This window comes from Metopolophium dirhodum, chromosome 1 (genome assembly GCF_019925205.1).
Source record: "Metopolophium dirhodum isolate CAU chromosome 1, ASM1992520v1, whole genome shotgun sequence".
Lineage (NCBI taxonomy): Eukaryota > Metazoa > Arthropoda > Insecta > Hemiptera > Aphididae > Metopolophium > Metopolophium dirhodum.
Genome location: NC_083560.1, coordinates 44,371,673 through 44,437,012, shown reverse-complemented (window position 1 = coordinate 44,437,012; position 65,340 = coordinate 44,371,673). Strand labels below are relative to the sequence as shown.

Sequence of the window (65,340 nt, the reverse complement as noted above, 5' to 3'; positions counted from 1 at the left end):
TTACACTTTTACTAGAATGTAACCTTGTTAGTTGTCAACTGAATAACAGTTACTTTAATTTTATTGTCAATTTTATTGACATCTAAGAAATTACAGAAAATAAGTATAAGCCCACTGATTGATATATCTACCATTATTATTTACAATGTTACATATTTTAATGATTAGTAGGTATTATTAGCCATTATGGAATATTAAATTGAAATAAAATAGAAAAATTTAAGCAAACGACTTTTAACTAAGTCAACAATAATAATAATTTTGAAAATTGTTAATATTTTTATGTATGTATTATAATGTATATTATATCGTCTGTCCAGTATACCTGTATCATTTGGTGAACAATCATATTTACATTTTATCAGGAAAGTGTGCAATCGTGTTCCGTTCTGCGTGTGTCTACATTTATATTTACAGAATTGTGGTTGTCACTTTTACAAATGTATTGTCAATATTGTACTAGATTTTTTAAATATTATAATTTTTACTATAATTTATAATTATAAATGTATCTTAAAGTGATTAGTTGCTTAGCATAAAAATAATAAGCATAAGTAAAATGGCTTAGATTTTTTTCAATAGTATCTTTTCTGATAGAAAAGTGGATATAGTTGATACTTTTTTCGGTGTGTATTAGGTAGGTAAAAATTACTTACCTTATAGTTTTCAAAATGGCAAAATAATAAAAAAATTTAAAAAAATGGCAATTTTCACACAAATTTGATTTTGGTTTTTGGTTTAACTCTAAAACAAATGACTGTAGATATCTACATGAAAACTTCAATGAATGTTTACAATAGCATTTTCTATACATACCTAGTACAATTTTTTTAATATTTTGGTTTGTTTTGAGCTGTTTACTGACATATTAAGTTACCTAATTTAAAATTTTTTTTTTTATTTGTGTCAAAAAATTGTATTCATCGGGTCAAAAAGCTTGACAAATTACGTAACAAAATCACATTTTTAGATTCTGAGTGAAACGATAGATGTATTGGTTTTACAATGATGTGTGTTTTTTTATTTTCGTGTCTGTCATTAGTGATTAAATATATAATAAATTATAAGCATTTAAAGTTCAAATATTGACAAAATACGGAAAAATCACGAAAAATAGCAAATTATTTTGAGTTGAGAGTTCATAAAACTTTTTCTTTTTAAATCTAAGATTTTAAAATGTAATATAAAATTATCCATAAGTTTATTGTTTATAGTAAATTTTACCTTAACAAATTTATTATTTATACTGTTAAAGAAACTTGCTTTTATTTATAATCAACCCGATCCGCCTCATCTCATAAAATCATTGCTTCGCCACTGGGTCCTGGACCCTGGTGTATATCACCGTATCGGACTGAATAGTCACAACTAAAGCGTAAATTAAACGCTTCTACTTAATAATGAGCAATATTTAGGCAATATATTATAATATCGGCATTCGTCACCGCCCGAGGTCTTGTGTCAGTAGTAGGTAAATGATAATAAATAATTTTTGTTCATCAAATTTTTTTTTTAATACCGAAATTTTTAAACTTTACATTTTATTAAATCGTTTTTAAAAAAAATTCAAAATAGCCAATTTGTAAATCTAACTTTTAGATAAATTTTGATGGTAAAAACGTTTTTTTAGTTGTTAACGTATTAGTCTTTTATTTCGCCTTCCTGGGCCTTTGTGTTAGTATAGCAGTGGCTTGTCATACGGTATTAGTGGCTTTGAGCTATATGCTTATGTGTAACCAGGAATAAAACACTTTCCGAAGAAATGGAATTATAATAAAAGGAGAATATTATTATCATAAATATTTAAATAATAAAACTATTTTATTGTTTTAATTGAGAAAATTAAATATTATAAATATGTACGATCGTTTTAAAATATCTATCAATTAATAATGTATAATATTATGTCTTATACAATCAGGTCTATAAATTATAATATTAAGTGTTCATTAATTCATTTGAAATTCTATATAATATTTAGCCTCGTAATATTGCAACGAAAAATTGTTTACGATTATGCAAAACTAAATTTTTTAGAATTCAGTGCCTACTCGTTGTAACCACAAAATATATACTTTTGGGTAATAGATATTCGGTCGCACCGGCACATATAATAAAGTAATAGATAGGCCATCAGACTCTTATCGATGTTCCAAGACTGGATAAAAAGTGACACAATTTTTATTATATATAGTATAAATGTATTAGGTAATCAGTATTTCTATAGGTATAACCATGAACTAAGATAGTATCGACTGACGACGGTGTTAATATTTGCGGTCAAGTTATTCAACGGTATTTCTGTAGTGGGAGAAATTTAGCGACTGAAACGCTATCTATTTGAAAGTATTGACACTCTTTCAAATTATATAAATAAATACAACATATTAAAATGGTTTGAAACTGTAAACCACAGATTCTCGATTTCTTATTAAAACTTTGCTGATCAGCGTATAAAAATAAAAAATATTTTTTAATTAAACAGTTATATACACAGTCAAAACATTCACGACTCACTAACCGTTCTCTTAAAGTGTTACATCTTACAATAAGTTAAAATATTACATGCTTGCACAAGAATTAAGTACCCACGGCCACTTTCAAGCGCAAGACGCCCAGACGCTCCGTGTGCACCGGCCAAAACGGCCTGACTGAAAAACAGTTAAAATAAAATTTAAATTTTTTGATTAATAAAGTTACAATCATTTATATATGTTTAAAACTGTATAAGTATATTGTATTATAGCCGTATAGGTATTAGCATTTAGCATGAACTAATACTAATAATAAATAATAAACACAATTTAATATTTATATTATTATTTACGAATTTACGAGGGAATATAAGTAAAAATAATAGATAACAAAGAAGAATACAACCCACTGCACGTCCATTGCGCGGCGCGCGCCCGCCGACCAGCGAAAGAACGGAACACAGTAGAATAGTTGTTACTTGGTAGTTCATGAAAATAACCGTATGATCGCTTCGGTTGCAAGATTTTCCTCATGACCGCACCATTACCACCCACCCATCATGTCGCCACCAGTCCATACTATCTTAGTTCATGGTATAACGAATAAGTGATATCAGTTTCCTTCCCTTTTCACATCCCTCTATGAACACGATCTCGCGTCTTGATATAAGCATAGCCGTGGTCAATCCTATTCTTTATTATCCATGTGCACCGGAGCTAACCTGTCACGTCGACTGCATTTACGGGATTGCGCGTAAGTCGTAGGTCATAAACGATGGCAAAAAAAAATAAAAAAAAAAAATGCGTTAAAAATCAAAAAATTTTGGTGTGAGGCGGATTTGTGGTTAGACGGACGTTAAGACTGCTCCGGTGCGCGGCCGGTAACCGACCACGTAGTGCACAGTGGAGCAATTATTATGGTTTAATTAGAAATAGGTGTATTGAAACTAAGTCATGAAGAACACTAATCTGGCTAGTAGCCAGAGGTCTGCCGTACGGCTGGTCTGACGCCGTCTACTACGAGCGCCTCACGTCGTTTGATACGACTTCGGTTGTATATATACATCGCACATCGACAGTGGTAATAGCTGGTTAGAGCCAGCCACCGATATACTGTCTATAGCTGCGGAGACGGCTGCAACCGAGGGACAGCGCGCTCTGGTTGTTACGTACAGTCACCACTGGCCTTCTCGACCGAACATCACACTCACATCAGTAGAGCGCAATGCCCTTGCCGTAGACATAAAGGAGACTTGATACCAGGGCCTTGCACCCGCATCAACTGGAATCCCTAAAAACCCTTAAAACTCCCGAAACCCATATAACCCGAATAATTCTGTTTCAAAACACCCGAATTGACCATAATCCGAATAAATTTGTATTTTACAATCTTCATGTGATATTATTTAATTTTATTTGTATTTCTTGTGTTGATTTCGATTCTGTAGTTATTTGTTTTACAATAATAATAATAAATTAACAGGGAAGTTTTACAATCAATCATGGGTAGATTCAATAATTATTTTCTTAAAAATAAAATCTAATAAAATCATCGATTGATTATGATTAAACCAAATCCACAAATACTAAAATATTTTTTATACCTAATATATATTTACTACTTTATTAACATATAAAATAAAACCAAATATGGCCAATAGCAATATAAAATGTAGACAAGGAATTGAAAAACGTATTGACACTTGAGAGTCGTGACCAAAATACCAAATACTAATAACAGTAATAACTAAGAAGTATTAATACCTAAAATTAATACTTGTATAGTATTATTTGCAAACCAACTTTCCAAGCGGTATTATTATAATTTAGTAACGATTTAATATCGTAATTCATGGTTATATTTACTAATTTTACGGAAATCACAAAATCATAATTTATATTTTATTTTATATTTCTACGGCTCAACGCCCCTATGGTGCCCACCCCTATAGGTGACTTGACAAGTGGTAAATAAAGGTAAATAGTAAGTAAATAGGTAGCTAATTAATTTCCCATTGTCTTAGTTCTTGTAGTTTCTTAGAAAAATGTAATTATTGTACATTAATAAACCACGTTTGGTCTAAAACAAATGTTGCGCATTCGTGTTAGAAATTTATGTTTTATTATAAATAATAATATAAATCATTGTTTTTTAAAATTTTTTTTCGGGTTGAATATTATTGAGGAACCCAGCTTTCAAAAATTGTGTTTTTTCTAAACTACTTACACCCGTATTAACCAATATTAACCCGAATAATTACGGTTATTAAAACCCAAACGTTTGTTTAATTTTTTTATTCCGGTGTTTGAACACCCGAATACATCCAGCACCCGATAGCCTAAACCCAAATAAATGATTTGGTTTTTAGGCCCTACGTGTTACCAACTGTTTTTAATGAGTTTAATATAGGAAAATTAGACAATTTACTATGTACACTTGAATGTGGACCGTGTGCGTAGTTAGTGATTTAAAGTGTGTGACTGCGTGTAAAATAAATATCCGAGCGCTTACGTGGTACGTGTATCAATAACGCACTAAATGAATATTCAATATTTAGTTGCTTTTTTTGGTCAAAACTACCTATCAATCATATGTTAATCGTATTAACTGACCTATTATTTATCCGATAAAATGTCTCATTTGAATTCGTCACAAAATTTACTTTTTTCACTCCAACACTTATACTGCAGTGGTGGATCTAGTGCTTAATTTTAATTTTTTTTGTGAGGGGGGTGGGTGGGAAATAACAAAACACTTTACAACATCTACACACTATCTCATCAGTATTAAAATTAAAAACATATAGGTGTTATAAATATTCATCCTGAAACAGTCAACATCCTCAAAACTTCAAAATGTGTAAAGTACCTATTAGTATGTTCAACGGGAGCAGAAATACCGATTTTGGTCGGGACACGGTATGTTTTCTCGTTGCACTGAGTATAGATTAAATTAATAATAATGAGGTTGGTACTAATAAAGAATTAACTGCCTATTTATAATATATACCACAGTGGTTTAAACCAGGCAATACGAAAAATATAAGAGTACAATATAAAAAATAATATGACAAGAAATGTAGGTACCTAACTGTAATTATAAGATCGTAATTATTAATTACTATCCAGTCCCGAACTCAGAAGTTGTACGTTTTAGGGAACATTGGGATTTTCGCAGTAAAAAAACCACTACTAAAAAACTAGTTTCTTTTTGGTTTTAACTCGTTTGTTACATTAGATATTAATTTATACGCATTGAATTCGACTCGTTGAGTTAGAAAGTTATTGCGAAATAAACTTACTTAAGGGCTAAGTTAAAATTATTAAAATGTTTCCCACTTTAAAAGTAACTTTTAAACTAAACTTTAATTTTATTATTAGTTAGTGTCCAGCTTCGATAGATGATACTGGTTTTATTTGTTGGGTATTCGTCGTTATAATATTATTATTATCTACAAAAACGTGTTGGTATTTAAGACCATCGTATTGTACAGAAAATAGGAATTAGGGACTTATTTTATTCGATGTCTATAATATATATATATTATTTATCAGTGAGAGTCGTTTTTATATTGTGAAACGCACTACTCGTTCCTTTCGTGTGTAAAGGGGAGACGACACTATGTGTAATAATAATAATATAAACCGGTTCAACCACCAACCATAAAATGCTATATACGACATGTGTGTGCACATAGCGTGCGTGTGGTCATTGTCATTGTGTGTCTGGAATAAAACATGAATTTCTCGGAATTCACCGCAGCTGATCCGTTCGTGGTGCAGATGGTTGTAATACACGCAGTTATTTCCACCCTCCGTCCTGTCAAACGTTTTTGTAGACGCCTGCAGTTGAATTGAGTTTATTCGTGGTTTTTTCCATTCGTATAAACTATGTTAAAAAATAAAACCGGGCTAGTCGATCGATCTGCTGCGTAGGTGCAAAGTAGCAATGCGTCGAGTGTAAATAATCGCCTGCAATGAAACTATAACTACCTACTAGGTGGGCCCATAATATAATAATATAATATCTAGAACAAAGCGAAAATCTAGACCAAAAACTTAATATTTGACAGTTTCATTATGATATTTAGGTACTTACATGAAAATATAAACAATATACAAAATACTTGGGTACAACTATTTCTATGTAGGTACCTATAATACCTATAGTATAACTTGTTTACAACATTTTAAAAACTATCTTAGTTGTATTGACAGCTTAATCCTTAAATTTGAAACGTGGAATACATTTGTATTATATATTACAAAATGATTAGTAAATTTAAATAATACGTGGAGTCGTAGTAAAATATATAAGTATTTTACACAATAATACAATATACCTACTTATAACTGACTCATGTTATGGTTTAAAATTAAAATTAAAAAAAAATCGTTTTATCAAAATATATAAAGTAGGCACCTACTATTGGACTAGATTAATAATATTGGGTAGGTACTAATAAAGAAATAACTGAATTTATATATTTTATAACCGTTGCAAAGTTTTAAACAGGTCGTTACAAAAATATAAGAGATTGATAAGAAATAATATGACAATCAGTCTATCTATCTATATCATCATACAATACTAAATATTAATTATTATCCAGTCCCGAACTCGATAGTCTTACGTTGTAAGGAACATTGAGATTTGGACATAAAAAAAAATTATTTATTTTTGATTTTAACGGTTAGATTAGATATAACTTTATACGCATTCAATTCGACTCGTTAATAAAGTTATTACGAATTAAAACTCATTGCTCAAGTTACAATTATTAGAAAAATACCCACTTTAAAAGTAACTTTCCAACTTATCACTAACTTTCTTACCATTTAGTGCTCAGATTTAATCGATGATACCTACCTACTGGCTACAACACTTGGCAACTAGGAATCTAAATAGCTGTATTTATTTGTTAGCTGCTCGTCGTTATAATATTGTCGATAAAAACTAGTTGGTTTTTAAGACCATCATAATATGGCTGCATATAAATTGCATTCCAGATATATAAATTATGATAAGGTACCTACTTACGAATTGAGTCCAAGTTTTTCCATTTGACTAGTTACCTATACTAATATTGCGTTATCTAATTATAAAATTACACTTTCATAAATGCGTAATCGATATGAGTATTAGACTTTCATCTATTGAACAAGACTTTGAAACTTATGAATTTAATTTATCGATGTAATAAAAAACGTAAAAAAGATACCTACATCGAAATTCATAAAAGTAGTCAAAGAAAGAAAAAAACGTAAAATAAGTTTAAAAGAAGAATTTTTAAGAAGACATATTAATATGATTAAATATAAAAATAATCAAAATAACACATTCGATTATATCAAAAATATTTAATTTATATTTTCGCCAGTCCATCAATAATAGTACATTTTAACAACCAAACCATATATATTATTACTATAGGTAAATATATTTTTAAATATATTTTAAATATTTGTACCTATATAAAACGATGAAAAACAATGTTTGAATTTAATTCAGAATATATAATACGGGGACTGGAACCGAACCTAAAAAACCAGTTCTAGAACCGGAACCTTTAAAATATTAAGAACCGAAACCTTAATTTTAATAAATAAAGTACCGTAACCAAACAGGAATTTTTAAATTAAAACGTTACTTTTAGGTTCAAAAATAAAATTATTTTATTTATCATAATTTGAAGGTATTAGTGTTTTGTGTATATTCTATGTATGATCATATTATGAATTCTCTAATATTTCTCATACTATTAATTGAACCCGCATTCCGGATAGGTATTTGAAATTATTATACTTTTCGGTACCGAAATTATCTGGAACCGGAATCAAAATTATTTGGAACTGGTAACTTTATTTTTTTTCATCAAAGAACCATAACCAAACCGGAACAACTATTTTATTTTTGGAGAACCGATACCAATAAATTCAAAAGGTTCCAGTGTCTGATATAATAATATAATACTATGTACAATGTACCTATTACCTAATTATGATAAAAACGTCATAATACAACATTGTTGAAAGTGGAACTATCAAAAACAATATTTTTAACGTTCCTCTGGCAGTATATAATATTTGATGTTGTTATAGACAGTTCTAAGCCTGCATTATTTTAATGGAAAGGAAAATGATTTATTTACATCGGACGCAATTATTAGTAGGCACAGTCATTTAAATTCTTCGGTGCAATTATAGACATTTATAGTGTACCTACTTAGTTCAATAATATCGGGACAAAATTCGTATGTAAATTGGATCTTGAGAAGTAATATTATTCGTTTGCTGTGCATATTATACAGAAAATAGCTGTTAGGCCGTTAGGGACATATTATATTCGATGCCTGTATGGCTGTATGTATACATATGAAATTATTTTATTATTATATCAGTGCGAGTCGTTGTTATATTGTGAGACGCCCTACGCGTTCCTTGCTTGTGTTTAGGGGAGGTGACACAATGTGATAATATTAACCGGCTTAGCCACTCAACTGCCAACAATAAGTTAGTATACAGGGGGATTTTTTAAACATGAACACCTCCATTTTTTCCCTTAATATTACATTAATTCAAATTCTGGTTTTTGGAATTTGTAAGTATATCTAAAGACCATATTTTCACATTCCTGATATTTTTGTACTACTTAAGGAGTGTTCTGTAGCAATACAAACATCTATTTTTCAAAAGGGAACCCTCCTTCTTTACTGCGAATTATTTAGTTGGCAATTCTCTTAAAAATGTTAATGTATCTCATTATCTCAATCAAAATTCTAATAAGTAAAGTTTCTGAGTTATTAAAATGTTTATACTAAGGATAATAATCCTTAAATGTGGTTTAACAAAAATATAACCAATATAACATAATATTAGATGTAGTATTCATTATACTTAGATAATTATTACAAATTAATTATATTGATTGATCAATAATAACTACTAAAATGTATAAATTACGTATCTAAGCCTCCAAATCTACTTAACCCATTATCATAGGCATATTACCCTTAATACACAAAGTTGTACAACCCAAAAACTACTCCTTCGAATTTTGATACATTGAAATTATCAAAAAAAAATATCTGCTGAATTATTAAAAGTGAAAAAGTTGGTTCCTCTTTAAAAATCTCAAGTATTCGAAAATATGCTCGCCATATGGTCTCCGAGTGTGTTTAAAAATTCTAAATATCATAACTTGAACATATGTATAATATTTAAGCATAGAAATAGGGCGAACATACATAGCAAAAATCGCCATGAACCCATTCGCCATATGCGAGCAGTGAGCGTGCTGGTGGTTGGTCACTATTATTGTGTGTCTGTAATAAAAATACATATACTATACATTTCTCGGAATTCATCGCAGCCCAGGCTGGAGCGGAAGTGGCAGATGGTTACAATACACCCCGTCGTTTACACCATACGTTATGGGAGAAACCTGCTATAAATCAATACCAGCTGCAGTTGAATTGAGTTTATTCGTTGTTTTTTCCATCCGAATAGTTATGTTAAAAAAAAAACCTGGTGAATCGCTCGATCTGCTAGTAGTTGGTGCATACTTGGCAACGATATGTGTCGAGTGCAAATAATCACCCAAAACAAGCCAATAACTACTACGCGGGCTCGTGTATTAAAATGTACATTATACTACGGTATATAATAAAATATTATAAAGAGGTAAAATTTGCCAAATTTATTTGTATGTAGGGCAGATCAACATAGTAATCTGCTGAACTAGTTATAAAAACTCTTTCACTAACTCAAAGCTATAGTATCCCTGCAGAGTAACATAATATAGTATCTAGCTACCTAACATATCAAACATGTAACAGAGTTTTATAAAACTATAAAAAAGTACTAAAATCTGAAAAAACGCACCTAAACTATTTTGGATAAACTCACAAAATGAAAAAAATGTTGGTACCTATTAATGTATTAGTTTTGTTATATAATTATTTAACATATGAGTATATTATAACTATACTTATAGGCCAACAGGTTAGGTTAGCAGTAAAAAAAATTTAAATTGTAATAAAATAAATCTTCTTAAAATGAAAATACTTCTTTTCAACTGTTAATTATTTAATGGGTAATTTTTCTGAAAACATCGACGTATCAACATCAAAATTCGCACTAGTACCTAATTGTTGAATTATTTAACTTTCTGTGCTAAGAATGAAATGTGTTTGTAAGATAAAGGAGATTTAAAAATGTTAGTGATTAATATTAATCGATCATCATTAAACATTTAAAAAAAAATGTCCAATTTTAATAAAATACACTAGATCCAATAATTACGCAAATAAAACCATTTGTAATGATTATTATCCTTATTACAAATATTTTAATGACCGAGAAATTACTCGTTCAAATTTCGAATAAGGTTTATCAACATTTTTCAAAAAAATATCCACAGAATAATTTACAGTAAAAAGAGGGGTCCTTATTTGAAAACAGAAGTTTGGATCGCCTCCGGACGACTCCTTAAGTAGTACAAAATAATTCAATAATTCATTTAACTTCTTGTTTGTTAAATGTTTATATAGTTTATAGACTCAAGAAATACTCGACCAATTTTTAAGAAAGTTCCAGAATTGTTCTTATTCTTTGAGGAATAGCTTTGAATACGAAATGCACCTCAGACTATCAGAGCGTCTTTGGAATGGAAAATTGAAAACAAATTCAGAGCAAGACGTATAATATTACGTTTTATTTTTCTCGTACGATTTACAAAAATCGATTAGTTAGAATTGAAGTTCATAGATAGCAGCACATAATATTTTATATCAGGTATTTTACAGTCATGTCATTAGAATATTAGATTATATACAAATAAAAACAAAAGTTACAGTTTGCTATTGAGTCCACGCTTTTTTGGCAGTGCTTTAGAAAATATATATATATGCCAACATCAAAGGGTTAGAACTTAGACATCTTCCGAAAGTTTGGAAACTAGTTTGAACCACATTGGAAAATATACCAAGTGGTATAGCTAATCCGCAACAGATGGATTATCCATTTCGGTATGATTAGTTAACAAAAGGATACCCGATAGCAGGACCGTCCCTACAATTAACAAAGCCTAAAAAAAAAATGCTAAAAAAAATGTTTTCTCACAAAGGCTTCCCGTAACCTCTCCCAAAAAAATGTAAGCATATGTTAAGTATTTTTACATATTACTTTTCCCAGTACCTCACCAAGCTATTTTACGACTTGATAACAATAATGTATAATTTGAAGACCTCGGAGCAACAACAAAACATCTCATGGGTGGATTTATGGTGGGGGGACGTGGCAGTCCCCCTTTGGACTAGAACAGAAAAATTTTAATAATTGGAGATGTTTTGTTGTTGCTCCCAGATCTTCGTTTATTTAGTACACTATATTATATAGAAGACTATTCACTTGTATTACTATATAGTGTCATTGGCGCCCATAGGGTAGTTTTCATGGAGGGAGGGGGCAAAATTAAATCAAGTATATAGATATGTGAAACAAATATAATATGGATTCAAAGTATATACTATACTATCAGCAAAGGGGGCAAGTTAATTAATATCATTAACTAAAGTTAAGTTAAATTAAGAGATCACAAAATCGATGAGTTAGAAGTTAACAGTTGACAAATCATAAATTAACTCGATAAGTTAAAAATGAATAAGGAAAAAAAATATTAACTTAACTCAGTTGAAAAAAAGTTTTAAATTTTTTTTAATTATTAGTGCCTACGTGGATATCATAAACAGTGACACGCGGTCATTATAATTTCCTAAATTATAATAAACAATTTTATTGAACTTTAATCTAATGTACAGTGTACGTATAGTGTAGAGTATATGTATAACCTATATGACTTTATATGATAATTAAATATTTCACCTATACACATCTCAATAATTAATATTTTAACAAATATTATTTTTTTTTATCAATCAGAAATTTAAAGTCATAGTGAATAGGAATCTAATCTACTAAATTATATCCAAATACAAAATTATTTTATCAAGAAAAATAACAGAGATGTTTGTATTATTATAGTTTTGTGTTATTATTATTTTTATAATAATATTTTAGTATAAACCACAAAAACGACAAATTTCAAAACAGTTTTAACTTGATGGATTATTTTTAAATCAATTTAAGAGTTATTCTTCTGAATTATTGCAACTGTGAATTAAATTCGTTAAGTTCATACGTTGATTAGAAAATTAAATAACTAGTTAAGATAAAAAGTTAAAATTAATTTTATTAAATGATCCAATTTTGGGTGTTTTACTTAAATATTTAAAGATCTTTTATGAAACCAATCATAAGTTAGTTTAAGTTGTTGGATTAAAATTCTGAAAAAAATATTTGAATTCATCAGAAAAATGTCTATCTTAATTCAAATAATTATTCAGAATTAAAATCAGACAGCGTAAACTATAGGTACCTTTAGTTTTGTCAAAACGTTAAGTTTTTTGAACTAAAATTGACGGTATAGTAGCGACTAGCAAATATCACCAACCCTTAATATAACGTTGTTAAAGATTACTCAATAGTCCAGTGTCCATTAAACGCCTACATTGGTATCAATTAAGTGTTATATTATAGTGTACAATAATTATTGTTCCTAGTCCGGGCAAAGCACACGCCGGCGGAACGTAACTTTCACGGCGCAGCGTGACAAGCGACCAAACATATTAAATTATTGTTTTCTCGTGACAGCCGATGAGTATAGACTATATTGTTATAGATAAGTTTTAACCGCGGTTGTCAACTAGATACCTAACCATAGTTTTCAACCAACGTGACGGAATTTCAGAATACAGATTGAGATTGTAATTTTAATTTAGTATTCTGCCGTTCGTCTCTTGTACGTCGGCGGTACCTACCTATGTGTAATGTGCGAATGCACCGCGTAATCTCGTTTTATACCTACTATCGTGTATTGGCGCAGTAACACTAAGACTCTAAAAATCCCTTAAGTAAGACAAACATTATTGAAAAACCCAGTGGCGCAAGCTTTGAATGGGGGAGGGGGGGGGGGGTTAGGGATTATAAGGTATATATTATAACATTACTATTATTGGTATATGAGTAATGAGCGTATAGGACATAAAATTCCTAGTCCGGGCAAAGCACCCGCCGGCGGAACGTAACTTTCACGGCGCAGCGTGACAAGCGACCAAACATATTAAATTATTGTTTTCTCGTGACAGCCGATGAGTATAGACTATGTTATAAATAAGTTTTAACCGCGGTTGTCAACTAGATACCTAACCATAGTTTTCAACCAACGTGACGGCATTTCAGAATACAGATTAAGATTGTAATTTTAATTTAGTATTCTGCCGTTCGTCTCTTGTACGTCGGCGGTACCTACCTATGTGTACTGTGCGAATGCACCGCGTAATCTCGTTTTATACCTACTATCGTGTATTGGCGCAATAACACTAAGCCTCTAAAAATCCCTTAAGTAAGACAAACATTATTGAATAACCCAGTGGCGCAAGCTGTGAATGGGGGAGGGGAGGGGGGGTTAACGGATTATAAGGTATATAACATTACTATTATTGGTATATGAGTAATGAGCGTATAGGACGTAAAATAAAACATAAATGCATAATATTATTTTTGATTACCTTTTAGAGTAAACAATAAAAAAATAACAATATCCTTACACATGTTTAGCCACACCATTTGCATAAGTCCTCAGTCTGTAAACGTGAGTAGGAAAATCGAGGGCGCAACTCGGACTTGTCGTTGAGAAAACCACGAATGCTACTTGTGCAAATTATAACAATAATTATTGGATTGTTATACATGGCGTGTCAAACACGCGGCCCGCTGCTCGGTTTTGTAAAAGATATTTTTTTTAAGTATTCAAATACAGACACGGATATTTATTTTGAAAATTATTTAAAATACGTATTTTAATTTTCAATAAAAAAAATGCATTCAAGTACATATACAAGTACTTGAAAACCGAGTGCCGCCGTCGCGCGTGTTTATCGATAATTTTCTAGAAAAGTCGAGTTTTACCACTTTACGTCGCGTAGGTATTACTATTTACAGGCATAAATACATGCGTCGAAAAGTTCGATTTTTTTTTGATTCAATAAACTGCGTTATTATTATATTATATTTGACTGACTCTTGTCCATTTGCCTACTCGGTCACGCCGTGGCTTCCTTATATTGGTATTTTGTATTTATATATTTGATTTGGCATAAATATACACGATATAGCCACTGTATCGGTCTGTTTGTAGGTACATGTATATATTATAATAAATAAACGTATAAATATTAATTAAATAATAAAATATCGTAGCTCGACTCGAGTCGACTATACAATAGGTATGTTTAATCATGAGCATAAAATTAATTAACCTAAATGTATATAATATATGACTTAATGAGGATCTATTTATTTATTAATATATATTATATAGTAACTGTGGCAGTATTTATATGCTACATTAAATTATTAATTACCAAAATAAGAAAGTGGCTATTTGATTACCTCAACCAGTTAACTCACCTGACAACTGTAATATTATATTGATATGTACGTATTGATTAGTTCATATAATATCATAGGTAGGTATATACAATATGTATTTTTGGTTTGTGTAGTGGACGCCCGAAATTTTTAAAATTTTTTTACACGTAATTTATTATTTATTTTTGCTTTTTTGGTGACAGTAATGAACGCTATCCGCGATCCCACGCAGTCGGATTGCATACCTTATGACGTGACCCAGCCGTCGCACATTGTCCGCTATCCGACGAAGTCGGATTGCCTAGCCGGATAACTGAGGTGACTGCTCTGCTATACACCCAAAAAACACGGTGGCTATATGATTTGCATGGACGCCCGAATTTTTTTTCACGTAATGTCGCGTTTTCGGCGGCAGTAAAGAACGTTGTCCGTGATCCGACACAGTTGGATTGCCTATCCGGATAACCGAGGCGACTGACCTGCTAGACACCAAAAAAATCGCGGCGGCTATATGATTTTTTTACGGAATATCGAATTTCCGGCGGTATAACCCGGGCTACCACGTCGAACCGCGGTGGTCCTAACCTTATCACAGTTCCTTATCACCAGACCTCCTTTTCACACACCAACCGGCTCGATACCGACGACCAGACCAAAAGACCACTGCAGCTTCCGACATCGGTTAAAACTCTTCGCCAACTCGGGGGGTTTGGGAGAGCTCGGAGAGCTAGTAACTATATAAACTAAAAAAAAAAAGTATTTGATTTTAAATACTATTTAAGATACGTACATGAATATAGGAACTTAAAAAGTATTTGAATACTTTACTCAAGTACTGACTGAGTAAGACTACTGCGCTGCTCATATTTTTATGGACTGCGGTCACCAATATTAACGGACAGTGAGTTGTAAAAATGTATTTAAAAAAAAAAAAACTATATTTTAATTTTTGTTTCGTGTTACAACTATGTCGGAGTGAAGTGGCTTCGTCCAATAAAAATTTAACCGAAATAGAAAAGTTAGTGGCAGAACACATATATGTCAAATACCGCAAACATTGAAAAGGAATTATTAATTTTGTTATTTTAATAACGCCTACCTCATAAATAATTAATTTGATTTTTTGTATTTTAAATAATATAAAATGTAATTATACATTTAATTGTACCGGTTGTGTATTGGTAATGAATAGTAAGTAAGTACAATTACAAAAGGTGTGTTTTTTTTCTCGATAAATTGTTATGTGCATAGTAAACTATTCAATGTATTATTATATTATTATTGTTATTTGGTAATACGTGTTGAGTTCACCAAACACCGTTGTGCGTTTTTTGTCGATTGCTATGCGAACGATTTACGCGCACTCGTTGGCATGGGACCCTGATCGCTACGATCACGTTTCATCCACGTACTCAATCACCTTATTTTACCTGTATTGCATTTCACGCATTTTTTCGGGAGAGAAAAAAACCTGTTTGATTAAGCTGTTGAAAAATAATTATTCTAGCAGTGTATCCACCTAATATTGTTGATTATGAATAAATTGTTATTAAACTATTATTTTTAATATTCATAATCAATGCAAATTTAATCTATGCATAATAATTAAAAAACATATAATTTGTATATTATAATACACACGTCATATAAAAATTTGTACACAGTACAGAAAGTACACTCTAATGTACAGTAAATATACAGAGTGTATCAAAAGCCTACATCCGATTTCAAAAATTTATATTTATTTTTAAAATGAAGATTTAAGGTTGGAATAAAGTAAAATATATCCTTAAAATAGGTAAGTTTTATTAATCAGTCAAACATTCATACATGGATTGCTAACTTGCGATTAACCGTCGCCAAACTATATCAGTTCGTAATCGGATGACGACTTTTGAAACACTCCGTATACTATAATGATATAAAAATAAAGGAGAGATGTGCGCAGGCGCGCTAATTGATCACGCCGGGAAAACTCCCGTGTCTCGGTGGACCAGTATAAGCCTGCCTGTACCCTAATTTTTTTTCGGTTTTCGTAAGCAATTAATTTTATTTATTCTAATTAAATTGTATAACATTTTGATGCAAAAAGCGCCTTTGAACAACGAATTATAAATAAAAAGGTGGACATTTGGGTACCACTCTGCTGTATAGTAGTAGCTACCTCCTATACGCCATTGTAATGGATGTGTTATATTTGAATTAAATGATAAAATATCGCATACGAAAAACTATTCTGCACAGTGGAGACGTTGTGTCATCCTGGCATACCTAAGTGTTGAATAATAAAATTTAATAATTTAAAAATTTAAAAAAGGTAGGTAAGTGGATATCACTCTGCTGTACAGTAGGTTACAAGTGGGTCACTGTAATGGATGGTGTTAAATTTGAATTCAATGATATAATATAATTTTATAAGAAAAACGATTCAGAGCGAAAACGGTCAGTCAGCCTATGATAATACCAAGTATATTTGATGATATTATTGTGAAAAAAAGTAATTTATATATAACCTATTTACGTGGAGCCTAAGAGCCTTGTTTTCAATTTTCAATCCTTAGCTATAAAAGTTGAATATTTTATAAATGTTTAACTACGAAATAAATAATTAATAAATTATAAATTTGATAAATTTTGTCAAAATTTAACTTTAAATGCTTATAAAAAAAATTGTGTGTATGTATTTTTAATATTTTTCAACTGCTATTAGAACGATGTATCAGGAGCCTTATATTTAATTTTCACGCTTTTTACCCAACAAATAATATTTTATTGATATTTATAGAAAAAAAAACTAAAAAAATTGAAAAATGACAATGTCCGTAAACAGCTCAAAAGAAGTCAAATTATTTTCAAAATTTGATCGTGTATAGAAAATACTAATACAAACATTAAGTGAAACTTTCAAGTATCTACAGTCATACGTTTTTTAATTACAACAAAATAAGAAAATCGTTACATATCTCATCGAGTGAATATCAAATGTTGTAAAAATATTAATTTCAAATGCTCATAAAAATTTAAGTTGACTTTCTTGTAGACATTTTTTTTTTTGATAAAGTAGACAAACTTATGGATAATATTGTATTACATTTTCAAATCTTAGATTTAAAAAGAAAAATTTTTATGAATTCTTAACTCAAAATAATTTGCTAATTTTCGTGATTTTTCCATATTTTGTCAAGATTTGAACTTTAAATGCTTATAAATAAAAACTGTGACTAAGGATTTTTAATTTTTTTCATCTGCCTTTGAAACAATAACGTAAGAGTTTTCTATAAAATTTTATTGATATTTATGGAAAAAAAAACAAAAAAAATGGAAACTGAAAATGTCCGTAAAAAGCTCAAAATAAGACAAAATATTTGGAAAATGTTATGGTATATAGAAAATGCTAATATAAACGTTCAGTCAAAATTTTAGTTACATACAGTCATTTGTTTTCTGTTTTAGAGTTTGAAAAAATAAAAAAAAACACACATCATTGTAAAATCAATATATTCATCGCTTCGGTCACAATCTAAAAAAAAACTTTTATGAATTTCTAACAGAAAAAAAATGAATAAAATTTAAAAACATTCTCATGGCTATAAATAGCTCAAAAAGTATCAAAATAGTTTGAAACAATTTATTATGTATGAAAAGTGTTCAAGTGTCTACGGTTAATCGTTTTTGAATTACAAATATAAAAAAATCGACAAATGAAAATTCGTTATTAACTAGTGAAAATCCAATATCGTTATCATTTTTAATTTAAATGGTCAAATAAATGTAATGTTACTTTCCGATAAATTTCTTATTTTTAAGGTAGAAAAATGTCTGTGGAATCTTCTATTAAAATTTCTTATGTTAGCTATAAAAGAAAAGCTTTCATGAATTTCTAACTGCAAAATAGTTTGAAAATGTTCTACATAATGATTGAACTATCAAAATTTGAACTTCAAATGCATATAAAAAATAATTGCGCCCACAAATATTCGATATTTTTAAACTTCCATTGAGGAATCTTGCATTACATTTTCAATTTTTTTTACAAAGTAAATAATTCTTTATCGTGAATAATTTAAAACAATTTGGAATATTCGAAAAATTTCCCAAGCATAATGTAATAAGCTCACAAAGAGTAAATATATTTCAAAAATATTACCATATAAACGCTAGTGTAAATATTTGGTGAACATTTACAGTTATTAGTTTATGAGTTATACCAAAAAAATAAAGACGATTTTTAAAAAAATTTATTTTTGATTTTATCCTTTCGAAAGTACCAACTAGGTCACTTTTTTTTATCAGAAAAGATGCTGATGTCAAAAATCACAGGATTTTACTTCTTCAAATGTTGATGACAGACTGAAAAAATAAATAAATAAACACACGTCATTGTAAAAACAATACATTCGTCGCTTCTCTAATCTAAAATATTAACATTTATAGGTTATACGTGTACTTTTGAATCATAATTATAAGTTTTTTTTTCATTTTTTAGTTTCTAAATTTTAAATTTTATTCTACGATTTATTGTATAATATGCTTTTACATGATTTTTATATATATTTAATTAACTTAAACTATTTTTTTTTTATTGAACATTGAGCCCGGGCATTAGCTGTTTGTTTGTTTGCAGGGGCGGGTACCGTTGGTTGGTGAACACGTATGTGTAGTTTTGACAGATTTTCAAATGATCACTTGTTCTCCGGACACCGTGACTTGACCGAAGAAAAATGCCGCCCGTGAACCGAGGTTTGAACCAGCGCCGGTGTGCGTCACAACCGACGCCTTAGTGCGCTCGGCCACTTCGTTCCCCTTAAACTATTTAATATACGGACAATAGGTAAATAAATACACGATCTAAACCTATAAAAACATAATAATAATTTATGGAAACAATTGGTTTTTTTTTCGGAACTGCCCCTACTTGCCCACTCGCAACCTCTACGGACGCCGTTGCACATGGGTCCATCGGAAAAACGCTGGAAGTCGGCACTGAGTCCGTGTATCAGGGTTGCAAGGGCTAGACGGTTAATCTACCCTTAGATTCGGGCAGGGGCGTCGGTTGTCGCGAGGGCTGCAGTACCAAACTCGCTCAGTGGCCATGGCGGTGACAGCCTACGCTCCTGTTACAAGTGTTCCGATCGGTGACCCGGAGGTCCCGCGACAGAGAAAAATCAGTGCAACTTAGAAATATTGAAGATTTCTCATATTTTTTTTATAAATATTTATTTATTTACAGTACCGTACAACGGGGCAACTACGGACAGAACTTACTATTTTTTAATTAATCTTAATAATAGTTTCTTAAAAAAAGATCAATACAACAACAAATACAATAATGTGTAAGAATACAATTATAAGCTTTTATTCGTTATTTTTGAGCTTATAATATAAAGTTATATAAAGTTCGAGATTTCTCTGAGTTAACCGCAAAACGGGATAACACTGGAAACCCATATAAATTCATAGAAAAACTATGTGTAGTGGTTGACTCCGGACTGCCTATTCTCACATTTTCGAAAAAGTCTTGATTGATGTTAAACAATAACGTTTTTTTGTTAAAATTTGTTAAACACATTTTAATAAGAGAAATTAACAAATTATAATTAATATAGAATTCCCGATGGTTGAATTAAAATTTGCTGAAATAAAACCGAGCAAGGACCATATCTTGGATAGTTATTACTTAGGTATTACTAATTTATAAATTAGTTTTTTAAAATGTGTATAATAACTACTATAATATACATATGCGTATGTATATTAACTGTATTCAGGTACTTATTTATTTGTATTAGTGCTTGATGGATTAAAAACATTTTGTTTGTGGTTAAAAAAACATAATAATGAATTATTATTTATTAATTATTAACTATCATTTATTATTTATTAATAATTGTTACTAGGTACATGTTTACAGATCCATAATGTTTTATAAACCAAATATACCAGATCTAATTAGTGGCTAATATTATTTTTTTTAAATATAACATCCATATCGATTAACGACAGCTATAAATAAACGTTTTGCATAGTTACAATAATTTATTTCTTACATTTTAATGAACTTATCGACTGACGAATTTCCGTGCCACTATCAGTGTTTACATATTGATTTGATAATTATATACAAGACTACAAGACTATTATAATTGGACAAAGTCGTTCGGAAATCATGTAGGTAAATAAAATTCGTTTATTTAGTTAAATATAATATATTCCTATCGATTTCCACCTGTATGGCTCTGCCGGTGTAATGCGATTGTGTTCGATTTTGGTACCTTTTGGGTAAACAATTGCGCGTGATAGATACCAGATTACCAAAATAACAAAAAACGTGATTTTTTTTACTCTTCAAATGCGTACTAAATGCGTGCAAAATTGGAAGGATGTTGCCAAATTTAGCGTCTTAGCCCCGTAATATAGGTGTAAATAAACAATCATATTCAGTTGTATACGTCTCTAAAACGTAATCGTAAAATATTTGTCCGTCTGCAATATATATATCTAATATTTCCAATGTTAAGTAAATGATACATAACAATTATTCGTTAAAATTATACCGTTACATATTATTATACCTACGTAAATAAAATAAAATAAAAAAATTGTACCTTATTAAATTAAATTAAAACCCCAGTTTTTATAAAAAAAAACCGAAGTTTGTATTTTCACACGATAATCCTTTAGTGGTACCGAAATCTCAAGTATTCGTAAATATAGTCTCCAAGTGTATTTAAAAATTCCGAAAATAAGAATTTAAATGTATTAGGTATAGTTTAGGTTTAAAAATAGGTTTACATGCTTAACAAATCCATTGTATAAATAATTATAATACGAATAGAATAAATAAATTATTGCCTACCTTGTAAGTTGGATTCTAACGCTATACGATCCGATCTGTACTGGCTCCACCGTCGTCACCGACAGATGAGACCCTGGTACTCCAAACCCCCATTGGAAGCATACACGATACGGATTGAATACCTGTTGCTCTTAAAATTAAAAAATATATTATTTCGTATTTTACGTTGTTCTACAGACGGTACCTACCTATTCAATTTTTAAATTAAATCTTTGAAAAATGACATTGGTCATCGAGAAGTAATGATTTTTTAGCAATCATCAGGAAATCGTCTTATTTTTCGAGTTTATGCATTATACGTTATAATTATGAAATATTAATTATTATTTACTGAACTACAATAATACTGTAATGGTCATGGTAGGGATTTTATAGCATTTGCATATTGTTTTTTGAGATGCTTAAAAAAAACAGAGTAAGTTTAAAATTTAATCACAGATTAAATTTACTGATATATTAATAAATTAATTTAGCATATTTTGCGATATTTTAGATTTTAGTGGTACCTATATGATCACGACCACAGCCAAATTCTTATAAAAAAAACAGCAAAATAAATTTAATAATTAATAACTTGCATTTTATAATTTTGTAAAACGTGATCTAGTGGAGCTATTTAAAAACCAATGATATCAAATGATAAAGAAAAATGTGTTGAATGAAACCATACAATTGTTAAAAAAAAACCACTACCAAGAAACCCTATTTACTTCAATAGCCACATGTCAACTATAGTTGACATCGGTTATTTTTAAGGTACCCCGTGTCAACAACAGTCGAAATGCAGTCGTGGACGTGTTCAAAATGTATAAAATGCATATTTAATTTTTATAGCTTAGTATTTAAAATGTAAAACAAGAATTCTTATGTCATGCTGTATACAAAACACCTAAAAAATATATAACAGTTTTTTTTTTGTTGTAAGTGACATTTTATGTTCAAATGTGGACCAAATTAAATATAATATTATAACCGAAGAATAATGATTTTAGTTATTTTGTTGTAATTAAAATATTATTCGTGGGTACTTGAAACTTTTAAAGTATATAAGGTATAATATTTTATACACAGAATAATATTATTCTCAAGTTCAAGTTTTTCTGCAAAACATAATTTAACCTACTGTAGTACTAATGCCACGAATATCACGACATCATAAAATATATACTTAGTAATACTATAGGCTGACTATTCGCTCAGAATCGTTTTTCATATACGAAGATTTAATGTCATTGAATTCAAATTCAAATTCAATGGCGGAAATCCATTAAAATTTCAGGGGGGTTAACATTATTAACATCAATGTAAGCGGGGATTCTTCGATCTTACAAAAATTAAAAAAGCTAAGCCCCCTCATGCCCCTCAATTTCCGCCAATGCATCATATACATTGACCCACTCGACAACTATTGTACAGGAGAGCGGTACCCAATTTCCGAGGTACACTCGACAGTCGACACCTGTCCTATTCTATTATACAGGAGAGCGACTTCCCCGGCTTTTATATATTAGATTTCTTAAAAAAATATGCTTTTAAATTTTGTAATTTTACTCAAGTGCAGGTTACACGTGTGACTTAGTATGTTTTCCATGAGCGCAGTTCACAATCGCTGTCGGAAATAGGTACTATTGTGCTATCATGTTCTAATATTGTATTGTTTGGTAGTAACATGCACAGTACATATCCGTAACCAGTGGTGGACTGAGGGGGCTACAGCACCTTGGTAGTATTACAGTTATTACGGTTTTTTTTTTTTTGGAATGTAACGGATCAGCAACTCTCCCCCCCCCCCCCCATATAAGAAGAAATTTCCTGGATAAGCCTCCGATACGCACATTTTCATAATTTATCGCCACAGAAACGGAATAATAACATCGGTTTTTGCTCCGTTTCAGAATTACTGACATGGTGAAAGAGGAGGACGAACTTGGTACGGAATCTGATCATTGTTGCCGACGGAATGCTATTGCCGTCATCGTATCTGGCCCTAGCTCTGACCACATTGTACTTCAGCCACAGATGCAATACGGGTAAGACGAAAAACGTTTAATATTAAGACCTGCAATGACACAACAAAGTTAATTTTTTATTAATTAAAGTTTCACCGACGTAAGACATCTTAACTTATTGTTGTCGAATTACATTTTTTTTAGCATTTGGAAAAATAGATAACAATTAGTAATAATATAATAAATAAAGTAATAATGACACTATCGGTTACGTTTTAAAGTATTTACAATCAGAAGAAAATTAAATTAAAAATTAAATAAATAAATAATAGTTATAACAATAGGTCGTGTGGGCGTCCACGCTTGAGTCGGCGTACAGAAGGTGGGTCACTTAGTTTGTAAAATTTCGCACTGTGAGCAGGACTGATGTGGTCGGAGAAATTGTTTGATAATTTTTTTATGTACTCAGTTATTGTGGGTAGGTGGAAGTCTTTGTGAAGTGCATCATCACGTACAAACCATGAAATGGTTCTCAAAACTTTTGATGGGAAAACTTGTATTTTGTGTATGTGGGTTTTTGCACAATGTCCCCCACACAGGGACTACGTATAGAAGTAACTGTCGTAGGATTTGCTTATTTAGCATAAGAGAACATATACAAAGTCAATAGATCTATAGTCGATAAAATATAAAGTACTCGCGTTCTGCGTAGGTATATTTATAAAAAATGATATAAATAAACGGCTTGATAGCAGCTGCGGTAGCAGGTAGGTAGGTACCTAAAGTACCCAAAGTGGGATGATTAAAAAGTTAAAGTCAAGTTAAAAAGTTATTTTTTAACCTTTGAACTACCAGTATAGTGCAAAAAGTAAAAAAAAAGTCAGCGGTGAGTGCCATTTATGGATGACAGCTCACATCATAGTACTGCATGTAAATATATTATTTTTATTATTAATTGTTACGTGATTAATAAAATTAATATGTATGTATTCACACTAATCACATAAACAATTATGCCCTTAATATATAGATAGTTTATTTATAATAAAGAAAAAAACCTTTTTAACTTAACTAGTTCGTTAATTTTTAATTTAGTTTAATTAACAGTTGAAATAACTAAGCTTTCTTCAGTTTATTTAAATATACCTAATCCATGAAATTTTGAAATTTTGAAATTTTGATGGTTCTATACGTCAATATTAATACTAAAATAAAAATATAAATAATCCATTACTATAGTGGTACAAACATTTCTGTTATTTTTCTTGACAAAATAATTTTATAAATAGATATATTTTAGTAGATTAGATTAGCATAATATTAAATGACCTTAAATTGCTATTTGATATGAAAAATTAAAATTAATTATTAAATTTTTAATTGTGGTGTTTTTAGTTTAAATATTTAATAATCATGTAAAGTAAAATAGGTATATTAGTTACAGTATAAACTGTGCATTACGATGGAAGTTCAATAAAATTGTTCATTATAATTTAGGAAATTAGAAAAACGCAGTCACTCCTTGTGTGATCCACTTACTAATTTAAATAAGTAGATTAACTTTTTTTAAACTGAGTTTAATACCAATTTTTTCCCATATTAACTTTTAACTTAACGAGTTAAATTTATGATTTGTTAACTTATTGATCTTGTGTTCTCTTTACTTTACTTGAGTTAATTAAATTAATTAAAACTTTGTGAAATAATTTGACGAGAAACCAGAAATTGCTGATTAGATTTAGACATTTAGCACTTGGTATATTTTTTAACCTTTCTGATATCAGCTCTAAAAACAATATCTGAATTTTCGTCAAAATCAACCTGTTAGTTAGTTTTTGAGTATATAAGCTACAAACATACATTTGGTTTTAATATATAGTTTATTTAATCGAGGCCATGTACGAGGCGAATTGATGCATGCTTTACATCATCTGCCCGAGTAACCAATAGCAACCATTTATAAACAAAACAAAATTGAATCTCAAAATTAAAATACTTCCTAATTGGGCATATGCTTCATTTAACGAAACTACTGACCAAATTTCATACACATAGCTTCGACATATCTGACTAAGCGATGATGAATCAGTTAGTCAGTTAGTCAGGATAAATTATTTATACAATATATAGATGTCTACCATATTTATTTTAAATTTTTAAATACTCGTTTTTATTCGGATTTTTGTTTTAAAATACTAGAATAAAAAATTTAAGCAAACATTTGGGTATATTAATAACCGTAAATATTCGGGTTAATATTGGTTATTACAGCTGTTCGCATATTTTTTTATAGCTATTTTTATTAGATATTTCATTACATTTTTTTCTCATTCAAATAAATAATATTATATTATAGACTACCTATAGTATTTGCCATTTGGTCACTTTGCTTAGCTGAGTTGTTGACACCATACCAAACCCGACCATACACGTCAATACGTCAATATTTTATTATACTACCTATTAGTTATATTTGGTTTTATTCTATACTATTTATTAAGAAATACATTATAATATATAGTTAAAAAATAATTTAACTTGTACAGTTTAAATCATTTAATATTCGATCATTAGGTATACCTATCAGAATCAATTGATAGAATTGGATTTAATTTTCTTATAGAAAATTTTTATAGTATCTATTATTTACCAATTGTTATTCTTTTTCGACCTAAATCGTACTTTTATAGCGAACATTTGTATAAATATCACGTTATTTATAGTAATAATATAACGATTGTTATAATGACAATTTAACTCGATCGTACGAATTATAAATTTTAATCGATTATGTACATCCACAGAGAGTGTTCCTTCTTTATCAACTGGAAATAATGGTTTCATTGGGAAATCACTAGGTAGAAGACTACTCAAAAATAGAAAACACGAAAATGAGAATGAGAACACATTTTGCTTCACTCCCGGTTGTATAAAAGCTGGTGATTATAATAATTATTAAATATTTATTCGATAGGTTGTACATGCCTCGATTAATTACTGATTTATAGTAAATTTAATTAACTGTTTGTACCTATTGTTGAGTGGTTTTTTTAAAACTATTTTTGGATTTTCATTGGGGGCTGCATTAATAAAAAAAAATTTAAAAAAAACGTTAGTAGAAATACAATTTTAACATAAATTAATATTAATACAATATATTTTATTAATACAAAAAAATCATATTACGAGTTGAATTGCATGGTTGTTCTATATAAAGTTTTATCTAATTTCAAATAAAAAATATATCAGTAAAGATAAGTTTTAAATTAAAAAAAAAAATTCTTTTACATTAAAATATTGCCTGTAAAATATAAAATGTTAATTCTCGAATGAAAAAAGTATACAAATAAAACCAGCCCTAAAATTGAGTAACATTATAGCTGCTGCTGTGATCAACAATATGAACGTATCAGTAAATCCCTGTGATGATTTTTATGAGTTCGCATGTGGAAGTTTTATCAAATACACGGTAATCGACGACGACAAACCGTTTCAGACGACATTCAGTATTGCTGGCGATGCGCTGTTGAACAAGCTGCGTATAATCGTCACCGAACCTATCAAACCGGACGAACAGAAACCGATCAAAATGGCAAAATTAATGTTTAAATCGTGCATGGACAAAGGTATAAGAATAATTTATTGTACGTTTGTGGGCCCCGAGGCAGTTTAAATTTTGAAGATGCCTAGAAAATGATTACACCTACCCATATACGTCTTTAATTTTACTACACTACTCAACAATACAAATAAGCAGTTTTAACTATAACCAACTCATTTTAATAGATAAGACAATGTTCCTTTATTAAATTATTTCGATAAAAACCCTAAAAATGTACAGAAAAAAATTAGTTAGGTCGTAGGTACCTAATGGCTAATACATTTATATTTTCTCTTGAAAAAAAAAATCAATTCTTAATAAGCTATAAAAAAAAGATTTTAACTTAGTTAAAGTACATGTTGTATGCATGAAGCAGAAGCTTTTGTGGTTTTATCGTTTAAGGATTAGGTTTTGATACAAAATTTCGGTTTTAGTTAATACCGGTTTTAAATTTTTCCATAAGACTTGAGACAGCCAGCGTCATAATATGATGGTATATCTCAAATTATGAAAAAAAATACCCGCTTTAGAGAGAGTAACTTTTTTTTTTTGTTAGTTATGTACTTTTTAAATAAAACCAAACCTATCGTATATTTCTATCGACGTATCTTCAAATCTTTTCAAAATTTTACTGTAATTTTTTTTTATTTTATAGGTAGCTTTAAACTAACATACACAATCAAACTATAGAAATGTACAAATTATTTTTATAAAATTTAAAAAAGTAAAAAAGTTGGAAAAAAATTAGCATATTTAAAAGGAAATCGCGTATAACTCAAAATAACATCGTATTAACTACAGTTTTTTTTTTATTTTATTTTATTATTTCATAGATTTATACCTAGAATGCTAAATTTTGTATTCATATCAACCATAATTTCTGAGCGATACTGCTGATAAACGTGACACGACTTTCGTAATTGTAATGTATTATTGTAAATGGACATTGGACAATAATTACTAGACAACGAGTTTAGATAAGGCATTCACAAAGAGGTGAAATTTAGGAAAACAAAATGTTTAAGGTATTCTAGGTATTATTATGTAGAATAATAAAATAAAAATAAACACTGTAGTAATACAGCGTTATATTTGGAGTTAACGCGATTTCCTTTCAAAAATGCAAATTTTTTTCTACTTTAATACAAATTAAAAAAAAATTACGATAAAAAGTTATATCAATAACTACTGGACCGTTTTTTATTGAAAACGGTCCAGTAGTTAGTTTTCGGATAAACCAATACGGGTTATAACTACAGTGACTAAAAATTAAATTTATAACTTAAAATTATTATATCTGATTTATTAACAGTTGCGTGTCAACCATTTAAATAAATAAATAAGATTCTACTAATTCCTTCTATTCCTATGTTGTAATAATATGTAACCAATGTCAACCATTTACATACAAATTTCCAATTGAAAAAAAGCCTTTCAGTTTTCCCAAAATTTCCCAATTTTTGGTGCAACTTTTTCAACTTTTTTTTTCCTTGTAAAAACGTCATTTGGAAATTACGAACATAAAAAAAAATGATTCAAATCGGTCCGGTTAGCCGTTCTCGATTGATGCGATTACCAACGAACAGCTTTTCATTTTAATCGCAATGAAGTTCACGTTAACAGAAAAAATCGAAAGAGATGGATTGGAACCGTTTAAGAAAATGTTGAAAAGCTTCGGTGGATGGCCGGTGTTGGAAGGCGATAAATGGAGTTGTAATGAGTTCACGTGGAAGGACATTGTGTACAAGATTAGAGAGGTGGGTCACAGCGTGGACTACTTAATTCGATTTGCCATCGGCATAGATTTGAAAAACTCCACGATGAGAGCTATTGAAGTGAGCACAATACAATGTTATAACAATAGTTCAACATGGAGCGAAAACCATAACTACCATCGTAATGCAAGGCTGGGCACTAACGAGTTCAAAGTTCAAAGTTCAAAGTCAAGTTATAATTAATTTAATTAACTTTTGAACTTGACTATAGTTCCTTTTGGGTTTTCGTCAATCCGTCAATTTTGATAATGAAATTGAAATCAAAAAATTATATTTTTATCACAAGAAGTAATTACTAACTGGTTTTGTTTTCAATTTCATTTTATTACATATCAATCGATTTCGTTTTCATGTCAAAAAAATTGGGTAAGTGGGTGTCACTCTGAAGTACAGTAGGTTACAAATTTTGACCTCCCGAATGCACCAACTAGATTCACTTTCCCATCGGAAAAAATACTTAAGTTAAAAATGGGAGAATTATTTTGACTGTTTATCGTGTACACGGATACAGAAAAACCCCACCATTGTAACATCAATACATTCATCGCTCGGAATCTAAAATATTTTGTGTATAATGTTTCCTATGAATTATTGTCATTTTAGTGACTAAAAACAGTAAAAACTTCAATGAAGTACTTGGGTCTTGGGATATAGAAATACTGTATTTTATAAACAAAATATAGTTTTGAGTTGGTAAACAAAATAAGAATAGTCTACCTATAGGCTTAATTTAATAAAAAATTTAAAAAAATAGTTTACAGACTTTTAACTTGGGTAAACTATTTATAAACGTTTCGTTAATTTGACTTCACTGAGTTAAAAAAAATTAACCCTCCCAGCTTTGTCGTTATGTACCTAACCTAACCTAATAATGCGTTTGACTGGTATAGACCTACTTACGTTTCAGCTGGACGAAGCGTCCTTGGCACTTAAGGGCACCGACGAAAAATCCGTGGCTGGGTACTACAGGTACATGGTGGACATCGCGGTGCTGTTCGGCGCTGACCGGCACAGGGCCGTCAAGGAGCTGAGACATTCGTTGGAATTCGAGATACGATTGGCCAAGATATCGATGACGGCGGAAGAGCGACGGGACACCGCCAAGCTGTACAACCCAATGAAACTTGCCGACCTGCAACATAACTTCCCGACCATACCGTGGGAAGAGTACCTGAACAACCTGTTGTTCCCGTTGACCATACAGCGGGACGACATTATAATTGTTAACGCGCCAAAATACCTGTCGCAACTCGAAATCCTACTCTGCAGTACGCCCAAAAGGTAAATCCATATTACCCAAATATCATGTGGTGATGTTGTGAAGTATTTCAGTAAAAGTATTCAAATTATTTTTTAAGTAACTACCTCATCAATATATTTTTATATACTTTCAGTTTTAACCATGAAGTATTTTCGATAATATTTTCATTTCGAATACTTTTGGTTTTTTTCGAACATGTTATTTTAATTAAAAATATTACCAACCATATTGGTTGGCAAATTATTTTGAAAACAATATTTTTATCAATCTTTTATTTAATAAATTTACTGAATAAAAATGATTATATACATACTATGTTACGCTTATAATTAGGATTTTAAAATTTCATGAAATTTATTTTCTTGAAATATTTCATTTTGATGAAAAATAAAAATAAAATGTTTATTATACCTAAAAGTTTATAGTCGTCAACTTCTAAGTGAATATTTTTAAAAGTTGGCTTATTGTATGAAACAAAGAAAATATGTTACATATTTACATATATTTTATAAGTTGTTTAACAAATCTATAATGGTCATAACAAACTATATGATCTAAGTATTAAATAATGAGCCCAGAGCACCTTCACATCACTCAGCCACATATACACACATATTATACGACTTTTGTACACTTTATAATTACTGAAAATACACTATTATTTCATTCATTGTTGGAATTGACTTCAACTTTTTTCCAACTTTTTTTGGATCGCTGATATACAACAATATTTTAAAACTCATGTAAAAAATGTTTTTATTCTCGAAATAAAGCCAGGAATATTTTTCAGCACTATAAAATATAGAATAGGTATACAAATAACAAATATGAAATAATGAATCAACAAAAATAATATGTTTTTCTTTAATTCTAAGTATGTAATCAGTTTATTGTTTCTAATCATCTATAACCGAACACGTTTAAAAGAAGAAAAAATATTTTTGATAATTTCATTGAAATATTTCAATTGAAAAATTTCAAGTGAAATATTTCAAATTTAGAACCCTACTTATAATTATAAACATACGATAATAAACCAAAAGTATTTGAAAATTATTTGAGTAGGTAGTATCTTAAATACTTGAAAATACATTTATTAGAGGTATTGAACACTGGCTTACAAGCAATATGGAATACCTAGCAATGTACATAATGTCAATTTTGTCCTACCCGCAGCAATTTGAACCGCGAAAAACTATTTTTTGCGCAATATTTTCTATTTAATGTATTATTACCTACTAGTAATTATACATATATTATATTGATGTAGTAAAAAAAAAATTAACTAACTTAGTAATTACCTTTTATTATATTCTGAATATATTATTATGTATCTTAATCTATATGACTATATATATAAAAAAAAAATAAATGTATGTGTGGGTCTGTGTCCTTTATGCATTCCTAAACGGCTGGACCGATTGTAATGAAATTTGGTACAGAGATAGGTTTACTCTAGGAAAAAGATAGGCTAATTTAAATCCTAAATAATAATCTTAAATTCTAAGTTAAATAAGAGGTCCAACCAGGGGAGTGCTCAAACAGGGATTTTGAGATTTACGATGGAAATTTTTGTTTATAAATTGTTGGTATGGTTAATAATTGGTTTTAATAGCAATTATTATTATTAAAGTGATAAGCCTGTTAGAGCAGTGGCACTTCTATATCTTTTTTAGTACAGAATGTCTCAAGTTTGAACCACGGTTTTGGTGGACCAATTTTTTGCATTGTTTTTTTTATTTATCCATACATACGAGTGATTGATTTTTTTTATTAATCGGATTATACTACTGTTAGGTAAGGTTAGGTTAGGTTAGGTTAGGTTAGGATTTTGTATTAATTGATTTTATTAATCCGCCATAGGTTGAATTAAATAAAAACAACAATAACTTGGTATAAATTTAATATTTCAGAGTTTAATTATACACTTACGTACATACCATACAGGGTCAGCGATCTATCGAAGGTAGATTGGCTACTTGATAATATATACTGCTGCAAATCTCACAGACAACGCCGGCTATACATTAAAATATAATATCATTTACACTTAAAAAGACATTGATTCCACAGCGTGTGTTACACTCTAAAGGAGTTGACAAATCAGAATTTTTTTCCTGGTAATTCAGTTATTATGTAATAAAACAATAAAATATGCGAAAAACAGACATTTATAAATTGTTGGGTACCTATTTATAAGTAATGTATCATTTACAAATTATTAAAATTACTAAAATATTGAATCTTTAACTGACAATAATCGCTGCCATAAATTACAAAAAATAACTCTATCAAAATTAGCAGATAACAAAAGTTTAAAAATAGAACCAAATAATATGTTTATTAAACTGTTATTTCATAAATTATGATCAGTTTTGACTAAAAACATGTCAAAATGTAAAAATATCTCAAAAACTCCAAAAATAGCACTCAAATGTAAAAATATTCCACAACAGACAAACTTTACAAAATTAAATTTTTTATTTCAGTTCTCTGAACCGCGAAACAAATTTTAAACTTAATCTGCTATTTATAAGAAATATGCAAATTCTATAAAATCTTAATCTTAATCTATTAAGATTCTTTATATTGTATTATTACAAATAATAATCGTAGGTACCATCGGGTGGAACAAGGAGGCTTGTGGGGGCTAAAGCTCTCCCCTAAAGCTCTCCTAGAGCCCCCCCCCCAAAAAAAAAAACTCACACTGTACTTATTTTGAATATAGACACTTGTAATACATTTATATTTGTTTATAAAATATGTTAATACAAAATTATGCAATATTGGCGGGATAAGTTAGAAACGAGTAAACCTAATTTAATTTTTCTAAGTTTTTTGATAATAGTTATTCGCACTATGATAAATAAAATTATAAATTATAACACAAAATAGAAGCACTGATTTTATACCATCGACAAATGCTATCACAGAACAATAGGTTGTTATACTTACAAATTTCAATGAAGAACCTTTCAAAAATTATGAAATGTATTCAAACCAGTTAAATAAATTGTTTTAATATTATAAAAATATATAGCTTCAGCTCCTCCAAAAAAAAATGATCGACCTTCGCTAATTGTAGGTACATGATTTGGGTACTGTAGAATGGCAATGAGAATTTTAAAGTCTGTATACTTTCCTACACTTGCATAATATTTTACTTATTTTGAAAAGTTGCGCACAAGCTACGTACGATCATCCGTCAATTATATTGTTATTCATAATAATATAATATAATATAATTTGATAAAATAAATTACCATTGTTTTAAAATATTCAGAATGTAATAAACAGGTAATAAATAATAGTATAAAATGATTATATTATTATTTTTGGTTATTTCTACAATATTATATAATTATTAGTAGTATTAGATAGAAAAAAAAATACTGCTCAAAAATGAATTTGTTTGTATTCCCTGTGTAAATTTTCCTGGCAGAACCAAATTGACGTAGCATATAACACGAATTGTTTTAATCGAACTCACTGTCCTCACTGACTGATCAAGATCAACTACATAAAAAGTTACAGCTGTTTAGAAAAAGTATTAAATATAAATCATTATATTTTGTGCCTTAAATTGGAAAATAAATACTAAATATTATTATACTCAAAAACGAATAATGTGTAATTTTCTCCAAAATATTATCATCCTCATTCGATTAAAAGCAGTAATAGCCAATGATCTGCGTCAACACGTTTTAAATTAATTTCTATACTATTTTTGTAATTTCGTAGGTACTGCAGTAAAACGAGTTGAAATTTTGATACTATAAATCAGTGTTGGATAAAAACATTCTACGATTAACCGATGATTACAGTTTATATTATGGACCTTATGTATAACTAAATATTCATGAATTTCATTTAATTTACACCCATTGAATTCGCTATTATTTAGGGATTACTATTTATGTTAAAAATAATAAAATTGCACTATGAAACAATTAACTAATGAGATTAATCATACGCTACAATGTAATCATTGTTCACGATTAATCTCGTCAGTTAAATTTTTCATAGTGAAATTTTCTTATTTTTAACATCGATCATCTTAATCCTTAAGTAGTGGCAAATTCAACGAGTGTTTATTTAATGAAATAAATGAATACTTAGTTATGGGTAAAACTCGTATGAAATTGTAATCATCGGTTAATCGTAGAATTTTTTTTTGCCCAACACTTTTATAAATTCCTCAAAAACGCTGATGTAACGTCTGGAATCTAACTCGATAATATTGTCGTCAGGACTTTAGCGAATTACGTGATTTGGAGGTTGGCCGCACAGTGCGTCAATTTTCTGACTGAAGAATTGAGGAAAAGAGAGTTGGAGTTCCTCACCGAGCAGAGTGGCAAGACTGAACGAGTGACCAGATGGAAAGAATGTGTGGGCATCAGTTCTGATAGGTTTTCACTGGCCATCGGATCGTTGTACGTAAGACAGTTTTTCGACGAAAGGGCCAAAAATGAAGCTATGGAAATGGTGGACGGTATCAGGGAGGAAATGAACAAAATATTATCTACAAACAATTGGATGGACGACGAAACAAGGTGATAAGTTCGACTTTCGGTTCATAAATTAGTTATCTAGAGCTCGGATTTATATGCAATTATATATTTTTTTCTTTTCACATATTTTTTGGATTTTCTTCCGTCTTCTATATGAATCATAATAATTCGATGCGTATGGAATTTTCTTTTTGCATATTTTATTATTACTGCATACCTATTTGCAAGGCTGGGCATTAACTAGTTACTTTTGGCTTTTCATTAACTTAACTGTTAACTTACTACATTTGTTTTTTAATTAACGTGAAATTGATGAATTAATTTTTCATTTTAAGATGTAAGTTCAGTTAATTTATTTTGTTTTTAATTTTATTATATTTCACTATTTCAGTTTATTTCGTTTTCATGTCAAAAAAAATTACCGTGAATCGTTTAAAGTTAAAAATTTATATCATTCGAATCTAAGTAATATGGAAATACTGTATTAAGTATAAACGCTATAGTCTATGATTTAGTTTTGAGTTGGAAAAAAATTAACTAGCGTTGTATAAACAAATCAACTTTTTTTAACTTAATAAAAAGTTAACAAAAAGTGTGTATAAACTTTTAACTTAACTGGGTTAACCTATAGTCAAATTAACTTTTAACTTTTAACTTTTAGTTGTTGGTGCATATTAACTTAACTTAACTGAATTAAAAAAAAAATCATTAACTTTCCAATCTTGCCTATTTGTTTATATTTTGACAAAATTATAAATTTATTGCATACTGAGGTTATAAAATAATATTTTGTCAAGTAGAAAATTTAAAAGCAAATTTTCAGGCACTTTTAATAGATGAATTAATTTCACAGGTACCTACCTAATTATAAGTTGTTTAATTTGTTTCAAGTTATTTTAATATTTTGTCAAATTATTTAACTAATAATAATAATTTTCACATAAAACTTATTGTGCATTTATTAAGGTATTTTATAAATTATAACCCAATTCAAAATTTGTTTGTCTTGCATAATTGTTGCATAATATTTTTACGATTTTGAGTGCATATTTTGATAATTTTTAGTGCGTACAAATCCTCGCTCTTATTATAACGCATAACCCTTTCTGACGGCAAAAACTATTGTGACGACATAATTATTTTTAATTTCACTGCAGGAGAAATGCAATAGACAAAGCGAATTCAATGACCAGTCACGTTGCATACCCCGACGAATTATTGGACGACTGCAAGTTAAATGCGTTTTATGAAAATGTAATTATAAGTATATAAGTATTATATTATTATATATAATAAGATAGCGTGTAACAGAAAGACCTGACAAATAATATAACTTTTGTTCCAATCGATATTTGTTAATTTTTTTTATATATCATTTACAGACATTTGCGTTATACGTATAGCAGAACTTTTTTCATTTTTTAATACAGAAAGTACAGCGTTTTGATCTGAAATAATTTTTTTTTTATAAAAATTTAAAATAGCCAATATTATTATTATTGGATTTTAGAACAATTTTAATTGTAAAAACATTTATTTTAAATTTAAATTTTAAATCATGTAAGTAGTTTATTTTGTTTACAATTTTTTTGAAATATCTTTATTTTTGTTATGTAAACAATTGATCCAGTCGTAAAATACAATTTGAAATTCAATAAGTATAATCTGGTTTCAAATATTTTATGAGAATTTTTAATAGGTATCTAATACATAGATACTTGTTAAAACCTAAATATTTTATTAAAAATGTATTACTTTTAAAATTAATGAGTCTTAATTCAAAAAAATTTAATATTTTACAAAACCACTCAACTTTGATAAACGTTTTTACAGTCAAATTTTCCTAGAAACCAGATTTACAAATTAGCTATTTTAAATTTTTCAAAAAAAGACGTAGCTCTGATTTATAATTTTTTGTTTTCACTTTTAAAAATAAAAATGTTATATTACATGTGTAGAGCAAAAGTCAATAAATTGTACATAAAATATAAAAATAAAAATAAAAAAACATAAAAAATATTGATTAGAATAGAACAAAAGTTTTTTTAATTTGTAACGTCTTTCTGTTACCCCCTGTATGTGACCAAAGTAGAGCGCATTGGAGATAATAATTATACGATGTATGATTAGAATTTTAAATTATAAAATTTGTATTTGTCATGACTTAATTTGTTAGCATTTGTTCAAGAAATATGTGTTGTATTTTTTCATAGCTCGAAGTCAACGATAAAGACTATTTCACATCCATAATGAATTTTACTAAATTCCTCACTCACTACAGCTTTTCGTCATTAAGACAACCAGTAAACAAATCGGATTGGATTAGTCACAGCAAAACGGCAATTATAAATGCCTTTTACAGTTATGATGAAAACAGTATCCGTAAGTAATATTGAAATATACTAAACAGCTAGTGGCGTAATTATGGGGGTGGGGGTGTCTTTTTTTTTATAACTATTATAATATTTTCGTGAGCACTTGGCTATAAAATATTATAAGATTTCAAAATAATATTCAATGAATTGTCCATTGTGATTGTCATAATGGTTATCTATTATCACAGTTAAAAGACGTAACTGATAAAAATGTAGGTACAACTTCTGACTTCTGATATCATTTTTAACCACCTAAAACTTATCCTTCTTAACCTTCTTAGAATAAACACAGAATAAATTAAAACTGTCAATATTGTTAATAATTATTATTTTTGTAATTTACACAGTAATAACACCTCGGATTTTAATTCCCAAAAATAAAACTAAAAAAAATGCCCCGAATCAAATGTTTTTATGTCCTACAGTAAGTACTTAAGAATGCACTACATTTTTTTTTTCTTATTATTAAATTGTTGTTAAAAATTCTAATATAAATTTGTTACACCTAAGTTATAGTTACATTTTAAAGGGTAGTAAAAAAGTTTTACAAACAGAACTGATCGTTTTGGACTTCTTTAATCTAGAAAAACAATTATTATTTCCATACGTATTTGTTTTTTTTTTTTTTGTATAGTTTTAAATCGTTTTTATATATTTACTTGTGTATAGTTATAGTTTGTTCAATTTATATAAAATCCATATAAAAACATGTAAAAATATTAAAACAAAATGTCATATTATAATCTTTAAAATGCCTAAAAATCCTAAAATCCTCTAAAAAATAAAAATAACCTTCAAATTTAAAATTGTTATTAATGACGCATGAATGGACTACACAATTGTTAGTACATCGGGACATAATACTAAATCCTAAAGGCATACTAGACATTTTACCAAAAAAAAAAAAAAGAGAAATTAGGAATTTATATTATGAATCATACATTTAATTTAATTTAATTGTTTACTTTATTATCTTTCAATTACCATTTACCTCATTTAATTTATAATAATTAATTTATATCATATTATATGATGTATGAAAGTTAACGAACATGATGTGGGGGGGGGAGGCAATAGCCTATATGGTTATAAAAACTTATATCCCACCCTAGAACCAATAATTCCTACTGTAAACGTCTATAATACATAAACCTACTAGATTTCGGGAATAAAGTAATATAAATGAAACTGTATTTTCACTTTATGCTCCCGCTAAACACAAAACTCAACGTATCCGAAATAAAAAAAGGTGGGTATGTTTATGTCGCTCTGCTGTACAGTAGGTGACAAGTGAGTCACTGTAATGGGCGAAGTTAAATTTGAATTCAATGATATAATATCATTGTATAAGAAAAACGATTCTGAGCGAAAACGGTCAGTCAGCCTATGATATAACTATAAGTATATTTGATGATATTGTTGTGAATAAAGTAATTTATATATAACATATTCACGTGGAGCCTTGTTTTCAATTTTTAATCCTTAGCTATAAAAGTTGAACATTTTATAAATTTGTAACTACATAATAATTATTAAATTTTAAATTTGTCAAAATTTGAACTTTAAATGTTTCTAAAAAAAAATTGTGCCCATGTATTTTTAATATTTTTCAACTGCTATTGTAACAATATATCAGGAGCCATACATTAAATTTTCACGCTTTTTTACTCAACAAATAAAATTTTATTGATTTTTATAGAAAATAAATCTAATAAAACTGAAAACTGACAATGTCCGTAAACAACTCAAAAAGAGTCAAAATATTTTCAAAATTGTATGGTGTATAGAAAATGAAAATATAAACATTCAGTAAATTTTTCATGTATCTACAGTAATTCGTTTTTGAACAACAACAAAATAGCAAAATCGTTACACGAGAAATCGAGTGAATATCATATGTTGTAAAAATATGAATTTCAAACGCTTAACAAAATTATGGATAATCTTGTATTACATTTTCAAAACTTAGATTTAAAAAGAAAAATTTTTATGAATTCTCAACTCAAAATAATCTGCTAATTTTCGTGATTTTTCCGTATTTTGTCAAGATTTGAACTTTAAATGCTTATAAATATAAACTGTGTCTAAGGATTTTTAATTTTTTTCATCTGCCTTTGGAACAATAATCTAGGAGCCTTCTATTAAATTTGCAAGCTTACAAATAGCAACAAATAGAATTTTATTGATATTTATCGAAAAAAAAACTAAAATAAATGGAAACTGAAAATGTTTGTTAACAGCTCAAAATAAGTCAAAATATTGCACATTTAGATCATTAGAGGAACCGTTATTCCAAATTTCAAGTTCATACCTACGTTTAGTAGTTTTCGAAATGTAGCGATGAATGAGTGAGTGATTGCAGTGGCGTAGCCAAGATTTTGGATTGGTGGTGGAGGGGGTAGGGGGGGGGGGGGGGGGGGGTCAAAGCATAAAAAAACCAGCAACCGTTTTATCATCCGATAAACAACAACAAAAAAAAAAAAAAATATGAATAAATATATTTTTTATTTGTATTAAAATCAAATTACAATCTACACACAAATTAAGTACGATACGTAATTTTGATTATAAAACACACATAGCGAGACTAGCAGAATGGGAGAGCACTCAGTAGTGTCCGCCGATAAAAATTATAATATTAATATTGTCAATGTGAAACCAATTAATAAGAGCACCGCTATGTCAATTTTCAAACAGTTGTATACTGATTATTTGTAAAAATAAACGCCATGTAACATGTTTGGGCACAAAAATATATTTTTACATGTGAATTTGGAGAACGATTGGAAACACACGTTGAGGTACACATTTTTTCAGACACAAAAAATGAATTTCACGTTAGGGGGTACATTATAATTTTAAAATAATAGGACTTCGTTTAGGTACCAATACGTTTAAGTTAAGTTTTTCCTTTTATTTTTTTTTTTATTTTTTATTTTGTAGTCTATTCGTGTTACCCAGGACTCAGGAGATACCACGGGGAGGTTGGCTCTTAAATGTTTTCCAATTTTTTTTTTTTGCAACTTCTTTAAAAATATTTCAAATTTCAATATCGCATAATATTATATTAAATCATTAGGACATTAGGTCATTACAATAATACTAAATCTACTAAAATCAAAAATCAGCCAGCGCTCAAAATAATATGGCCTATGGGGTGGGGGGCATGTCTTATTGCCCCCTCTCCCTTGGCTATGCCACTGAGTGAGTGGTATTTGGTTTGTATATATTTATAGGTAGATAATAAATAATATACGCGTATATTGTGTGTGTGGATGACAAGCTAAAAAGACCACAAAAAGCGTCGCGGACCCCCAGTGGGCCACATGTTGAGCACCACTGATGTAAACTGATTATAAATAAATTTCCAGAGTTACCCGCCGGTATCCTGCAAGGCGTGTTCTTCTCCAGCGATCGTCCTCGGTACATGAATTACGGTGCCATTGGGTTTGTGATTGGTCACGAGATCACCCATGGTTTCGACGACCAAGGCAGAAAGTACGACAAGCAGGGTAACCTGGTCGACTGGTGGGCAAAGAAGACGAAGAAACGCTTCTTGGAGAAGGTGCTGTGCATCATCAAGCAGTATGGAAATTACACGGTTGATGAGGTCGGACTCAAGGTGTGTTGTGTTCAATTTTGGTTTAATATGGTAACGTTTTCCGCAGATGCATTTCGCGGTCGAATTTATCGCTCGTTTAAAATTTCATATTTCTCGAATTTCGAATTATGTCTACCCGTGTCTTCGAAATTGTAATGATTGTTCGCTCATGACAAACGGTAAAATACACTTTGATAATTACGAGTTTTAATAAATTATCGAAAATATTTGTATATAATATTATTATCTATCGTGCTACTCGTTCGGATAAATCGAACGGAACTGTTCAGAGATTATCCTCGTGTACAAAAATATGATGCATCGCAAATAGTCGTCGTCAATGTCATTTATAGAGGGTAGGAAAATTGTATATTTTTATAAATTCAAAACTACGATAGTTCCAATAAACGTGCGTGTAATCAATTACAAATTACATTAATTTATCAAAAACAACAATACCGATTTGTACGTACTATACTAATATTAGGTAGGTACCTGTGTCATATCGTTAATTTGTTCACATCGTTAATGTATAAATGTATTAATCAAGACTTTCGAAGATCGAGATCCAAATCTTTGAAATTCTAATGATTGTTCACCGATCAATCGATTGGTAATTGAATGTTTTTGAATTTGAAATTTAAAATTACGAGTTTTAAAACCCATCGAAAATATTTGTATACCTACCTATCTATTGCTTGTAACTTGTTTAGATAGAACTGTTAAAATATTCTCAAGGTACAAAAAATGCTGCACCACAAGTCGTCAATGTCAAATTTTGGGTTTTATGAAATTAAATATTTGAGATTCTGAGCGGAGCGATTACAATGATGTGTGTGTGTGTTTTTTTTTATTTGTATCTATATAAACGATAAGTAATCGAAAAAATGCTTAGATTTTCTTCAGCAGTATGTTGTTCGAAGGGAAAGTGAATCTAGTTGGTGCATTGGGGAGGTCAAAATTTAAATAACAAGTGATTTTCAAAAGCAAAAAATAAAATTAAGGAAAACCGGGAATTTTTACACAAAATCGGTTTTGGTTTTTGGTGTAACTTTTAAAACAAATTACCGTATAGATACATGCAATTTACACTTGTTGTTTATATTAGAAATTTCTATACACAATACAATTTTCAAAATATTTGGAATTGTTTTGAACTGACTTTCCAATTTTTTTTAGTTTTTTTATCTATGGATGTCAATACAAGTTTATTTGTTGGGTAGAAAGCTTGAAAATATAATTCAAGGCTCTTAATAGATTGCTACAATGGTATTTGAAAAATATTAAAAATCCAGTCCTAATTTTTTTTTTATAAGCATTTTGAGTTCGAATTTTGACAAAAAGCGTAAAAATCACGAACATTTGCAAATTATTTTAAGTTAGAAATTCTTAAAAATGTCTATTTCAAATCTAAGATTTTAAAATACAATACAAGATTTTTTATACAAGAAGTTTATCAACTTTTAACAAAAAAAAATGTCTTTAAGAAAAACAAATTCAATTTTTATGAGCTTTTGAACTTCAAATTTGTACAACATTGGATATTCATTCGATTTCTCATGTAGCCATTTTCTCATTTTATTGTAATTCAAAAACGAATAACCGTAGACGCTTGAGATTCATATCATATATTTATTTTATCAATTCCTATACTTGATACAATTTTAAAAATATTTTGACTTGCTTTGAATTGTTTACCGACAATTTTAAATATCAATTTTTTTTTCTATTAATATCAATACAATTTTATTTGTTGGGCGAAAAAGCGTCAACATTTAATACAAGGCTCCTATGATATATTGCTTAAATATCAGTTAAAAAAATATTAAAAATACATTGTCCCATTTTTTTTTATATAAGCATTTAAAGTTCGATTTTTGACAACATTTATCAAAATTTAAAATTTAAAAATGATTTTGTAGTTAAACATTTATAAAATGTTCAATTTGTATAGCTAAAGATTAATAACTTACAACAAGGTTCCACGTAGTTAGGTTATTCTGTAACCAAAAATCTCCAAAATATAAAAACACGATTTTTTTTTATAGTTATTTTATGTTCAAATTTGGGAAGAAATTACATTTTAAATAACCAAGAATAACGATTTAAGTTATTTTGTTGCAATTTTATAATATTAATTCAACTTACTGGTTACTGTATTAATATAACAATAAAAATTTAATATAATATCATAATCGCTTTTCGTATACGCGTAGTCGCGACTGCTTTGTGGATGCTATTTTTATAATATATTGCTATTTAGGTTCCGTATTATACACAACTTCGGGGTAAAAACAAACTTAACTTATTCTGCGGTAATATAAAGTTGTATTGCAGTCTACGATTTGTAATATGTTTAGCTACGCGATAACTTGAAGGTATTCAAACTGTGAGTCGCGAAAGTTGGAGCCGCGTCAAAGCACTGGAAACCAAAATTAATGTAGGTCATGCATAATAATTAATATGAAATATATTATTTATAATTATTAAAGTGATTATGGAAACGATAACAAAAAAACAGTAGGTACCGCGACCGTTTGAAATTTTTATTGATCTAAAGTCACTGTTATGTTATCGCCCACAATGATCGTATTATTGTGTTGTGTCCGTATTGTTTCGATTTTTCATAATGATTTGGGAGCCGTCAGATCATCATTGTGAGGCGCCGCGGGACGAAAAAGTTTGATTACCTCCGTGATAGTGCAGATATAACTGATATCTAAGCAGTGGCGGATTCAGGGCTTTTTTAGGGGGAGGGGGGGGGGAGCAAAAGTACAAAAATTGGCTAAAAAATTGGCCAAACACAATGTGTAAAACATAGGGAAACTATAGCGATTGAAGGCGGGCAAATTCCCCCTTCGCCCGTCCCTGGATCCCCCACTGTATCTAAGTAGGTTGTTTATGATAAAAAAAAAGTCTTAACGGTATGCGGAACGGCGGGCGCTTCAGCCCCCGAGCAAACCCCCTCTCACCTCTCTAAATCTTTAATCCTCCACTTAACACTACAACCTAACACAACGATTGTCTCGCATTCCGCAGTTGAACGGCTTCAACACGCAGGGCGAGAACATCGCGGACAACGGTGGCTTGAAGCAGGCGTACAACGCGTACAAAGTGTGGACCAGACGATACGGTGAAGAGCCTCGGCTGCCAGGGCTCCAGGACTACACACCGCAGCAGATGTTCTGGTTGAGCGCCGCCAACGTGTGGTGCTCCAAGTACCGGCCGGAAGCGCTCAAAACCGACATCGCCTCCAACTCCCACTCGCCCGACCGTTTCCGGGTAATCGGCCCGTTCTCCAACCTGGAAGACTTCAGTAACGACTTCCGGTGTCCGCTGGGCTCCAACATGAACCCGGTGAAGAAGTGCCAGGTGTGGTGATCACGAGACCGCGAAATATTATTATTATTAATATTTACTGTAATATTATCGTTATATCTTTATTATTATTAATTTATTATTGTAATTATAAGTACCTGTGCGAAATTATGATAGTACCTATATATTATAATAATATAATATGTACCTATGTGCATTAAAATATCTCGACGCTCGTGTGCCTTGTATTAGGTGTATTATACATAATAATATAATAGCTGGTATCTATAGGTTATAGGTGTTAGGTGTACCTACAGATATACGATTTTAGATTTGCGAACGGAACAACAAGACTTGTACATTGGTTTCACAACGATGTGTTTTGTTTTGGTATACCATAATTATTTTTATGAATACATTTTTTCATGTGTCGCTCGAAGCCCTTCGCTCTGATTATAGGACAGCAAGTACTAGCGCTGGCGTTCGCTCTCTTCCACCTTTCAGATCCTTTCATCTATTCTCCCTTGAGCGTCAGAACTTGCTCCGCCATTTCGTAGAGGATAACAAGGGTTTCTTCTGCTACTTGTAACGTTGAAGTCATCTTGGTTTTGGTCTCCGGGTAGGTCACCTTCAAACGCTGACCCGCATAGTATGCCTGGCATGTCCACGTTGTTGGGGGTCGACCTAAGCTTACGCTGAGGGTGGCCCTATGTCTCTCCCGGTTTGGACAGCAAGGTTCAAGGACCAACCAAACGAAGTATGTTCAGGATCATCATGTCCCTGGTGAACAATATCATAGTATTTATCAGAACATCACTAACGTGATTCGAATACATGTAAAATGCTCAATTTTTTTTTGTATAGGTACCTATATAATATATGAGACAATGTTAACTTTTTGACGAAATTGGATATAAGATATCTAAAAAAAAAATACTATTTTGTAAATAGATAAGTACTTAGTTAATTATTTTGTTCCAACCCAAATAATAATACTAATATAGTATTCGAAGGGACATGGAATGTTCCACCATTTCGTATACTATTATTAACTACCAATTAAAAATAGGTACACAATGTTTTTCCAAAATATTAGTGCAATCTATTTATTTATTCGTACGGAAAAAAACAGTAAACAAGTAGGTAGTATTATAAGTAGTAATGATAAAAATGTTTAGGTACCTATTATAACAAATGTTAGTGGAATGATAGAATAAAATCATTAGAATTAATCAGTAAAACAGTAACACAGTTAAACAGTTACAAGATATAATTACCTATGTATGTATAATTAATTTTGTGTATTAATTTTCGTTTCTAAATATATTAATTACATTTAAGAGGTCGTTACACCGACATTTATTGTCTCCGTCTTACAAGTGCGTAACATTCCAAATTGTACGCTCAGCAGAACACAAGTAGCTCTGCTAGTTTAAAAATTAGAGTAAATTGACCTTTTATAAAATTTAAAGATAAGATTATCACCTAGGCAGTCTCATTGGCTTTCTATTATATTTTAATTTTAAATCGAGTTATGAGAATTTTAAAATTGTAAATTGTTTGTACATCTCAAAATTATCATAACTCGTTTTAAAATTAAAATATAATAAAAAGCCGATAATTTTGCCTAGATAATAATCTTACCTTTAAATTTTATAAGAGGTCAATTCACTTTAATTTTTAAACTAACAGAGCTACACGTGTTCAGTGATATATAATAAACATATAATGGTCATTGACATGTTTACTGTGGATATATTTTACAGAGTGTAACAGGAAGACCTGACTGAATTTTTTTTTTAAAAATCATGTTACTTAAACGTATGACAAAAATTGTAAAAACTATGTGGCCAATAAATAATTTAAGAAATATGCTTATGTCAGGAAATTCCCAAAAATAATTAAAAAAAGTTATCACTTTATAATAATTAATTAACTAAAAAAAATATTGATATTTTAAAAATGTCTAAAAAATAAACCACCAACTCGACTTAGATAGAAAATGTTTTTACAATCAAAATTCTTCTTATTATCAGATAGGTAGCAATGTAGGTTGGTAAGTAGTATAATAAGTAGCTTATAATTAATCAAAATATTTTGATAATGTTTCTTATAGGTAAAATAAACAATATAGGTTACCTAAGGTAGGCTGAGTTGCACTTGCTGCAGAAAGTTACCAAAAAATGGTTGAACAATTATAATTTTTTTTAAGATTTTTGATTTTTTACGGGTAATGAAGTGCACGGGTTCTGCTATAAAAATGTATTTAATACCGCTAGAAACATTTTAATACGTTTTCATTGACAGTTTTTTTTATTTACTTGCCGATCACATTAAACGATAAAATTTGAATAAAAAATTACACATATTATTGTCGGAAGGCAAAATAAACAAACCATCACGGGAGAAGCTGTGACGGGTCGGCTAGTTGTAATATAAAATAATTAATTGTTTGGAAAAATATACCATTTAATGAATTAGCCCTAATTTTATTGATACCTACATTGGTTTTATTTTTTATATTATATCCAAGTAAAGCTTTGGAGTTACAGGAAATGTATTTTTATTTTATGTAGCGCATAGCTTTTTTTAACTAGTCCATCACTAGTTTATTTAAAAATTGTAATTGCAATTTTCAGCATTAAATGTTATTGTTTTACAATGCATTTAAAATATGAATATAATTGTATAACAATACAATAAACAATTATTCATAGTGTTAGCCGTTAGGTTTATAAGTGTACAATATTAAATATACACTGAAAAAAAACTACCTGTAATTATGACAATATTGTCTTATCAATCTGAAATATGTCACCATGACAATGTTTGTTTGTTTAAACAATATATTTGTTAATTTAACAAGTCACAAAGACGTACAGATTGATAATATATTATTAAAATAACACTGTCAAAATTGTCAAAATAATTCTATACCCTCGTAATAATTTAAAGTTATAAATAACCGGGTTTTTACCAAATATTATAAAACTTTTCATATTAACAAGAATATTATCAATATATCCTTATAATATCATCAAATTTAATACCTAAGTTATCTTTTTATGCAACCGTTGCAACTAATACTATAGTATCATAATATTTTATTTATATATACAGTATACACCAATATATTATTATAATGAGTGTTTCAAACATGCCTACCCATAATAATAATGTACCACAGTTAAGTGGCCTCGCTACTGCCGTCAATTTTAGCTCAAAAGACCTTAAGTTTTAACAAAATTAAAGTTAGTTTACATTGTCCGATTTTGCTACCCGAACTCGCTTTGTCTATATTTTGTCTAACATAAATTGTCATAGATATATAACTTATATTATTGTAAACTGTAGTAATTGATTACAAATCGCCTAAATGTTTCCCCTCAAATAATAGCCGTTGCGAGGACCCTCAACGAAATTAATAATAATATCATAAGTGACCAAAATAAATGTATTAAATGATACGTGGTATTATTCCGTTCTTTCATCACTTTTCTATTGGGGTTAATCATGGACAAAAATGATAAATTAACAGAAAAGGAATTTTTATATTTTATTTTTTATTTTAAAAATCCAAATTATTAAAATTCTCAGGTGGTGCATTTGCAACGAATAAACCGAAGCAACGAATAAAAAAATATAATGTTATAATATTAATTTAACTTAAAGGCTATAATAAATAATGAAAATTTAAAAAATCCAGACTGATAAACCGTCTTCGCTCAAAATCGTTTTTCTTATACAATGATATTATATCATTGAATTCAAGTTTAATACAATCCATTGTACATTGTACATTGTACACTCACTTGTAGCCTACTATTTTAAAATTATTACTTTTTGAATTCATAAGTTTGTGTTACAACAGTTAAATATAGGTACACCAGTATGGCAGTATTTTTATAAACAGTTACTTTTATTTGTTTTTTCAGTGTTCAATATATTTTTATGAAAAAGAATATTTAAGGGTTGTAATGGTTTAATTTGAATTCATTGATATTTTATCATTGCATAGGTACGAAAAACGATTTTGAGCGAAAAAGGTAAATTACATTTATTTAGTCATGGTCGTAACGACCTCTTATTTTTCACTTGGCTATGCGCCGCGACGGCGCAGTGGATAATATTATGTATTTCGTAGTCAGTTTTTTTTTTTTTGTTTTTGGTTGGTTTTCGGTTTTCCTATTGGAATGTAACAGGAACTTATGCTGTGATCGTCGATATGTCCGGTGAGCTAACAACGCGCTCCGTCGCAACTGTCCACGGATTAGGGACTGGCACCCTAAGGTCGCCGCCGCCGCCGCCGCCGCCGATGACGTGAAACTGACAACGCTGTCGAGCAGCAACTAGTCCATACGTCCCTGGTCACGGGACCCAATCTTGGCAGACAGAAAACCGAAATCGACCGTAAACATGGTAATGCTTGTTTTTCACACGAGAAGTTGTACTAAAAATCTTGGAATGGCATGGGCCCCTGTTAACCTTACATCACTGTTGGGTTGTAAACTTGCCACTACGAGACTGTGAAAATAATAATAATAATAATAATAAAAGCCAATAGGTAGTAATAATCAGTGACGCAACTTGGGGGCCTTAAAATAGAATATAAAATGAAGCGAAAAAATGTAAATGGTCTTAAACAATCCAAGGTACATGGTACACCAGTACACCAGTTACTCACCCTCCTCCCCCCCCCCCTGTAAGGTAATCTAAACCATTTTCGTGCGTTTTGACCAATAACCGGAAAAAAATATATAGGTACTTCCAGAAGTCCAATTTAACTTTGAAAAAACTATTCTCTTTTCTAGGTTATGTAGGAAATAGGTCTTCGGTTAATTATTTTTAGTATAGAAGTAAAGGTGAATTAAAAAAAAAATAAATAATTTAGCATTAAGATTTCTAAGAACGAAACAATAATATTGTAATAACATTAATAAATATTTTATAGTGTTCTTATTAGGGATATAATTGTCGTCTATTCGACTATTCGTCTAAGGTAACATCTTGTTCTGTAGATACTATAGACATGAACTCTATAATATTGTAATATAACCTATATGTTTTTTTTTCATATTATTCATAAGTCTTACATATTTGCATATTTGTGCTATTTTAATAATAATGAATATTGAGTATTGACAATAAAAACTACACAAAACTAAAATCATTCTTCTTCGTTTAAATATTTAATTTCGTCCAAATTTGAACATAAAATAACTGTAAAAAAAACTGTTTTATTATATTTTTCGATTACATAATAACCTACTTACCTACGTGGAACCTTATTTTAAAATTTTCAATCCTTAGCTATAAAAGTTAATCCTTTTATACATTTTTAGATTCTGAGCGGAGCGATGAATGTATTGATTTTACAATGATGTGTTTTTTTCCAACAGTATCTTTTCTGTTAGGAAAGTGAATCTAGTTGGTATTTTGTTGGGTCAAAAGTAAAAATTTCCCAATAGTTTCCAAAAGCGCCGTGAAAAACAAAAGAACAATTAAGGAAAAACGGGAATTTGTACGCAAAATCTGTTTTCGAAAAAATCAATTTTGGTTTTTGGTGAAACTCTTAAACAAATAACCGTAGGTACATGCAATTTTGACTAAATGTTTGTATTAGCATTTTCTATACACCATAACATTTTAAAAATATTTTGACTTATTTCAAACTGTTTACGGACATTTTCAGTTTCCATTTTTTTTAGTTTTTTTTTCTTTAAATATCAATTTTATTTTATTTGTTGGTTAAAAAAAACTTGAAAATTTAATAGAAGGCTCCTAGTATATTGTTTCGAAGGCAGATAAAAAAAAATCAAAATCCATAGTCACAATTTTTTTTTATAAGCATTTAAAGTTCAAATATTGACAAAATACGTAAAAACAACGAAAATTTGCAAATTATTTTGAGTTAGAAATTCATGAAAAATTTTCTTTTGAAATCTGAGATTTTAAAATGTAATACAAGATTCCTCATAAGTTTGTCTACCCTTATCAAAAAAAAAATTTCTAGAAGAAAGTCAAATAACATTTTTATGGGCGTTTTAAATTCATATTTTTACAACATTTGATATTCACTCAATATCTCATGTAACGATTTTCTTATTTTGTTGTAATTAAAAAACGAATGACTGTAGATACTATAAAATTTCACTGAATGTTTATATTAGCATTTTCTATACACCCTACTATTTTTTAAATAATTTGAGTCTTTTTGAGCTTTTTACGGACCATTTCAAATTTAAATTTTTTGTTTTTTTTTCTATAAATATTAATAAAATGTTATATGTTGGGTGAAAAAACGTGAAAATTTAATGCAAGTCTCCTGAAATATTGTTACAATCGCAGTTAAAAAATATTAAAAATACATAGGCACAATTTTTTTTTATAAGCATTTAAAGTTCAAATTTTAAATTTAATAACTACTTTGTAGTTAAAAATGTATAAAATGTTCAACTTTTATAGCTAAGGATTAAAACTTTAAAACAAGGCTCCACGTAAATAGGTTATATATAAATTACTTTAATCACAATAATATCATCAATTATAGAGCGACATCCACTTACCCACCTTTTTTTAATTTGATATATTTTGTCAAAATTTGAACTTAAATTGCTTACAAAAAATGTGTGCCCATGAATGTTGTAACAATATATTAAAAGCATTGTACCTATAAAATGTTCACGCTTTTTGACCCAACGAATACTTTTTAATTGATACTTCTATAAAAAAAACCAAAAAAAATTGGAAACTGAAAATCTCCGTAACAAGACAATACAAGTCGAAATATTTTTAAAATGTTATGGTGTAAAGAAAATGCTAATATAAACATTCAGTGAAAAATACAGATTTCTACTACAGTCATTTGTTTTGAAGTTACACTAAAAACCAAGATCGATTTTGCGTAATTATTCCCGTTTTTTCTTAAATTGTTTTGTTTTTCTCGGATTTTTTTTTACTTTTAACCCTCCAGAGTACCCCTAGATTCACTTTCCCATCAGAAAAGATGATTTTGAAGAAATTCTATGCATTTTTACTGTCTTAGAAGGTGATGATGGACACAAAAAAAAATAATAAACAAATAAAAAAACATACATCATTGTAAAATCAATAAATCTCTCCGCTCAGAATCTAAAATAATGATATTTTTTGTTCTTTTATTGGTCTCATATTCTTAACTATCGGAAACTATGGTCATTAGCATTTCGTGGGGTGGAGGATTACTGTTGGTTGGTTGAAGAACACGTTTGGGGCGAGGATTCGTCGCTAGAAACCAGAGTGATCACCCATCCGGGTGCTACGCCGGACGATGCTTGGACCGCAGCATGCATTAGTCACTGCAGCCAACCATTCCGCGCTACACCAGGCCCTTAAATAAAGCTGTATATAATATTATGTTCTTAAAATACTAATAATATAAATTGTTATGCAAAATAATATAAAGTTTTCGAGCAAAGTGAGTCGGCAAATTAATAGTAGGCCTACCACAACCCCCCCCCCCTCTCCCCCACCATAAATTGTTCTTCGGGACGGCCCTGCTAAACGTCTGTCATAAGTCATAAGCGTCGTATGGCGTATATCATCATGTATCATCTGTGTTGTATAAAGATATTTTTTTAAAGATAGATAAAGATAAAAGATAATTGCTAGAATAGTTATCATAGATGAAGATAAAAGATACATAATAATTTTATTATCTAAATAAAGATAAAAAATCAACATTTATTATCCAGATAAAAATTTTTTTTTAATAGTTACACCTACCTATTTATTACAAACCTAAGGTGAATAAAGTATATTAGATAATTCATAATATTATGTAGCACATCTTAATTTCATAACAGTTGTGAATTGTGTAACTTTATAAGTCAATTAAATGTTATTTCAAAAAATATTTATGAATATTTTTTTTAATTAAGTAAGGGGCAATTTTCAAAACACCATAAAATTTGATGTCAAAAAACAAAACTTCAAAATTATTTCGACTTGAAATTTTCTTTATACCTACATATATTATGTTTTTTTAATAGTTCATTATTGTTTTACCTAATGAACACAATTAAAATAAATTAAATTAAAAACTAAAAATCGAATGTATTGTTTTTTTTTTTTAATAGAAATAAATAACAATAATGATATTTACACAAATATTTAAATAATTTATATAAATATTCAGTATTTAAAATTCCGGTAACAATATTTAATAACTAAAAAGTGATAGGAAATTATTAAATAAACACATAGGAGGCAGCTAGAGCCGCCTTAATAAAATATAGATTTACACCAACCATGTAGATGTTATTGCAATGCTAAAATTAGTATCGTAGGCATTTTATTTTACACTGGGCAATTATATTATTATTACACTCATTGTTAATAATTAATCGATAGTAATTTATTTTGTGATCGTTTCAAATTTTAATTTCAGAATACGGGTATTCCGTTGACGGTCAACAAATGCGACAGTAGACACGAAGTTAACCCAAAACGTCTATTAGTTTATTACCAAGAACATTTAAAACATGAACTTGGTATAACTATTGATTTAAGAATGAAAAATATATATAGGTTCATTTATAAATTATAATACTAATACATATTATAAGTAATAGTAAGTTAAAGTAATAATTTAGTCCACCGAACTATTCGATAGTTTTTATTAAAAACTACTAATCGGTTATGTTAAAAACATTCGAATAGATATTCCCTAGTTTATTTAAGCTAACAAATACTATTCGATAATGCCCATCACCACATTTAACGGGCAACGATCAGCTCTTACATAATATAATTGAATCATATTCTGTACACCTAATAGGTTATCAGTTCTATTGTTAAATAATATCAAGACTGGGCATTAACGAGTTAAAAAGTTAAAGTTAAGTTAAAAAGTTAATTTTATTTTAACTTTTTAACTTGACTAGTTACTTTTGGTTTTTCATTAACTTAACTGTTAACTTACTAAATTTCTTTCTTAATTAACGTGAAATTAACGAGTTAATTTTTCATTTTAAGAAGTAAGTTAAGTTAATTTATTTTGTTTTTAATTTTATAATATTTCACTATTTCAGTCTATTTCGTTTTCGTGTCAAAAAATATGTATCATAAATTGTTTAAAGTTAAAAATGTATATCATTCGAATCTAACTTATATGGAATTACTGTATGAAGTATTAACACTATATCATATAATTTAGTTTTGGGTTGGAAAAAAATTAAGTACGATAGCGTTGTATAAACAAATTAACTTTTTTTTAACTTAATAAAAAGTTAACAAAAAGTATGTATTAACTTTTAACTTAACTGAGTTAACCTATAGTGAAATTAACTTTTAACTTTTTGTTATTGGTGCATATTAACTTAACTTAACTGAGTTAAAAAAAATCATTAACTTGCCCAGCCTTGAATAATATTGATATGCTCAAATGATTTACGACCTTTTAAACGTTTGATGCGCAAACAATGTAGGTACTTATAACTCAAATTCGAACAATCCGCAACGGTCTTACAGAAAAACAAGCCTGGCCAAGTTAAATTAATAATTATTAAAGTTAATTAATAAAAATAATAATAATAATTTAAGTTAACTTTAAGATGATTGAAAACATTTTAACAAGCTTAAAGTTAATAGTTATCCTCAAATTTTTTTTTTCTAAGTTATGTTTATAGTATATTGTGGAAACTTACAAATAACCTATTAACTTAAGTTAAGTTGTTATTATTTTTTTCCATTAATAGCCAGTAAATAGTAATATATTATGGTTTAAAATAATAAAAAGTAAATATATAATAAATAATATATTTTAACATTTAATGATGACATTTTCAAAATATTTAAATTTATTTTAAACCAGGTATAAAACTTGTGGTATTTATAGTTTATACCACAATCATATTTGCACCGTCAAACTGTATGGATTTAAAAGTGTTAAGTGGACGCTAGACCCTTTTACAAATGTATGTAACTAGAAAGAGGAGACCATTTCGATGACTGCACAGCATTGTTTTTAATTTTTCAATATCACAAATATAAAAAAGTTTCTTAATGTTTAAAAATTCATTACATTTGAGTTTTTCAAACTTGAATAACTATTTTTTAGTTCTGATATCGAACAAATAAAAACAACATTTCACAGTAAAATATGTACCTCCACTTTATAGTGTGAACATTTAGCCTGAGTGGTTCTTAACCGTGCAAAAAGGTCTTTAATATGCCTTACGTTTGTAAGATGGAGACAACACACGTGCGGGCGTAGCGTAATCTTAATAGCAATTATGAAATACAATGTAATCATATTATAATTTGGTATTATTATTTAGAAATATAGTTCTCTGAATGGTTTTTGGTACGCACATTTATCATTGAATTCAAATTTAATACAATTATCACAGCGACCTACTCAATGACGAGGTAGGTAAATTACAAATTTACAAACGTACTATAAACTATAATAATATTATTATTTAGTAGGCACCTACTACAGCAGAGCGACTACCCTGAGTTATAACATTGCATTCGTCATGAAGATTACTTTGAAGACTTTTACCATTTTTTGAAACTCAACTACTGCATATATCAGTATAAGACGTTTTAATTTTGAATATTAATAATGAATTTTAAAATATATTAATAATATTGAAGTGAATTTAAAAATGTATGAGTCGTTTTCAAATAAATTTCATGATGAATTAAAATATTTATCTGATTACAATCGTCAAAAAACTGATAAAAAATAAAACAACAATAATATTCATGTAGTGCGTTATTGACATGTGTATGCATGTGCGGGAGCCCTTCGCTTTTTCTTTTACACACAGTCAGACGCTCAGTTTACATGACCCGCACATAGAAATTTGTCTTAAATGAATTAGTTAGCTTCTAGAATATAAAAATAAGATAAAATTTGATTATGCTTGTGTAAAAAGTTAGCAAGCCTTGTGTAAACTGGTAAAAACGCATATTTTATTTTATTGTTAAAACTAGCCACATAAAGTCGATCCGTAGCTGATGTTCATAAATTGTGCAATAATATTTAAAAAATTTAATATTTAGCTGTGTTTTTCATAAAATGAATGGCCAGCGTCATACACATTTGCATAGATTCCACAATGACAAAGAGAATTATACTAACAACGATTACAACTTTTGAACATAATTAAAAATGCATTTCAAAGTGAATAAGCGTATATATTTTAATCATTTCATTTTAGGGAGGGGAACATTTAATTCATAATATAATTCAATAAATTATAAAAATAAAACCATAATAAACATAATGTACTGATGCGAAAACAAGTGAATAGTATTCATATTTCCGGTACAATAACTTAAAAATAATAGTTTTGTATAATATATAATATTTATGTAAAAATTACAAAAACAAAATAATGTAATACGCACTCAAACCATTGCATGTTTAAATTCGATACCATTAAATCAAATAAAAATCACACTACAAACAAAATATAGCTTGTTATACAATAATAATAATAATGATAATAAAAAAAAAATACACAATAATACTACTCAGCCCAGATTGACAATAATGTTAAATCATAATATAACCATAGTAATTTACCGTACTATGTTTACAGTACTTTATGTTTCTAAGTAATTAATTTTTTTTACAATACATTAAAACATGGATACATTGCCAATCTATTTGGTTAATGAAATAAGAACAGGGTACAGCAGTGGGTACCGACAAATTTTAATCAAGTTTATAAGCCAAGCATTAGAGATAAAGTAATGAAACAAATTGTAAACAAAGATTATATTTAATTGTTATCAACAAAATCTTAATTTATAAAAATTACATTACCTAAGTGGACACCTTCATTTAGTATACAGTCAGCTATCCATTTACGCATATTATATATACTGTCAATATAAATATAATTTATAGGCAAAATATGACATGTCTTGCATGATTACTGATAATAGTGACTATATATAATCTAACAAAAAACCGGTTAATCTCATCTACTTTAGTGCATGACCACAAAACTCTTTAAATTGTCAGAACCCAACCCCCTGCCCCAAAAAAAAAACATATTTAAGAATTTTAACTACTTTACAACGATTAAACTTGAAATTGAAAACTTGAAACAACAAAAAATATTTTCGAACAATAATACTATATAATATTTTTCAATTGCAAAAAAAATGAGTAATTAAAAAAAAAAGGAGTTGAATTATCTCACAAATAGCTTAAAGATATAACAAAGTACAATAATCTTTTTTAAAATAAACTAAATGTATCTTACTTACTAATTATTTTTTTTTTTAACAGTAACATTTATTATCATTATACATATAATATATTATTATTTACATCTACTGTACTACTACCCACAAAGACAAAACACAATCAATGTGAAACAGCAGTAAATGAATAAAAGAACAATCAAACCTTTGGTAAACTACTTAAGGCTATTGGTTATTAATGGATGTGTAAAATTGGTAAAATTCAAAAAAAAATAATAAGTGTAATATGTTTGACAATGATAAGCAACTATAGCTGTAGGGGATAAAAACCAAAAAAATGTTTAAAAGATAGAGAACTATGATATTTATGCTCTGTAATATTTAAGTAATTAAGATGCCTTAATTCAATAATGATAATATTATAAGAGTTACGTTACATTGAAAAATTAATAATAAAACATTTAAGTACTGATATAAGTCCGCTAATGACGATCAATAAATAGAATACCATTAAAGTACATTTTGTGCGCAACAAGGCGGTTACACAGAGAAAAAAATTACTTTTATACTTAGTTAATCATAAATTTCGAGTAATTATGAATTATTGTTGTCCAATTAGTTGGTTAGATTCACAAGGGACAACAGCTTGGTAAATAGTACTATAGAATTACAATAATATTATACTTATTTAAGTCAATTAAGTGGAATAATTATGTAGAGAAAATTATTAGGTTTCTATTTTTCACTTAACACTTAAGTACTAAGCCCTTACAGATTCTAAATAACATTAATTCGATATTCTTAAATGTGCTTTAGGAAAATGTTGTTTTTTATAAAAAATATTAAAAACAGCAAATAATCCATTGCAATCATTATGAATATTTGGACGAAATTCTGATACATTTTGTTTCAAATTTATATTCTATCGATTAACGACAGAATAATAAATCATCTTATACTAGCAAATAGATAAATCAACAAAACGATAACTAAAAAATCTACCTATATACACATACTTTCAAAGTCAAAAATGTTATTTTAAACATTTTAAAATGTTTATACTTATCATTAGGTAAAGGAAATTTAAACAGCAATTATGGCTCAGAGTTCGCATTAAGTAAAATTCAATAATTATATTACCATATTATACATTATACATTATATGAATGTATAAAAAAACTATAATATAATGAGAGTAAATTATACACCGGTGTATAATGAACATAAAAAATATAAATTTGAGTAAAACTAGACACCATAATTGCCTATTGTGTTTGTGTATGTACAAACATATTGTACGCATACACATACACTAAATATATATATATATATATATACATAGTTAAAATGTATGTATACAATATCTACTAACTCTAAACAGGAAGTGGCGGGGGGCCTAACAAAGGATTTGGTGTTGGTGAAAGGAGTTCCTGACGGTCACGATCACGTTCTCGTCCTGGACGGAACGCTTCCAACAAAGCTTCAACCCTGTCTTCGCTAGGGCTCCATCGCTGGCACCCAGCATTGTTTTGAAGCCATACAACTAACGTGCTTGTGGGAGAACGAATGTTTACGTCTGTCCTAGAAATCCAACAACAGTAACTATGAAATAAATAAGTTTTTATGTGTCTTGTGCAATGTTAAATACATACTTTGGTACACTGTACTGGAAACCATGTCTGTAATAATGTTCATAAGCGGGTATAACCACCTGACGTCGTTTGAATTGACTAGTATCTAATTTCTGGACAAATGTAGTTTCACCATCAACCAAAAATATGATGAAAGATAGAGGCTCGCTTGATTCAGATAACAATCGATCAATATGATTTAGAGTCGCATCAATTAGATCATCACAGTGTATAGGAGGATTTACCACAAATGACCCGCTTACGGCATTCAAATCCAAAATGGAACTGAACATAAAAAACAAAGTTATGAATTAATAATTATTATTAAAATATATTTTTTTATCATGCACAAAAATAGCATATTATTTGTTTGCAAAATATCCATGTCATAATACAAATCTAAAAGCTTATTATTACACAGTACTTATCAAAAATACTTGTAAATAGAACATGAGCATTTCGGTTGGTACAGACATAATATAATATTATACATAGTTCCATAAAACCAGATTTACCTATTTTTTTTAAAAAATAACTACTACTATGATAAGCAAAACAAACCCTCGGGATCCAAAATAGGCGTCGGTGTCTGGAAACGCTGAGCAATATTGCCGGAAATAGCAATTCAGAGGTGACGCAAAACACTCAAATGTCACACCAAAATTCCTGTGCAGAGATTCTAGGATAGGCACCGGCACTGATACTTGTGTATCAGGACTGTTAGAGCAGAAGACACTGTACCTTTTCAACAAACACCAAACTCTGGCCATAAAGTTTTCCATTTTTTTGTCCTCATAACAACTGTAGCGATACAATTGTTCCTGTAAATCATCAAACATTTGTTTTACGATTAATGTCTGATTAGTGATTACTATAGCATTACATTGTGGATAATCACAATTACAAAATCACTTACCAACTTTTGGAGGTACACAGTATTGATGAGTAACCTCTCTCCATTGAAACGAACATAAGTCTGTTCTTTGTCAGCCATGTATTCAACTGGCGGAAGACGCGGAGCAGGTGTAACAAACTGAACAGGATAACACCAGACTTTGTGTAAAGTTAGTACTGCAGGAGCTGGTGGCATTTCTAAACACGCATAATAATAATTTATTACACAATATTATGATTTTCCGACAATGAATTATAAACAAAATAAATATTAAATAACAATAACTTTAATCGATTTTATGTTTAGTTCAACAAAATGTCTAGAACGGTCACAGAAAACTATCATCTAAAAAATTTTGATCATCGATTAGTTTAAGTATAGAATATAAAGAAGATCATTCAAATAGAAACCAAACCAACTCATAAATATAAATTACAACTAAAAAATATTACCCAAAAGAAATACCACAATGAAATTGTTGGTCAAGACAAAGCTTAAAAAAATGTTTTGACTAACCTGTAATTCCTTGTGCAATCAAAAGCTCACTATTTTTCTCTTTGACCTTGCGAGCGTATTCAACAGATAAATGGTACACCTTTGAGCAGATGCCTTCCACAGATTCTTTGACGGTTTGAGCTATATGCGGTTGACATTGCATCTGTAAAATATATTAAACAATATTATAAAAAAAACTGTTTTTAAAATCATTTTACTGTGCTTGTTACCTTAAGATGGTTTAACCGCTCTTGGAAATCAACATATGTGGCACCCACTGTCTTCCTTAACCACTGCAATGTATCTTCAGTGTTCCATTTTACAACTTTTCTACTCTCTTGCAGAGTGTTCCTATACAACCCACAAATTAATAAATCAATAATGAATAAATTAATAGATAACTTTAACCCTTTAATGCATGTTAGTTTAAAAAAACACATAATTCAACAAAATAAACCTGCATTTCAAATACTAGTTAATAGTTTAAAAAAATTAAATCAGAAAAAATGAAGAGTACAGTGAGACAATCATAGTTTGGCTACTCTTTAACGTTTTATTATTTGTGAAAAAGTAATGAACATTTTAAAACTGAGGAATGTGGCCACAAAAATAGTTATTCTTTATCATCCCTAATTACTATTCTGTTTGCCAGACTCAAAACACCCTTGAGATGTTCAACTATGAAATTTAATCCTAATTCACTATATTTTGCAGACTTAACACAAAAAAATTTTTAAATATTTCCAATATTGTAGAATTATTTGGAAGGTCAACATAAAATTAATTACTGTAAATATAGGAAAATGTTATAAATATTTGTGAACCACTGGATATTTTAATTAGGCAAAATACATTAAACCAGGGCTTGCATTTGAAAAAAAAATTCATGTTTTATGTTATTTGCAATTAAAACGTTATTCAACTTTTGCGTTTATCATTATTCAGAATGTGTTAATACCTATAAAATTAAAAAATAATAAGTAATTCGGGTAGGTAATGGCCCGGATATGAAATATAATATAATCAATTCTTAGATCGTCACATGAAATAAATGTTTCTACAAAACCAATAGACCTTTTAAATAAATAGATTTTAAAATATTTCGTTTTGCGTTATTTTTTGGTCAATAATATTCTATAAATTATGTTTTGCGTCATTTTTCTTTTAATGATATTCTATAAATTATGTTTTGTTTAATGATATATAATATATTTTATTAATCATTATGTTTTGTTTTGCGGTATTTAATTATTTTTGATTATCGTTTTCCGTTATAATTACATTTATAAATTTCAATTGTTTTTTTGTCAAATATAACGTTTGCAAGCCCTGCATTAAACCCCAAAATAACAAATGTTGTGCAGTTGTGCAGACGTGTCATTGCTCATAATAAGCTTATGTTTATTATATAACTATTGTACATGAACGCATCATGTATATTTGAAAAAAAATAAATTAACCTCACTCTTATATCTCTGAAAAAATAATTCTAGCCAAGGAAATATTAAAAATGTGAGTACCTACCTAATATTTATGGTTTACTTAGAACAATACAATATAATATCACAACTTTACAGTGCTAAACGTTTTTTTAACTTTTTTTTTTTACAGAACATGGAGATTTCCTTGTGATTTTATTAAACAAAATAATATACCTAGACTCAATGAGATTTTTTGCTGCCTCAGCGTATATGGATAGTTGTTTCCGGGCATCCGCAGTATACTTAGGCTTAGCCAATCTCAATGGTATATCATTCATTATTTCGTTATACATTCTTAAAGACACTTCTGGATAGCATTGAGAAGGTAATAATGGATCAGTGCCAGTATCAACTACTTTTCTCTCGATAAGCCAACGATTGAAAGATTCTTTTGGTGCATTGATGTCTAATTATGAAAAAAATATTTATGAATACAATGTAATTATAATCAACACAATTATATTAGAATACTTACTCTCTCGGGATTGACACAGTTCTTGGTAACATTGTCTTAATTTTGCTACCAAATTTCCACGGTAAAACTCGATATCTGGATGTGGCTGAGACAGCATCGATGGCGAACGCTCAAATATAACAACATTTGTAGGTATTTCAAGTTCCCAAGGGCCACTACAAAAAAATTAATTTAACTAGTAATTTTATTTATAATAATCAAAAAAGAAAATGTTGATCCTTTTCTATGTAATCTATATTTTACGGTAAATTATATAATACTGGAATATAATGTTATTCGCGATTCATTAACGCTATTTGCCTACGAACATGGTAATTATCATGATATTTTGGTGAATTACATTAATAATCCTATTAAATGGGAAATTTTAAAAATAATCAGATACCAGATGTTTATGAACTATGATTATACTGCAAGTCTGTGACTGAAAACGAGTCAGGTTCAGGTAAACAAGCAACTAAGATATATGTCCAACGAATAATGATAAAGTGATGGCTAAATTGAATTGAAGAAATATTTAAGTACTGTATAATTTGTGGGTAAACCTAATAAAACTATATTGGTTACAGAGGTACATGCATGGTGGTGACACAACACTGGTGGGTGATAATGTGAAAAATGAAAAATTATATAGAAGATTATACTTTAGTATGTGTATAACTGTCAGCGTATGCACCTTTCATAATGGCTATAGAAATGAATACTAAAAGAAATAACTGCATGCAAAGAAAACCTGATATTACATGGGTTATGTGATTAAATTAGCAGATGGTAAACAGTTGAAACAGAGGAAAGCGGGTCCCTCGAGGGTACCAGCGTTGAAATTAATTTTAAGGCTTGTTAGTTGTTGCAATAATAAATGTTGTAATTGTTGAGGGGTTGAAAAGTTATGCAATAGGTAAATGTTACAACAGTGATTTATGTAAAAACAAATAAGTAATAATATTATATAATAATAATAATAAAACATTGTTTTAGATTTAAAAATACCTCCATCACGATAATTATTAATATTTTTGTTCAATCACATAAATGACTGGTGAGTAACAATATTATCCATTCAAAAAAATTTACCGTACAATATATTATCTAACTTACGAGCATGGTGTTAAATTCTTTAATACATCTTTGATACACATACAATTCTCTTAATTTTTAAATATCAAAAACTTACGTAAGTATCATTTTTTTTGTCGCAGGGCCCAAAACTATTTCTTCTGCTGGTCTTTTTTTCAATAACATTTGATTTGTTCCATTATGTTGACCATCGCTTGTTATTCCCAGAGGGTCTGATATAACGTCAAACTGAAAATTTTGATTATATTATGCAATACTATATGACTTTTATGGCTAAGTTCATACACACCTGTCTCAAAGGTGGGAACTCCCACAGAGATTCACCAGTCAACTTATTCCAAAAATAAGGTCGATTCTCACGTTTACTCCAAAATTTTTTCCATCCTTGTTGCAACAGCTCTAGTGGTAATTCCGGTTCAATATACGTATTTATTGGCAAGCCCTAAAAATAATGTAATATGTTTAAATAGGAACCATATGTTAGTATGTTAAAGAAGTTACTTACATGTGGTGTCTGGGGACTTGTATGTATGACGCTTGGATGTGGACTAGAATTATTCATTTGGATATTATTTTGGTCCATAATACCGAGCGGTGGTTGGATTTTTATCGGAACTGGTATCATAATATCATGTGATGGCATTGTGTTCCATCCTTGTACATTGTTTATCATTTCTTGCTGGTCGTTCATTTCATTCATTTTGTAATCTATAATAGGTACACAATATAAAGTAATAGGTACATACAAAATTGTTTTTCCAAAAATATATAATTTTATGAGACATAGTTAAGTATAACATATTTTAATTTTGAACAAAATAAAATTTCCAAAATTATAGTATGTAATAACATCTCCCTATATACCTAGGCATTTTGACAATTGGTTAAGAGAAAAAAATGGAAATGTAATTTTAATATTTAATTGAAAATATAAATGAATAACAAAATAAAACAGGAAATTTCAAAACTGTATTCATTTTCTAAAAATTAGAAAACATTGCCAGGTTAGACGGATCTGAATCACGTATAAAGCACAGTACCTATAACTTAATACTATTTTTATATTAGGTTAGGCACAAAAAAATCTATAATATTGTTTACAACTTAAGAAAGTTATCAATAGATATTAGATTAGCTACATACATAAATTGTGATTTTTTTTCTTAATAAGTGACCTAAGAGATACCTAACAATTTAATAACTTAAATACCAAAAGTACAATATTTTACTTTAGTTAAAAAATTTTATATTTTTATAAATAGGTAGTTATAAGCATTTTTAACAATAAATGAATGTATCAATTAGCTACATTAATCTTATTATTATAATTGTAAATATTTATAACGAGGCATTTATAGTTTTACATAGCTCTTACATAATATTGTCAACCTAATGGCAACAATTTATTTTACTGTTTAAAACATTTAACGAATAAAAATATATATTTAATATTTATCGAGTTGTACTAGGTACCTTTACTATACCTATGTCCTATACTAAGTTACCTAAATTAGTTAATAATACATAATATAGAAAACAAAATCTTTCAACTTACCATTTTTCATAGACGGTAAACAATTTTGGAGCTCCATGATTTGTTTAGTTATTTCACAGGTCCATATAAAACATTATTTTGGTGTTCAGTGTTATGTTGGCACAAATAACCTGTGAAAAAATATGTGAAAATATTAAACAAATATAATCAACTACAAAAGTAAGTAGTGTACAGAAGAGCAATAATCTTTAATAATTACAAGCGCACAATATAGAATAAATTGAAAAGAGCTTAGGTAAAGTAATATATTCTTTTCAAAGTATACTTATATATCTAATGCAACGTATATCGATTACCGTAAAATTTAGCGATTATGAAAATCTACGCAAACGACAAATTCGTGACATAGGAATATAATTTATTTTGGAACACGGTTGCGGACTGAGCAAAGCCGATCGAGAACGCCGTAGAGTAGCGAGGACCGAACCGAACGAGAGCGCTGCCGTTGAGTAGGTGACCCGGGATCGAAAGACAACAACTCAACACAAGGGATGACTGTGGACTGAACGAGGAATGCTTCGGAGGTCGAAGATAAAAGGACAGAGAAGGGAAAAAAAATTTAAGGATCGGACTCCCCGTCGCGAGGGACAGCATACGGCGGAGGACCACCAGCGGCGGCGGTGGCTGTTGTTGCGTCGTGTTCGCTCCCGCCAACGACTGACTGACGGCGAGGGCCGAAAGGGACAAAGGACACGCGCGCAAAACGGCGGACGGCCCGAAACCCGCGACCGATGCGTACGCGCGCCGCGACGGCGAACGGGACGCGCGCGGCGGCGGCGGCTACGGTCTTGGACGGCGGAGCGGTGCGCGCGGCCGACGATCGTTTCGATTGCGTCTGCACTCACCTCTGGTCGAGATCCATGGAAAAGCGTCAAGCAGCGTCAGAGTCGCGGGCCCGCCACAACTGGTCTGACGACGTAAGTAAAAATATGGCACGCGACGGCGGCAGAGACGACCAGCCGAACGACAACGAAAAGTAAACTAAATTTGATAATGATAAAAAGTCCTTTCCACTGCGTTGCGTCGCCACCACCGCCCCCTGCCCCGCCACCAACGTCGAGCAACAACCACCGCCACCGCCTCTCCGCCAACGTTGCCGCCGCCGCCGACACCACCGCCACCGCCGCCACTACCGCTCCGCCCACAGTCGTCGCGAGCGCGCGCGCCACCGAGACAATAGCAGCGGTCCGTGGTCGTAGTTCACGGTAGCCGCCGCCGCCGCCTCCGTTCCCGCGTCGCGGACACGGCCTCCATGCGCGCGCGCCCTCTAACGGATTGTTTGGCGGCGAGCGTATTGCGCGTCGTCTTCGG

The 65,340-nt window shown here is 29.5% G+C and overlaps 2 protein-coding genes across 3 annotated transcripts; one reads left to right on the top strand and one right to left on the bottom strand.

Annotated features, from left to right (window-relative positions):
- Nucleotides 1-20,580: 20,580 nt before the first annotated feature.
- Nucleotides 20,581-44,276, top strand: LOC132939294 (neprilysin-2-like). Its single transcript, XM_061006386.1, is given in 11 exon segments — nucleotides 20,581-20,647; nucleotides 23,718-23,852; nucleotides 26,576-26,710; nucleotides 27,152-27,397; nucleotides 28,996-29,207; nucleotides 30,055-30,428; nucleotides 34,659-34,961; nucleotides 36,077-36,173; nucleotides 37,133-37,301; nucleotides 40,666-40,916; nucleotides 43,935-44,276. Coding segments are annotated over 11 exon segments (2,331 nt in total).
- Nucleotides 44,277-56,510: 12,234 nt separating this feature from the next.
- On the bottom strand, nucleotides 56,511-65,063 carry LOC132935355 (mRNA (2'-O-methyladenosine-N(6)-)-methyltransferase). 2 transcript variants are annotated; one of them, XM_061001878.1, is made up of 13 exons: nucleotides 64,875-65,063; nucleotides 64,030-64,139; nucleotides 62,980-63,182; nucleotides 62,764-62,916; nucleotides 62,572-62,702; nucleotides 61,398-61,552; nucleotides 61,097-61,328; nucleotides 59,672-59,792; nucleotides 59,463-59,604; nucleotides 58,968-59,143; nucleotides 58,613-58,872; nucleotides 58,073-58,336; nucleotides 56,511-58,001 (listed from the first exon to the last, which is right to left on the bottom strand). In XM_061001878.1, the coding sequence occupies exons 2-13, from the start codon at nucleotides 64,064-64,066 to the stop codon at nucleotides 57,794-57,796; spliced, it is 2,082 nt and encodes a 693-aa protein (XP_060857861.1). In that variant the 5' UTR covers nucleotides 64,067-64,139; nucleotides 64,875-65,063; the 3' UTR covers nucleotides 56,511-57,793. The 2 variants fall into 2 exon arrangements, with proteins under 2 accessions (XP_060857861.1, XP_060857862.1); XM_061001879.1 differs by lacking the exon at nucleotides 64,875-65,063 and adding an exon at nucleotides 64,326-64,811.
- Nucleotides 65,064-65,340: the final 277 nt, after the last annotated feature.

Coding starts and splice junctions, on each gene's coding strand:
- LOC132935355 (XM_061001878.1), bottom strand. CDS start 64,066: ATGGAGCTCCAAAATTGTTTACCGTCTATGAAAAATG. Junction 58,337..58,612: donor GCCTATTTTGGATCCCGAGG/GTTTGTTTTGCT, acceptor TTTTATGTTCAG/TTCCATTTTGGATTTGAATG. Junction 58,002..58,072: donor TTCCAGTACAGTGTACCAAA/GTATGTATTTAA, acceptor TTGGATTTCTAG/GACAGACGTAAACATTCGTT.